This window comes from Pistacia vera, unplaced genomic scaffold (assembly GCF_008641045.1).
Source record: "Pistacia vera cultivar Batoury unplaced genomic scaffold, PisVer_v2 Contig978, whole genome shotgun sequence".
In the NCBI taxonomy this organism is placed as follows: Eukaryota; Viridiplantae; Streptophyta; class Magnoliopsida; order Sapindales; family Anacardiaceae; genus Pistacia; species Pistacia vera.
In genome coordinates this window covers 161,803-233,891 of record NW_022196865.1, presented here as the reverse complement: position 1 = coordinate 233,891, position 72,089 = coordinate 161,803, and the positions used below count along the sequence as shown (strand labels likewise).

At 35.8% G+C, this 72,089-nt stretch overlaps 2 protein-coding genes across 8 annotated transcripts; both read left to right on the top strand.

The window, feature by feature from the left end:
* Positions 1-20,130: 20,130 nt before the first annotated feature.
* Positions 20,131-64,546, top strand: LOC116121389. Of its 7 annotated transcripts, XM_031407344.1 has the most exons (9): positions 56,356-56,432; positions 56,948-57,188; positions 57,933-58,060; positions 58,157-58,605; positions 59,846-60,031; positions 61,004-61,111; positions 61,540-61,743; positions 61,825-63,716; positions 63,994-64,546. In XM_031407344.1, the coding sequence occupies exons 3-9, from the start codon at positions 57,964-57,966 to the stop codon at positions 64,529-64,531; spliced, it is 3,474 nt and encodes a 1,157-aa protein (XP_031263204.1). In that variant the 5' UTR covers positions 56,356-56,432; positions 56,948-57,188; positions 57,933-57,963; the 3' UTR covers positions 64,532-64,546. The 7 variants fall into 7 exon arrangements, with proteins under 7 accessions (XP_031263202.1, XP_031263207.1, XP_031263204.1 ...); XM_031407342.1 differs by lacking the exons at positions 56,356-56,432; positions 56,948-57,188 and adding an exon at positions 20,131-20,264; XM_031407347.1 differs by lacking the exon at positions 56,948-57,188 and having other exon boundaries at positions 56,346-56,432.
* A 3,896-nt stretch (positions 64,547-68,442) lies between these two features.
* Positions 68,443-71,288, top strand: LOC116121399 (polygalacturonase QRT3). Its single transcript, XM_031407355.1, has 3 exons — positions 68,443-68,860; positions 69,009-69,245; positions 69,996-71,288. Exons 1-3 carry the CDS (start codon positions 68,639-68,641, stop codon positions 71,064-71,066), a joined length of 1,530 nt encoding a protein of 509 aa, XP_031263215.1. The 5' UTR covers positions 68,443-68,638; the 3' UTR covers positions 71,067-71,288.
* The last annotated feature ends 801 nt before the right edge of the window (positions 71,289-72,089 follow it).

Below are 72,089 nucleotides of genomic sequence, written 5' to 3'. Positions count from 1 at the left end.
TAACCATTGTTTTAAAACCTAGCCCGGCCAACTGAACCGGTTTAACCAGGACCCGGAAGCTTCAACGGGCCGGGTTTATACTTTTTCTATTCACCCAAAACCCTAGGATTTAGGAGGATGATCGGCGAACAATTGACGGCCAGAATCATAGGGCTTTTGAATATAAAGTGCTGGTGAAGACATTGGTGGTGACGACTTTGATTTTCGGTGAGTGAATCGATCGAAAATCGAACAAATCTGGAAGCAACAACAATAAGATTTTTCCGGCGATTGGCAAGGCTAACGGGGGTGGGGTGAGGTGGCTTTTGGTTGGGAGGAAGAGGGGAGTAATTCCTGGGTGATGGGGAGGGTTGTCGAGGTCGGCATGGATGAGATTTGGCCTGGAATGCCTACTCCGACGTCAGTGAGATCTGGCCAAAATCGAACCTATTTCGGCCAGATCTTGGGTAGATTTTAATGGATATGGGCTCAAGGGATGATTGGGGTTGCATCTGGGGTGTCGCCGCCGCCAATTAGTCGCCAGTCAATTTGCATTTGGGTTGTGTTTGATAAATTTCAAACATATATGGACTTACAGAACTTTTAGGGGTGTATTTGCTGAATTTTAACCGGTTAAACCGGTCAACCTGGGACCTAGAGACTTTGCCGAGTTTCACCCCGGATTGGGTTTTAAAACATTTTGTTAACCCCCTACATTTGTTAATTTAGTTAAACATTCTCAACAATAAAAGTTTATGAATTAACAAAAACACTCCCACCCACCCACATATTGTTGACAGTCGACCACCACCGTCGAAAGGTGGTCAGAATCTGTCGAAATGGCGCACAACTGGTTGGATGTGATCGGTCGTGCGTCAATTTGCCTTTTTTGGCCAGATCTACGGCCAAAGATCTGGCCGTTGACGACAGCCACATCTGGTCGTCAACGACGACCATATCTTGGTTGTCGTCAACGACTAGATCTAGTCGGAAAATGTCAGATCGGTGCACTACTGATCAGATCCAACAAGTTGTGCGCCATTTCGGTGATTTCTAGTCATCGTCCGACGATAGTGGTCGATTGTAGGCATTTAATGAGTGGGTAGGGGTATTTTTGTTAATTTTAAAACTTTTATTGTATGGGGTGCTTAACTAAATTAACAAATGTAGGGTGTTAAAAAAATAGTCTAAATATTTTCAAAAAAACGTTTTCCAAAAATTTACTAAGCACATTTTCAAATTTAAAACATATTCTCTCGATAACAATCCAATTCAACTTAACTCAATTTTTTCAAAATTGTTATTCTAAATATTGTACCGAACACAGCTAAAACATTCAAAGAATACTTTAAACAATAGTAATATATAATTTTTCTGGGGATAAACCTTGATGATATAAAAATATTATGAAATATATTTTAAAAAACATGCCTTGAGAGATGGATCTCAAATTCAAGATTTTAAGCCTAGGATCCGCCGAGACATCTATCCATCTATCTAGTTCATTTCTACAAAATTCTGGTTTGAATTAAAATTATTTTTATAATATTAAAATCATTATAGAAAAAAAATATGTTTTGACAAATGAGATAGAGGATGAGGTAAGGTTTTCATAACTTTCATGTTAAATGTTATTATATAGTTGAATAAAATATTTCATATCATTATCTCATATGATGTTTCTATAAATAGATAGTATCGATATTTGGAACTACATGTCAAATCGATGAAATATAAAATATAAATTAAAATCAACGAAGAATACCATTTTAGAATTTAATTTTTAATCTTAAATATTTCAACTTTTTGAATTTTTTCCACTCGGTTGGTTACTTCTTTGGAACCCAATCCTTATATACAATAGCGAATCAAAAAAATTGTATTAGGGTGTGCCAAAATAAAAACTAATTGCATATAATATTTATATTCTGTTTTTTTAGTCAAAATTTTCACAAAAATAAAAAAAAATTACATATTAATATATATATATATATTTTAATTTGAGGGTGGGCCTTTAGATTCGCCCTTGCTTATATATGTTATTAAACCTAGATATGAATGATAATTCATTGTCACGTAATTATAAAGGGATAATTACAGAAAACCCTATGTAAATTGCCTAATACTAATAACTCCTGAACATATGGGAAATTGGACCATAGCCCCCATTTTAAATAGCAAAAAATTTTATTGTCGATGATTTTGATAATTTATTTAACCAAAACCAACTTTTATAACAAAACTAAAGATTCTATTAGCTTTTTCTTTTACAAAAATTAACTAATAATTTTTTTTGTAATAAAGCTAATAAAAAAATGATATATTAATTTTATAAATAGTTGTTCATATTAAAACATTAAAAAAAAATCAATTAAACATAAAAATAGATATGAAAATTGAAAACATATAGAAGTTGGGCCTAAAGCCCAACAACATCCTATTTTTTATATGGGCCTAAAGCCCAAAATAAAAGAACACGCGGGAGCTTTTTAACGGTAACAAACCAGAGAAAACAACGAAGAAAAAACGAGGGAAAAGAGTGAAGAAAAGTGAGAGAAGAGAGACGAGGAGTTGCTCAGCGAACATACATACTAGTGGGTAAGGCGTTGTTGTTGTTGTTTTTTGTTTTGGATTAATTTTTACAATTTATTGCATCAAATTCTGTGTTTATTTGAAGTTCATTTTTGGCTCTCATGTTTTCTCATTATCTTCTACCTGAAGAATTCCCACAAAACACTTTGCTTTCTAGCCCATAATCATACCAATCTCTCTCTGCAAATTCAATTTGAAGACTTGTTTCTTCTTTAACAACACCAGACAACATTCCTCTGCTTGATTCTTTCTTTCTCTGATCACCAAAATAGTCGCCCATGAATCTTCAAAAAAGCTGTTCTTTACAGTTTTTGTCCTCACTTTTTCCTTGAAATTCATACTATTCTATTTTATTTTCTCTTGTTTTGACTTCCTGGTCCAAGAAACTTTTCAATATTCAACCCTTTAATCTCTTCTTTTGCCCATCAAAACTGAATATTTTTTTCTCTGCTTTTCTCTCCAAGTTCTTGAATGTTCAACTTGCTTTTAATTGCTTTGATTTTAATATGTACTCGGAGACGACGCCCAGCGTACAACCGCCCATCCCTAACCACCGCGGGACTCCACTGGCAGCTTCCACTATCTGCAACAAGTGTGTTTTGTTTGGATAAATCGCTGGGGAGATTGCTGCCCATCTGGTGTGAAATTTGATTGGAGAAGTTGTTGTTTTGGAGTTCGATTTGGGAGTGTTGAACTGGATTTTGTGATTGACTTTGCTGGTTGTGGAGTTCGCCATTTCACCTTGCCCACCACCTGCTTGTTAAATTGCCTATGCCACTCTCGCCATCATACACACATCCAACTACCAGCAACATCCTGTCCAGTCGCCCAACCCATAATGTGTACAGTAAACGGGTACCCATGGGTCCACTGTATTGGACCCGTTTAGAACCGACCCGTTTTAGACCTGTACCCATTGGACCCATGCCCGGCCTAAGTGCCTGTTTTGCCAAGTCTAAATTTAGCATCTGGGTATGCCAGAAACGGTGTTATTTGAATGATAGAAAATGAAAGGGCAGGTACTGTCTTTGATGTGTTTTCGTTCATGTGTCAAGAGGACTGAACAGTGTGATAAAGAAAGTGTTGTTAGCGTTTCCCGAATTGTATATTATGACATGTTTTTAGTTGAGTGCAAGGAATTCGCTATTTCTTGTGGGGTGTCAAATTGTGAGTGGTTGAGTAGTATTAAGTTGCATTTTGTATTCTTAGTACAAAAATGTTATGAATTTTAATAGTTTTCTTTTTCTTGTGTTCTTCACTGTTGGTTTAATGGGAAATTTATGCCAATGATTAATTTTTTAAAGGAAATGAAGAAGTTTTTAAAGCAATGTAGTTGGAATAAGAGTGTGGAGACAGAGCAGTCCTACACCGGCTGAACATGTTATAAGTTTTACTCACTTGAGAACAGGGAACTTATGATGAGTGTTTATTGTTTAGTGATAGAGTTTGAATTCTACGCCACATTTATCGGTATCCTAAGTACATCTCTGTAATGTAGGTTTTATTTACTGAGGTTTTGGAATCGAAAAATGGGTTTTGAAAAAGCAGTGATGGTGCGAAATTCTACTGCTTGTGCCATGGAGTGGAGCATTGAGCTTGAGAAGGCCCTGTGCTCAAAAAACCCTGGTGAGAATGAGAGCATTCCTATTGTTGTTGTATGTGTATTTCATGTGTGGTTTTGATTTGAACACTTTTAGACTTTGATACTTGATGAGCATTCAGGTAGACGTATTGAGGCAATATATCAGATTGGACTAAGACTGGAGCAGTGGAGTGGAGAACCAGAAGGTACAATGGTAGTTTACGACATGTTTGGTTTGGTTCCAGGAGAGGACAGGCTGTTTGCGAATACTATCTTTTTACGCCTTGCTGATGCATTTCAGTTGGGAAACAAACGTACTAGGGTCACCATTGTCAGAATTTTCTTATCACTGCTCAAGCACTGCAGAAAAAAGAGGAAAAATAAACAAATGAATGGGGTTTTATCCAAGTCTAGGGTACAAAACCACTTAGAACTGTTGAAAAGAGTCAAGGCTGTTTTTGACTCAGGGGATGTGGAGTCAAGAGCATTGGCTTTAGTCTTGTTTGGTTGTTGGGCTGATTTTGCAAAAGACAGTGCTCAGATACGGTCCTTGGTACTTTCCAGCTTGGTGTCTTCTAATGTCTTGGACGTCCGTGAAATATTCTTTCTACCATTAGAATGCTTCTATTTTCTTTTTTATAATTTTTATCATCATTGATATTGTCTTCTTAATTTTAATTTTTTCAAAATAAAATCTAGAGGTCCGTTTGTTTTATTATTTTGGATAGGATTTTAAGAATAATATTGGGTAATTGAATAGGGGAGTATTACGAGGTAAAATTTAAAAATTTATTAAAAAACCCTATAGGTTTGCTAATTTAATAAACACCCCAATATATAAAAAAATTGTAAAATGAAAAAAACACCCCTATCACCCGCAGTGCCAAATTCCGGCCACCACCACCAGAATCTGGCCAGAAAATTGCGTAACGACACATACCGGTCGGATCTGGCAGGTATGGCATAGATGTGGCCTTTTCCAGTCAAATCTACCACGGATTTGGCCGGAAAAGGCTAGATCTACGGCCAGATGTGGTCTTTGACTGTCGAAAAAGACCAAAGAAGTCACAGATATGGCCGTCGCTGATGGCCAGATCGATTAACTACTGGCCAGTTCTGGTCGTGGTGTAGGCCGTTGTACAGATTCCAGCTACCACCGACGGTGGTTGCTGGAATCTGGCAAGTATAGGTTGATGGGGGTGTTTTTGTTAATTTTTAAACTTTTTTTCTGGGGGTATTTAATGAAATTAATAAACTTAAGTGGTTTAAAAGTAATTAAAAAAATATAGTAATATTTCTGGAATAATGTGTCAAACAATATTTGGGGAATAGGATTGGGAATATGGGTAGAAATAGGGAGCCAAACGCACCCTAGAATTTCTAACTTATTGATAGTTGGCAATTTTTTTTTTTTTTTTTTTAAATAATCAGAACTGCTTGCCATTAATATTTTGTATTTTCAATGTAAAAGTATACGTATTCGCGTGTAGTCCCATTATCCTGCAGGCTATTTCCAGACTGTATTGTCATGTTCATGATATTATCCATATTATGGTTCTGAAAGCAACAGAAAGTTCTGTCTGGATGAGGTTAAAATGTTGGATATTTACATGAGAAATGGCAGAGAATAGACCATTATTAAATTTGTCAATTCAGGGTTAGATTAATCTAGAAAGTCTTAACTAGAATTAATTCTAGGTTACAGCCTTGAAATCGCCTGGAGGTGCGTGTGTCATCCTATTACCCGTTGGTCAGTCGTGGTTGATTCAGAAGAATTTTCTTGAATTTGTAAATCATGTCTTCATTATCTGTATTGTAACTAGATTCTTCTTCAGAGTCTGTTTGAATAATTTTTAATAATTGTTTGTTTTAATGTCTGAATCTATTTCTAATTTTTTAATTGTGATTTTTCATAGGACACTTAGTTGCGTAATGACCTTGTTGTTTACATTTCCAACATGTGATAGGTTTTTTAGATATTTTCTTATAGAAGATTTTTTCTTTTTATAAGGTTGTCATAAGATTTTTGTTCATATTTGTAATCTTTTTTATAATAGCGTTTTCTATATTGTTTTTGTTTTTTTATCTTTTTTGTACCGACAGAGGGAGGTAATTTTTTTCATAACCGTATTGGCTACAAAATCCACTTAATTCTGTTTCTTATGTTTTAATTCATTTTTTAATTTAGCTTTTAATTTATAATCAGTAGATTATTAAAGCTTCGTTATTAAAAACAATCAATCTCCGTAGTTAAGTCTTCATAAGGTATTGCCATCATGTTTTTGTTAATGCATTCTTGACAGTTTACTAAATAATCTAGTGATCCCATCGATAGCCTTTCTTTCCAATAGGGTTTTCCTACAGTCTGTTCTTGTGAATACTTTTTGTAAAAACATATCTTATAACCATCTAAAATCAGCCATATTTGGACATCTTAATTTAGCTAATATTTCTTGTGATTTTTTTCTGAAGCTTGTTGGGTCTCCTACAAAGTTTTTGGTTATTGCTAAATTAATGTGGCTACACATCTCCTTCTTCATATGTTCATACTCTACTTGCATCGTACCTTCTACTTTGACTTTCCTAGTCTTTTTGTTGCGTGTAATATGTAGTGTTTATGTTATTCTGGTAAATCTATCCCACCATTGTTTTAAATTCCTGTAAATCCTGAGACTAATCATTTTGTGATTTTGATGGTCATGTTTTCATGTGATTTATGAGCTAATGTTGTCATAGTCATTTCTTGATTCTAATATTGTTTTTTATTGAGAGTTAGATTATGAAAAAGATTATTTATAGACTAGAATAAGGTCTAATGTGTTTTCCTTAAAGATATTGTATCGAATAACTGATAATGAATAAAACTATCCAAAAGAAAAAGATTTTGTTGATCAATATCCATAAAGTGAAACGTAATTCTTGAAAAAATGGTATAAAGTTAAAGATCCCACATTGGGACTCTCTCACCTATTAGGTTCGTTTTGGTTTGAGTTCTCCATTAAGCTGGAGCTCTATCATAAAATTAAGGGTGTTTTGTCTAAGCTTATAAGCTGGTCCAACTAGCTTATAACTCTAAAATTAGCTGACCCATTTGTTTATACTTTTTTGAGCTTATAAGTTCACCCCTTTGTTTATAACTTTTTTGAGCTATAAGTTGAACTTAGCAAAAAAAAATAAGTTAGGGGGGAGGTACTTTTTTTTTTTTGGCTTTATAGCACTCTGCTTATAAGCTAGTTTGACCAAGTATATTACACATTATCCTTGTTTAATTTTAAAATTCCTCAGTATACCCTTGTTTAATGAATACATTTTTTAGTCTTTAATAATAAAATAATACTTATAAACCATTTTACCAAACACGTCAACTACTTATCGGTCACTTATAGTATTTTAACCAAACACGTAATTGCTTAAATTTCAAATGCTTATCAAGCTAAATAGCTTATAGCACAATTTTTCATAAGCCAGACAAACACCCCATGTGCCACTATTTATTAAAATGTCTCATCATGCGAAGAAATCGAGGTGATGAAACTGAAAATTAATTATCACTTTGATAACGTAATTAGAAAGCAAGATGGTAAATATATTCACAAAAAAATCTTAAATGTTTAATCCACGTATTTGTATTTAAGTGAGAAATTAAGGGTAATCTAACATTGAAAATTAAATTTTTTTTTTTTAGAATTTTAAATTTTCAATGTTAATACTTGGATTATACAAAATATTATACATATATTATTCAAAAATTAAAGGTCGTTGGTACATTATTTTACCCATATTCACTCATATTCCCAAATATTGTTTGTTTTGTTATTTAAGAAATATTATTATTTTTTTATTACTTTAGACCTCTTAAGTTATTAATTCATAAATACCCTAGAAAAAAGTTTAAAAATTACAAAAAAACCCGCCACCCACTCACTTATCAGATTCCGACAACCACATCGGTGGTAGCAAATCTATCACAACGGCCTACAACGACCACAACTAACCGGTAATTCACTTACTAGCCGTCAGCTGTTTCCAATCGTCGATGGCAGGTCTGCCGTAGATTTGGCCTTTTCCGCCATTCGTGGTGGATCTGCCGAAAAGGCCATATGCCTACCCGTGATTACACCGGTCTACGTCGTAACGCCATTTTCAGTCAGATTCTGACGGTGTGGCCGGAATCTGCACTGTGGGTGGGTGGGGTGTTTTTCATTTTACAAATTTTATATATCGAGGTGTTTAGTTAAATTAGCAAACCTAGGGTTTTTTTTTTTTAATTTTTAAATTTTACCTCGTAATACTCCCTATTCAACTACCCAATATTCCCAAAATCTTGTCCAAAATAATAAAACAACGACCCAAAGATACGAAAGAGATATTATATGTCTATCAACTAGAACCAGTAAATGAATACTTAAATCTCACTTATCCTAACAATCAGCCTTGTTTGAAAATCAATATATTATGAATACATATTTTTAACTTGATTAAGAGTGACGTGATTTTGATTCCTTCTATATCGTTATAGTAGGGTGTTCAAAAGAACCCGATTGGAACTGGAATCGGGGTACCCGATGTTTGGTTCCAGTTCCTATCCAGAATCGCCGTCAAGTAGGTTCCATTCCAAATTCTTGAAACCGTTACTAGGAACCGGAACCGGAATCGAGACTAATATAAAAAAAATTAAAGAGTAAGGGGTTATAAAACTTTGTAGAAGTAATGTAAATACATTTTATTTATTTTTTCATAACATTTAATAAGTTGGTTTGACTTTGAAAATTTATCTTTATAAAGTAATGGAGTTTGTAATTTTGAATTTTGAATTTATAATTTGTATTTTAAGTTTTTAAGGTTTTTTTTGCATTCTAAAAACTTTTAGGGGACATTGTATTTTATAGGGTACCAAACCGGAACGAATGGAACCGTTGTTACAGGTTCCGGTTCCAATCTTCCAATTTCAAGGAACCTCGATTCCTTCAAAAATAAGGGTACCTGAACCGAAACCCCTAGTTGTAGTGATATTCCCATCATAGTATAACTCTTCGTTCAAGAATATTAGCAGTTTGTTTCCCTATTCAAACCCTATCATATCTTCACTATCCTATCCAATCTTTCAAAATACATATTTGTTCCAATATTCTCAAAATCCAAACCCTATCATATCCTATTATTCTAACTCAATATTTAGATTATTTTTAACCATTGTTTTAAAACCTGCCCGGCCAACTGAACGGTTTAACCAGGACCCGAAGCTTCAACGGGCCGGGTTTATACTTTTTCTATTACCCAACCCTAGGATTTAGGAGGATGATCGCGAACATTGACGGCCAGAATCATGGCTTTTGAATATAAGTGCGGTGAAGACATTGGTGGTACGGATGTTGATTTTCGGTGAGTGAATCGATCGAATCGAACAAATCTGGAAGCAACAACAATAAATTTTCTCGCGATTGGCAAGGTAACGGTGGGGTGAGGTGGTTTTGGTCGGGAGGAAGAGGGAGTAATTCCTGGGTGATGGGGAAGGTTGTCGACGGTCCGTTGGATGAGATTGGCCTGGAATGCCTACTCCGACGTCAGTGAGATCTGGCCAAAATCCACCTATTTCGCTAGATCTTGGGTAGATTTTAATGGATATGGGCTCAAGGGTGATTGGGGTTGCATCTGAGGGTGTCGCGCCGTCCATAGTCCCAGTCAATTTGCATTTGGTTTGTGTTTGATAAATCAAACATATAGGACTTAACACTTTTAGGGGTGTATTTGCTGAATTTTACCCGTTAAACCGGTCAACCTGGGCCTAGGACTTTGCGAGTTTCACCCCGGTTGGTTTTAAAACTTTTTTAACCCCCTACATTTGTTAATTATTAAACATTCTCAACAATAAAAGTTTATGATTAAAAAAACACCCCACCCACCCACAATTGTCGAAGTCGACCACCACCCGAAAGGTGGTCGAATCTGTCGAAATGCGCACAACTGGTTGGATGACCGTCGTGCGTCATTTGCTTTTTTTGGCCAGATCTATGGCCAAAGATTGGCCGTTGAGACAGCCACATCTGGTCGTCAACGACGACCATATCTTGGTTGTCGCAACTACTAGATCTAGCGGAAAAGGTCAATCGGTGCACTACTGATCAGATCCAGAATTCGCGCCATTTCGTGGATTTCTAGTCATCTCGACGATGTGGTCATTGTAGGCATTTAATGAGTGGGTGGGGTTTGTTAATTTTAAAACTTTTATTGTATGGAGTGTTAGCTAATCAACAAATGTAGGGTGTTAAAAAATCTAGATATTTCCAAAAAAACGTTTTCCAAAATTTACTAAGCACATTTTCAAATTTAAATCATATCTCTGATAACAATCCAATTCAACTAACTCAATTTTTCAATTTTGTTTTCTAAATATGTACCGAACACAGCTAAAACATTCAAAGAATCTTTAAACAATAGTAATATATAATTTTTCTGGGGATAAACCTTGATGATATAAAAATATTAGAAATAATTTAAAAAACATGCCTGTGAAGGAGATGGATCTCAAATCAAGATTTTAAGCCTAGGATCCGCCGAGACATCTATCCATCTATCTAGTTCATTTCTACAAAATTCTGGTTTGAATTAAAATTATTTTTATAATATTAAAATCATTATAGAAAAAAAATATGTTTTGACAAATGAGATAGAGGATGAGGTAAGGTTTTCATAACTTTCATGTTAAAGTTTTATAGTTAGTTGAATAAAATATTTCATATCATTATCTCATATGATGTATCTATAATGATAGTATCGTATTTGGAACTAATGTCAAATCGATGAAAATAAAATATAAATTAATCAACGAAGAATACCATTTTAGAATAATTTTTAATCTTAAATATTTCAACTTTTGATTTTTTCCACTCGGTTGTTTACTTCTTTGGAACCCAGATCCTTATATACAATAGCGAATCAAAAAATTGTATTGGGTGTGCCAAAATAAAACTAATTGCATATATATTATATTCTTTTTTTTAGTCAAATTTTCACAAAAATAAAAAAAATTACATATAATATATATATATATATATATATATATATATATATATGAGTGGGTGGGCCTTTAGATTCGCCCTTGCTTATATATGTTATTAAACCTAGATATGAATGATAATTTGTGTCACGTAATTATAAAGGGATATTATAGAAAACCCTATGTAATTGCCTAATACTAATAACTCCGACATATGGGAAATTGGACCATAGCCCCATTTTAAATAGCAAAAAATTTTATTGTCGATGATTTTGATAATTTATTTAACCAAAACCACTTTTATAACAAAACTAAAGATTCTATTAGCTTTTTCTTTTACAAAAATTAACTAATAAATTTTTTTATAATAAAGCTAAAAAAAATATATATATTTTATAAATAGTTTTCATATTAAAACATTAAAAAAAAATCAATTAAACATAAAATAGATATGAAAACATATAGAAGTTGGGCCTAAAGCCCAACAACATCCTATTTTTTATATGGGCCTAAAGCCCAAAATAAAAGAACACGCGGAGCTTTTAATGGTAACAAACCAGAAAACAACAGAAAAAAACGGGGAAAAGAGTGAAAAAAGTGAGAGAAGAGAGACGAGGATTGCTCACAACATACAACTAGTTGGTAAGGCGGTCGTTGTTGTTGTTTTTTTTGTTTTGGATTAATTTTTACAATTTATTGCATCAATTCTGTGTTTATTTGAGTTCATTTTTGGCTCTCATGTTTCTCATTATCTTCTACCTGAAGATTCCCACACACACCTTTGCTTTCTAGCCCATAATCATGACCAACTCTCTCTGGCAAATTCAATTTGAAGTACTTGTTTCTTCTTTAACAACACCATACAACATTCCTCTGCTTGATTCTTTCTTCTCTTCTCTATCACCAAAATAGTCGCCCATGAATCTTCAAAAAAGCCTGTTCTTTACGTTTTTTTTGTCCTCACTTTTTCCTTGAAATTCATACTATTCTATTTTATTTTCTCTTGTTTGACTTCCTGTCCAATGAAACTTTTCAATATTCACCCTCTTTAATCTCTTCTTTTTGCCCATCAAAACTGAATATTTTTTTCCTCTGCTTTTCTCTCCAGTTCTGAATGTTCAACTTGCTTTTAATTGCTTTGATTTTATATGTACTCGGAGACGACGCCCAGCGTACAACCGCCCATCCCTACCACCGCGGACTCCACTGCAGCTTCCACTATCTGCAACAATTGGTTTTGTTTTGATAAATCGCTGGGGAGATTGCTGCCCATTTGGTGTGAATTTGATTGGAGAAGTTGTTGTTTGGAGTTCGATTTGGACAGTTGTTGAACAGGATTTTGTATGACTTGCTGTTGGAGTTCGCATATTCATGTGTGTCGCATAATAATTGGTAGTATAAATTTGGTCCATACAATATACCTATATATCCTAGCACATAATACTTTAAAACTATCTATTATATTTGATTTTATATTTCTCATTTTAATATTGTTCTTATGTCTCATTTTAATATTGTTCTTCACATCACATCAAACGTTATTAAAGTAATGTTTGAATTTAACAGGTAGAAATCTCTATATAATTATTTAAATTTTTTTTTTTTATTCGCACATTTCAACTAATTTTTTAGATCTATTAAATACCTTCCAAATCTAATAAGTCATATAAGACATAAATATAGTAAATGATCATTTTGTGAGACTCTAACACAAGACCTCTAGATAAAATAACTAAAGTTTTACTATTCGACCACAAGGCTAGTGGTTTATTAATTTAAGGTTTTGAAGGATCCCACGCCAAATAATTCTTAAGGTTTAAATATGGACAAGGCTAGTGGTTTATTTAATGTTTGAATATATCAGGAACACAAATATATTATTTCAGTCTTATAAAGATAAATTCAATGTTATATAATAATAGTCTTAACGAAATTAACTTGAGGACATCTTAACTAGAGATTTTTACTCTTTATATATATCATTAAAACAAACGTTATACAACATATTTCCATTAACTTTAGAGTATAAATAATGTGATATAATACAAAGTCTTGCAAATGGGTCAGGTTGGAGAGTATAGATAATGTGATGCAAACAAGTGGACTATATAATGTACAATTAATTTAATTATAATTAAATTTGATTGTGAGAATCTTGGATTAATAGGACAAGAAGAATGGATCCCCCGTGACTCTGTGGATTGCGTTCTGGTGGTTCCCAGGAATCTATCCACATGACAAATTGGTTTAGTTATCGCGTATCTTACTCACCCACCACCGCATTTTACATCATTTAATTATATTTTTGTTTACTGTTTGTGGTTAATAATCTAAGACAAGGTTTCTCCATCAATTTTATCGCACAAGTACACACAAAACCATATCTTAAAATAAGCTTATATGGTCAGCTTGATTCAATGCAGACTCCATCCTTGATTTGACTGCCTATACGAGACAGTCCTGTCATTTTATTCTATTTACTTATTCCATGTTGATTTACAGATAATCACATATTATATATACATGTAACAATAATCGATACAATGATTTTGAAAATGTCAGGATCCTATTTCGAAACTTTCTCACTTATCAGATTAGTTTTTTGGATTGAGTTATTTTTTAAACTTGAATTTTAGTATTAATGCTTTTATTAAGAGTTAGATTACGAAAAAGATTATTTATAGATTAGAATAAGGTTTAAAGTGTTTTCCTTAAGAGAGATATTGTATCTAATAACTGATAAATGAGTAAAACTATCAAAGAAGAAAAAGATTATTGTCGAGTCAATATCCATAAAGTGAAACGTAAATTCTTGAAAAATGGTATAAAGTTAAAGATCCCACATTGGGACTCTCTCACCTATTAGGTTCGTTTTTGGGTTGAGTTCTCCATTAAGCTGGAGCTCTATCAGAAAATTAATAACATGTGCCACTATTTTATTAAAATGTCTCATCATGCGAAGAAATCGAGGTGATGAAACTGAAAATTAATTATCACTTTGATAACGTAATTAGAAAGCAAGATGGTAAATATATTCACAAAAATAATCTTAAATGTTTAATCCACGTATTTGTATTTAAGTAGAAAATTAAGGGTAATACTAACATTGAAAATTAAAATTTTTTTTTTTTTAGAATTTTAAATTTTCAATGTTAATACTTGGATTAGTACAAAATAATTAATACATATAATATTATTCAAAAATTAAAGGTTTCGTTTGGCATATTATTTTTACCCATATTCCCACTCATATTCCCCAAATATTGTTTGTTTTGTTATTTAAGAAATATTATTATATTTTTTCAATTACTTTTAGACCTCTTAAGTTTATTAATTTCATAAATACCCTTAGAAAAAAGTTTAAAAATTAACAAAAACACCGCCACTCACCCATACTTATCAGATTCCGACAACCACCATCGGTGGTAGTCAAAATCTATCACAACGGCCTACTAACGACCACAACTAACCGGTAATTCACTGATCTAGCCGTCGCTGATGGCCAGATCTGGACTTTTCCAATCGTCGATGGCCAGGTCTGACCGTAGATTTGGCCTTTTCCGGCCAGATTCGTGGTGGATCTAGCCGAAAAAGGCCATATCGATGCCTTACCCGCTAGATTCAACCGGTCTACGTCGTAACGCCATTTTCCAGTCAGATTCTGACGGTGGTGACCGGAATCTGACACTGTGGGTGGGTGGGGGTGTTTTTGTCATTTTACAAAATTTTTATATATCGAGGTGTTTAGTTAAATTAGCAAACCTAGGGTTTTTTTTTTGTAAATTTTTAAATTTTACCTCGTAATACTCCCCTATTCAACTACCCAATATTATGCCCAAAATCTTGTCCAAAATAATAAAACAAACAGACCCAAAGATACGAAAGGAGATTATTATTGTCTATGCAACTAGAACCAGTAAATGAATACTTAAATCTCACTTATCCTAACAATCAGCCTTGTTTGAAAATCAATATATTATGGAATACATATTTATTAACTTGATTTAAGAGTGACGTGATTTTGATTCCTTCTATATCGTTATAGTTAGGGGTGTTCAAAAGAACCGATTGGAACTGGAATCGGCGGGTACCCGATGTTTGGTTCCAGTTCCTATCCAGAATCGGCCGTCAATGGGTAGGTTCCAATTCCAAATTCTTAGAACCGTTACTGTAGGAACCGGAACCGGGAATCGAGACTAATATTAAAAAAAATTAAAGAGTAAGGGGTTAATAAAAACTTTTGTAGAAAAAGTAATGTAAATACATTTATATTTATATTTCATAACATTTAAAGTAAGTTGGTTTGACTTTGAAAATTTATCTTTATAAAGTAATGGAGTTTGTAATTTTGAATTTTGAATTTATAATTTGTAATTTTAAGTTTTTAAGGGTTTTTTTGTCATTCTAAAAACTTTTAGGGGATCATTGTAATTTTATAGGGTACCCAGAACCGGAACTGGAACTGGAACCGTTGTTACAGGTTCCGGTTCCAATTCCAAATTTCAAGGAACCGTCGATTCCTTCAAAAAATATAGGGTACCTGGAACCGAACACCCCTAGTTGTAGTGATATTCCCATCATAGTATAAACTCTTCGTTCAAGAATATTAAGACTCTGTTTGTTTCCCTATTCAAACCCTATCATATCTTACTATCCTATCCAATCTTATCAAAATACATATTTGTTCCAATATTCTCAAAATCCAAACCCTATCATATCCTATTATTCTAACTCAAAATATTTAGATTATTTTTAACCATTGTTTTAAAACCTGGCCCGGCCAACTGAACCGGTTTAACCAGGACCCGAAAGCTTCAACGGGCCGGGTTTATACTTTTTCTATTTACCCAAAACCCTAGGATTTAGGAGGATGATCGGCGAACAATTGACGGCCAGAATCATGGGGCTTTTGAATATAAAGTGCCGGTGAAGACATTGGTGGTGACGGTGTTGATTTTCGGTGAGTGAATCGATCGAAAATCGAACAAATCTGGAAGCAACAACAATAAGATTTTTCCAGCGATTGGCAAGGCTAACGGGGGTGGGGTGAGGTGGCTTTTGGTCGGGAGGAAGAGGGGAGTAATTCCTGGGTGATGGGGAAGGTTGTCGACATCGGTGTGGATGAGATCTGGCCTGGAATGCCTACTCCGACGTCAGTGAGATCTGGCCAAAATCAAACCTATTTCGGCTAGATCTTGGGTAGATTTTAATGGATATGGGCTCAAGGGATGATTGGGGTTGCATCTGAGGTGTCGCGCTGCCAATCAGTCGCCAGTCAATTTGCATTTGGGTTGTGTTTGATAAATTTCAAACATATAGGGACTTACAGTAACTTTTAGGGGTGTATTTGCTGAATTTTAACCGGTTAAACCGGTCAACCTGGGACCTGGAGACTTTGTCGAGTTTCACCCCCGGTTGGGCTTTAAAACATTTTTTTAACCCCCTACATTTGTTAATTTATTTAAACATTCTCAACAATAAAAGTTTATGAATTAAAAAAAACACTCCCACCCACCCACATATTGTCGATAGTCGACCATCACCATCGAAAGGTGGTCAGAATCTGTCGGAATGACGCACAACTGGTTGGATGTGACCAGTCGTGCGTCAATTTGCCTTTTTTGGCCAGATCTATGGCCAAAGATTTGGCCGTTGATGACAGCCACATCTGGTCGTCAACGACGACCATATCTTGGCCGTTGTCAACTACTAGATCTAGCCGGAAAAGGTCAGATCGGTGCACTACTGATCAGATCCAGGAAGTCGTGCGCCATTTCGGTGATTTCTAGTCATCATCCGACGATGGTGGTCAATTGTAGGCATTTAATGAGTGGGTTGGGGTGTTTTTGTTAATTTTAAAACTTTTATTGTATGGAGTGTTTAGCTAAATCAACAAATGTAGGGTGTTAAAAAATAGTCTAGATATTTCCAAAAAAACGTTTTCCAAAAATTTACTAAGCACATTTTCAAATTTAAATCATATTCTCTGGATAACAATCCAATTCAACTCAACTCAATTTTTTCAAAATTGTTATTCTAAATATTGTACCGAACACAGCTAAAACATTCAAAGAATCCTTTAAACAATAGTAATATATAATTTTTCTGGGGATAAACCTTGATGATATAAAAATATTATGAAATAAATTTAAAAAACATGCCTTGAGAGATGGACCTTGACCCCAACCATAAGGAATATGATCTCAAAATCAAGATTTTAAGCCTAGGATCCGCCGAGACATCTATCCATCTATCTAGTTCATTTCTACAAAATTCTTGTTTGAATTAAAATTATTTTTATAATATTAAAATCATTATAGAAAAAAAATATGTTTTGACAAATGAGATAGAGGATGAGGTAAGGTTTTCATAACTTTCATGTTAAATGTTATTGTATAGTTGAATAAAATATTTCATATCATTATCTCATATGATGTATCTATAAATAGATAGTATCGATATTTGGAACTAGATGTCAAATCGATGAAATATAAAATATAAATTAAAATCAACGAAGAATACCATTTTAGAATATAATTTTTAATCTTAAATATTTCAACTTTTTGAAATTTTTCCACTCGGTTGGTTACTTCTTTGGAACCCGATCCTTATATACAATAGCGAATCCAAAAAATTGTATTAGGATGTGTCAAAATAAAAACTAATTGCATATATATTTATTCTATTTTTTTAGTCAAATTTTCACAAAAAGAAAAAAAATTACATATATATAATAATATAATAATAATATTATATATTATATATATATTATATATATATATATTATATATACATATTTTTTTTTAATTTGAGGGTGGGCCTTTAGATTCGCCCTTGCTTATTATGTTATTAAACCTAGATATGAATGATAATTTGTTGTCACGTAATTAAAAGGGATAATTATAGAAAACCCTATGTAAATTGCCTATACTAATAACTCCCAACATATGGGAAATGGACCATAGCCCCCATTTAAACGGATGATTTTAAATAGCAAAAAATTTTATTGTCGATGATTTTGATAATTTATTTAACCAAAACCAACTTTTATACAAAACTAAAGATTCTATTAGCTTTTTCTTTTACAAAAATTAACTAATAAATTTTTTTATAATAAAGCTAACAAAAAAAGATATATTAATTTTATAAATAGTTGTTCATATTAAAACATTAAAAAAAAAATCAATTAAACATAAAATAGATATGAAAACATATGAAGTTGGCCTAAAGCCCAACAACATCCTATTTTTTATATGGGCCTAAAGCCCAAATAAAAGAACACGCGGAGCTTTTTAATGGTAACAAACCAGAGAAAACAACGAAAGAAAAACGAGGGAAAAGAGTGAAGAAAAGTGAGGAGAAGAGAGACGAGGAGTTGCTCAGCGAACATACATACTAGTTGTTAGGGCCAAAAATTCCTTGGCCGAATAGGAAAACGGGCTCGACACTGAAGAAGAAGCCAGGCCCAATCCTGATATGACCCACCAGATTAGGCCTATTCGGTACAAGATATAGCCACCAAATCACGTGGGCACGAGCCTCCTAATCCCAGTCCATTTCCTAGGTCCATGGGCGAATCCAGAGCCCACAACCCCCTCAGAATACTTTCCTACTCCTGATCAATCTCCCATTCAAAGTCACCTTCCTATTCTTGATCACTTTCCTACTCGGAGTTACTCTCCAATCAGAATCACCTTCCTATCCGGACACTGGTAAGACAGCTTACCACAGTCCTAATTCTTCTAGGGTTTGCATCAGAGTCATACTAGGACTCCTACTTCTACCAGGATTGGGAGACCAGACGACCACTATATAAACAGAGGCAGCCCTCTCACAAGGGACATATGACATTACACCTTCACACTGAAAGCTCTGACTTAAGCTCCCCATCACCACCGTAGTCACAGTCCCTGACTAAACTTCCGGTAACTTCTACTCCCTAGCCCTCACTATTAGCCTCTCTCAGCCTTGCTGACTTGAGCGTCGGAGTGCCTACGGCAAACACCACCCCGGTGTTCCCGTTCGCTTCACGCGGTGTTTCTCTATGTGTGCAGGTGCAGCGGATCGCTAGTGGCCTTAACCTCACGGGATCAGACCCCCCTTCCGTACAGGTAGATTTTACGTCTACCCTAGTGGGTAAGGCGTTGTTGTTGTTTTTTTTTGGATAATTTTTACAATTTATTGCATCAAATTCTGTGTTTATTTGAAGTTCATTTTGGCTCTCATGTTTTTCATTATCTTCTACCGGAAGAATTCCCACAAAACACTTTGCTTTCTAGCTCATAATCATACCAATCTCTCTCTGCAAATTCAATTTGAAGACTTGTTTCTTCTTTAACAACACCAGACAACATTCCTCGCTTGATTCTTTCTTTCTCTGATCACCAAAACAGTCGCCCATGAATCTTCAAAAAAGCTGTTCTTTACAGTTTTTGTCCTCTCTTTTTCCTTGAAATTCATACTATTCTATTTTATTTTCTCTTGTTTTGACTTCCTGGTCCAAGAAACTTTTCAATATTCAACCCTTTAATCTCTTCTTGCCCATCAAAACTGAATCTTTTTTTCTCTGCTTTTCTCTCCAAGTTCTTGAATGTTCAACTTGCTTTTAATTGCTTTGATTTTAATATGTACTCGGAGACGACGCCCAGCGTACAACCGCCCATCCCTAACCACCGCGGGACTCCACTGGCAGCTTCCACTATGTGCAACAAGTGTGTTTTGTTTGGATAAATCGCTGGGGAGATTGCTGCCCATCTGGTGTGAAATTTGATTGGAGAAGTTGTGTTTTGGAGTTCGATTGGGAGTGTTGAACTGGATTTTGTGATTGACTTTGCTGGTGTGGAATTCGCCATTTCACCTTGCCCACCACCTGCTTGTTAAATTGCCTATGCCACTCTCACCATCATACACACATCCCACTACCAGCAACATCCGTCCAGGCGCCCAACCCATAATGTGTACAGTAAACGGTACCGTTTAGAACCGACCCGTTTTAGACCTGTACCCTGGACCCATGCCCGGCCTACGTGCCTGTTTTGCCAAGTCTAAATTTAGCATCTGGGTATGCCAGAACGGTGTTATTTGAATGATAGAAAATGGTTTTTCAAAGGGCAGGTACTGTCTTTGATGTGTTTTCGTTCATGTGTCAAGAGGACTGAACGTGTGATAAAGAGAGTGTGTTAGTGTTTCCCAGATTGTAATTATGACATGTTTTTAGTTGAGTGCAAGGAATTCGCTATTTCTTGTGGGGTGTCAAATTGTGAGTGGTTGAGTAGCATTAAGTTGCATTTGTATTCTTAGTACAAAAATGTTATGAATTTTAGTAGTTCTTTTTCTTGTGTTCTTCACTGTTGTGTAATGGGAAATTTTGCCATGATTAATTTTTTAAAGGAATGAAGAAGTTTTTAAAGCAATGTAGTTGGAATAAGAGTGTGGAGACAGAGCAGTCCTACACCGCTGAACATGTTATAAGTTTTACTCACTGAGAACAGGGAACTTATAGATGTTTATTGTTTAGTGATAGAGTTTGAATTCTACGCCACATTATCGGTATCCTAAGTACATCTCGTAATGTAGTTTTTTTATTACTGAGTTTTGGAATCGAAAAATGGGTTTGAAAAAGCAGTGATGGTGCGAAATTCTACTGCTTGTGCCATGGAGTGGAGCATTGAGCTTGAGAAGGCCCTGCTCAAAAAACCCTGGTGAGAATGAGAGCATTCCTATTGTTGTTGTATGTGTATTTCATGTGTGGTTTTGATTTGAACACTTTTAGACGATACTTGATGAGCATTCAGGTAGACGTATTGAGGCAATATATCAGATTGGACTAAGACTGGAGCAGTGGAGTGGAGAACCAGAAGGTACAATGGTAGTTTACGACATGTTTTGTTGGTTCCAGGAGAGGACAGGCTGTTTGCGAATGCTATCTTTTTACGCCTTGCTGATCATTTCAGTTGGGAAACAAACGTACTAGGGTCACCATTGTCAGAATTTCTTATCACTGCTCAAGCACTGCGAAAAAAGAGGAAAAATAAACAAATGAATGGGGTTTTATCCAAGTCCAGGTACAAAACCACTTAGAACTGTTGAAAGAGTTAAGGCTGTTTTTGACTCAGGGGATGTGAGTCAAGGCATTGGCTTTAGTCTTGTTTGGTTGTTGGGCTGATTTTGCAAAAGACAGTGCTCAGATACGGTCCTTGGTACTTTCCAGCTTGGTGTCTTCTAATGTCTTGGACGTCCGTGAAATATTCTTTCTACCTTAGAATCTTCATTTCTGTTCTTTTTCTTTTTCATAATTTTTATCATCATTATATTGTCTTCTTATTTTAAGTTTTTCAAAATAAAATCTAGAATTTCTAACTTATTGATAGTTGGCAATTTTTTTTTTTTTTTTAATAATCAGAACTGCTTGCCACATTATATTTTGTATTTTCAATGTAAAAGTATACGTATTCGCGTGTAGTCCCATTATCCTGCAGGCTATTTCCAGACTGTATTGTCATGTTCATGATATTATCCATATTATGGTTCTGAAAGCAACAGAAAGTTCTGTCTGGATGAGGTTAAAATGTTGGATATTTACATGAGAAATGGCAGAGAATAGACCATTATTAAATTTGTCATCATATAGTTGTATAGACTGCAATTGGTTTCTGCCACGCAACCAACCGTTAAACAGAACATAAAAATTATTCTGCCACCCTTCCTCTTATCCTACTTGTGCTGCTTTTGATGATTTTAAATGATTATTTGTGCAAAACTATCCGCAAACTTAGATTCTGTTTTTACAGGTAAGAGCATCATTGTTTGCTACAGGTTGTTTTTCTGAGCTAGCAGATGACTTCTCATCTGTTGTATTAGAGATGGTGGTTAATATCGTGACTTCTTCTGAAACAGAGTCAGTTGTGAGGCTAGCTGCTGTGCGTGCTTTTGCAAAAATGGGGTGCACATTCTCTAATGCAAATAGAGCTTTCAAGGTTTCATGACTCTCTCTGAATCTTTTTCACCCTCAGATAAACATGAATATGCAAATTTGCATGTAAAAAGAATATTCTTTTAGCAGTTCTGGGTGAGAAAGGAGCACTTGTGATGTCGATCCTATAATCATGGTGACATGGTAATCATACATGCATGGATGGTACAAACTGGTTTGGAAAATCTAAAATTATTATTCTGTATCAGAAGTGGAGAGTCGTGTACGTGTAGTCCTGAGTGCACATCATTTAAGAATTTACTTAACTCTTATATTATGGCATATGAAGGGTAATAACTGTTCTTTGATTTTCAATTTCTGTTTGAACTTTCATATAATGACTTATATTTGATTAGACTAACTTTTGCTTTTCTTAATCATAAGCTTGCTCATTCTAGGGCCCTGATATATATTATACTCGCTGACTGGTGTCCAATTTGTGTTTGTAAAGGAGTTGTTTGGTCCAGTTAGAATTTCATCCAACTACTGCATCTGTTATGATCATTATTCCTTTCCGATGAATGCCCAAAATTTTATATTAAGAATATTACTTGGCTTTGGCCAGGCTTGGGAAGAACAGTAGAGCAAGTAGTGTTAGCATAGCAAAAATGCTACAAGTATTTGGATGTTTGTTCTTTAAACTGATAATTGACAATTTGATGTTTTTCATATTAACACATAATAGAAATAAGTTTTCGTGTAAAGGGATGCTTCTTTAGAGCATATTGAGTTCATTGATTAATATCCAAGAAAGCTTTGCTAGTTACTGCGAACCAATAATGGGCTGTTGGTCTAGTAGACGAGTCACATGGTGGACAAATTGTAGAACATGTGGAAGCTCGTCATAGTCCAATAATATTTGCAACAAAGTTTTATCTGCAGTCATAGAATTTTTTATAATTTAATTAATTCTGTGATCAGTCATGATTGCTAATCTCTATATCTAATATCAACTAATCATTAGCTTCACGCAGGCAGGTCTAAAGCTGGTGGTTGACTGTCGCGAAGAGGACATTTTAGTTGCAATGCTGGCTTCACTCTCAAAACTATCTTAAAAGTCTACTGTTCTTATTTCTGAACAGGTATCTATTCGTTCATCTATGTTGATTCTCTGTGTGTTTAGTTAAGGGGCTACTGTTGGGTTCTGCCCATCTGCTTACTCGACATAGTCAAAAGGCTTCTTTTATTTGTACTAGATTGTGTACATCAGTCTTTTATTGTAGCAAAAAGCTGTAGACTAGGTGCATTTTGCTTAGACAGATTAGAATTTGTAATCCCTGTCTCTCTCTCTCTGCCTCCATACTTTTTCTTAATCTCTGTTTTGATAACACAGAGTCTTAACTTTGTTATCGTGACAAGTTGAAAAATTTGAGGTTTTAAAGGTTGGTGTGCTTAAAATAAAGGATCAAGACTCTTGTTTGTCCAAAAGATGTGGCCAAAATTATGCTCTAATCATTTTCTTTTAAAAGTACAAATTGAGAACTTTTGGTTAACCTTGCTATGTGGATGCAGGTGGACTTTCTTTTATCACTTTTTAATAGTGAAAAACCTCTGCGTACTTCCTTAAGATGTCTGCATTTTATTTTTTCAAAGGGAATGTGTTAGTCTATCGTTGGTGCAAGTGTGATTAAAACATTAATTAGCATAACAGATAATCCTTAACTTCCATCAACCATGCAATGTGAAGCTCTACAAATTCTGCATAAGGTCAGCCCTGAACTCGGGTCATTAACTTGTTTTTGTATTGTTAGATTTACGGCCTACTAATTCATCTATGGGAATTTGCAGATCCTTTTGTGTACATCATCCAATCTGGCATGTGTTAACATGCCTGAATTTGCTGAGCTATTAAGAATTGTTGATAATGCATCCCAATCTTTGAACTTGTCGAAGAGCCTTCATGCCATCCATATCCTGGTAGATGTATTAATTAGGCTTCAGAGAATAACGGAAACGGATACCTTACCTCTACCTTCTCAGGTTGTCTCATTAATTATGGACCGCGTCACCTTGCTGGTGAAGACTTTGTCAGATCTGTGCCAATTTAAGTCTACAGTATTTCAAGACATCCAAAATCTTCTCAAGCTGCTTTATCATATAGTTGGAAAACATCCAGATCTCGGTGTCTTGGTGCTGGATAAAGTTCATTCATTTGTTGAGGATCTTGTTAATAGTAAGAACAATGTTATAGCTGGTAGGCAAGCAGATTCAGCAGTTAATGACATTTAGGAGTTTAATAGGGAAAGTCATAAGGCCATCACTTCAAAGCTTGTCTGTATTGTAAACAGATTTGTAGTGTCCTGCCTTGAGAGTTTAAATGAAGTTGGTGCCATAAGCAACCAGGTCTTTGATAAACTAAAGCTTCTGGTTGAGTGTGTACATCATTGCAACTTACTTAATTGCTTTACACATACAATCTACTCTATATTGTTGCATTCTCAAATCATCTGGGGCTGCATGGTTAATAGGAATGAGGAAGCTGGTGGAGTTGAAGGAAACTCGCATATCTTTGTTCAAAATAGCTTTGTTGAGCATGAACTCTTTACCCTTGAGTTTGCAAAGAGGATGTTGACACAGGGGGATAACTGGTCTGCTTATAAAAGCGGAATATATGCTGCATGTCAAGGAGTGTGGACCACAGCTAAGTTTATGTTTGGGCAACTAATAACGAAAGTTCAATCTGATACCTATGGTTGCTGGTTAAAATCTTTATCTCAATGGGCTCATTGTGAGATTATGATTCAGCGGCTTGTCTTTGCAAAACAAGGTTCCATCTCTTTTGATTGGTTAGAGAACATGCTCTCCAAGGATGATTTATCTAAAAATGGAGAAGGTAGTGCTGGACATGTCCATGAGATTATTTTCAGTCAAACACTTAGACATGGCTTACAAGAGTTGTGGCTCTGCAGGAAGAACATTAGAAACCATTTCGACATCTGGTAAAACATTTTGTTTTCAGAGATGGTTTTTGGCTCTAAGGGCTAAGTTTCTTGGAGTGCTTGTGGACATATTTGGCGTTTTAAGCTCTCTTCCATCAGAACAGGACAATATTACTACTGATTCACAAGTTGGGAAAAGTTTGATGGTTGAGAGACGCAAATTATTGCGGCAAATTACTCAAATATCTTTTAAGTTGAAGAGGCTATTACAGGAGTATGATCTAATTGCCTCATCTTTCACTGGAATGGACAGCAGAAGTTCAAAAATCCTTAAAGCACTTGCTCTAAGTTGTTCGGTGTTGGCCTTTAGCACTGGATTTGCTCTCTACACCATTTGCTTTCTACCCATGGAACTCTAATGACTACTGATCTTCTCGGAGGCTCGCAGAACTGTTCACATGTAATGCTAATACGAAACTTACTTGGGAGGTTGTGGAATATATATAGTTTAATGTCTATAATCTATAATGAATATGTTTTGCTTATAAATGATGGGAGATAGTTTATATTTGCTTCCGTTGTTAAACAATTGATGTAGTTGTTTTCTTTAAACCATATTTTTCATATATAGTCATATTTCGACAAGTTGATTAAGAAAGTAATGTAAATGAGAGGAAAAAATTTTATTTATTTATTTTCATATAGTACATGTTTGTAACTTGAATTTACATTGTAAATTACACAACCTTCTAGGAGTGAATTCTCTAATTTTCTATCCTAATGGAGTACTTAAAGGGTACCTGGCTAGAGGGCGGTGTTACATTTCTTTATTGAAATTGCCAAGCATGGGCGTGATTATCTCCTCCACATTAAATGCGTCCTTATTTGCACTTAATGCTCTACAAGGGTATGTCGTTTCAGCATAACTTACATTTAATGCTTATGGCTGACACTTATTGCGTAGAGACAAGTTTGTCAAATAAAGCTTATTTTATTGATCAAACCAGCTGTCAAGCGTAACAGATAATATTTAAAGAGGTTGTTCGAAAAAGACATTTATTCAACATGTTAGACTCGAACACCGAACAAGATGGTTTTTTATTTTCAACAACAAAATGTTCTAAGTGTTTTTATGTTGTGAATGACAATTAGAGTTCAAAACACATTTTGATAGCACAAGACAAGATTAAACTCAGGTCGATGGACCTCTATAAACGATCACGACCTACACTCAATTCGCTGGTCAGATCAAACAGTTAGCTTCAGATCGTCTGCAACGATGTGACTATTCTCAGCTTTTCAGCTTGAGCAAACATCTCTGAAGACAAGTCAGGTCACAACATAATCATGAAGTTCTCAAGATCCAATTCCTTGAATCTTAAGAACTCAGGAGCTTCTGTTATACCTAAAAAATTAGGGCTAACGTAAGCTTACATCAACGAGCACCAATTAGAGTTCAGAAAGACTTTGCATCGTCCAGGATTTGCCACCTCACCCCAAGACAGAGAGGATATGGTTGTCACCAACCCAACAAATTCAAGTTTTGTCTATGAGTAAATGGGGACCGCACACCTGTCCAAGCCCCGGATAATTTGAGGATATTTCCTAAGTTATCAGCCAATGGGAGGCAAGGAAGGACTTGCACGGCACCTACCCACTTGCAGACTTATAATCATTACTTTGGATTCAGCAGCTATAAATAGATGACTCCCCCTCACAAATTCGGGATCGATCAATCTCTGATTTTCATAAGATTCAATAGCAGAAACAACCTACGAGAAAAAAACTGACTTAATATTCTCTCTAAATACAGTTATTGTACCTTTGCTTACTGTTCACTATATGTGACCTCTTGTAACACACTTATATAAAAGATACAGTGGATGTAGGAATCGCTAAAAGAATCCGAACCACTATAAAAATCTTTTGTCTCGTTTATTATTCAGTCTTTACATTCAATTGAGTTTATAACCTTGTCCCAACTCCAAAATCAATTAATCATGTGTAATTTCTAAGGCCTACTTAGAACTTTGAACGTGCGAGGCCATTGGTGTCAAAATCATGCATCAACAAGATTGATGAGCATTCTAATATTGCAAGCACTCCAAACGAGCTGGATGAGCATCAGTTAATGCAAGCACTCCAAGCAAGATTGATGAACATTATTCATTTGACAGAAATGGGAAATGCCCCTGGATAGTAAGGTGTTGGGAGAAGAAACAACTCCTTGACTCTATGATGTGCTGGATTGAATGGCTGCTTATGGAAATTATTGGGTGATGCATGGTCAAACAGGTATCAGTCGTGTTTGTGTATGCAACATCGCAATTAAGTTTTACTGGGAATGTTAACTCTTGACAGAAATCCCCAGACCTGTGACAGTAAGATGGAGAGTGCTGTAGGGGATGGTGCTCAATGTATACAGATTTTATAGTCTGTAAAGCTTTGTTTTTTTGTGCAGAGACTTAGTTTTTTTTATTTGAGCCTTTGTAGTTTTTTTTTTTTTTTTTTTTTTGGCTTTTGGCTTTTCACCTAGGATTCTTAGGCTGTTGTTTGGTGAGCTTTGGGCATGTCCAATCTGCTTACTTGTTTGTAGGGATGTCTCCCCTGTTTCCTTGTAATCTTTTATTCTTTTATACAATTTCCGTATTTATCCAAAAAAAACATTATTCATTTGTGTATTGCAATAAGTACTAGTAATGAGATCTGTTATGCCTGAGGAAAGAAAGGCTGACGTAAGGCCAGGTCAACATGCAAAAGTCAGAGCTTGGGTACACCAACAACCGAGTCAGGGATGAAAGGAGCAACACGCTTCTGTTAGTATAGTGGGTGCGCGTCAGGCCAGCAAGGAGCTGGAGAGCTTTCACGTGTCCAATTCCTGCACCAAATCGCCTAAATCGCTCTGGAAGATAGGCAATGGGACATAAATGAAGATTTGTACAGATAATCCTACCAACTCACATATTCAGTAACCATAACCTTAATCCATCCCACTATAAATTGAGAGTTCCTCTCTCAATTTGGGGATTAGTTAATCTCTAAAAGAAATAGCATATACTGTCTCTCTCTCTCCCTTGTGTAATCACTTGTAAAAATCAGTTCGCTGACTGCAATGTGATTGCTATCCTTAATAAAACATTAGTCAACGTAGGACTTGCTTTCTTAAGCATCCGAACCACTTTAAATACTGTCTAGTCACTCTCTTTTACTCTCATCTTTCTATTCACGTGTGTCTTCTGGGCCAGTTCAGCATTTCACACGTGCGTTTGGTTGGTGTCAAAATCACGCATCAACAAGATCGATCAGTAGTGAGATTGATGAACATTCCAAGAACTAGTGAAATTGAGAAAATAAAGGAAACCAATATAGTTGATGACCATGTTAACTCGGTGACCCTTGCCTCTTACATGGAGATGGAGGATGGGGAAGGTAACGAGTGGCTCTCTCCCTTCGTCCAACACCGCAAAAAGTATGAAAAACCTGTTCTTTCAGGTGGTTGGATTGAGTATGTTAGCAGAAAACAACTTAAAATCAGCGAAGAAGTCAAGTTTATCAAAGAAGAAGAGTAATAGGGAAACTGAAGTACAAGATTTAAATGGAGGCATGAATGTGGCTTACCCAGTTACCCTGTTCTAGTTTTATTTTATGTTTCCAAGTTTGGACCACTTTTGTTTAATTTTGGCTATGGCCTAATGCGCTCAAGCAAATTAAGGTAACTTTATCTTATGAAAATCAATATGCACGTTCATCTACCTTGACGGTATGTATTCTCTCTCTGTTTGGTTTTAAATGATAAAGAGTAGGCTACTGTGAATCATTCTTACCTTAATTCTTCATTAATGTTACATTAAAGACTAAGAACGGAAGCCCTGAAATCAGAAAGTGACACTATAATCCCTGTTAATTCTTCATTCATGTTACATTCTTTTCTGTACAAATAACTTAAGAATTTGTAAATCAGAATATTTAAAATTATACACTAATAAAATAGAAGTTAAAGAAAACCCTAAACAAAAATAAGAACCCTCCAAATCCACCCTTACTGCAGCTGTGCAGCACCATCTTATGGTGTCATGCTTTGCCAAAACCTTAGGGATGAATATGTTATTCTTTCCCGCCATTGCTACAGTCGAATTGCATTTGGCGGGAGTCATATTTGAATTCTCCTTCCAAGTTACGTCGAACTTTCCTTTTTCACTTTACTTTATCTTGTAATAGCCCGTCTCTGTTTCCAAACCTTATCTTGTAAGAAACCGTCTCTGTTTCCAAAACTTACTTCCATTATATTCATTAATCTTCTTTAACACAATTCTCTGGCAACTGAGTACGGAATAGGGATGGATATCGAATCAGGGAGACTACTTGGAAGAAGGGATAGATTGGTAAAGATTCCTTAATTTTGGGATATTTAAAACAATACCAATTCTCAATTTGTCGAAAAGCTTAATATAATTATGTGTACTTGCTTCTCCAGTTTTTTGATCTGGTGTCTTCTCATCTGCTCATGGTGAAATGAATTTTATTTTACTTATTTTGTAATAAGAAAAAAGCTGCAAAAAAATCTGGAACTTTAGTGAGAGATATGTATAATTTACAGTACTTTGTAATTAAGCTGTGATAGTGATAAATTGAGTCTCTGATTTATAATTGTAGGGGTGTGAGCTGCTTGTGAAACATAAGAAACGTGCATTTGCAGTGCTTTTCTTAATGTTGGAGACGATTTCTTTATTTCTGGATGTATATGGAAAAACCCAGCTGAGTATCCGGATTATTGCATTTCTCTTATCAGCAATTGGTTTTGGGATGACCCTTTTTACCTGTGTCAGTGAAAGAAATGGCATGGAAACCAGAGGACAAGCTGAGAAGCAACTCGGAAAGGTGGAGCTCGGCTTCTCAGTTGTCCAGTTGATTGCTACATTTCTGGTAGTTTTGGGTATCAAGGTCATAAAGAATGTTACAACTTCCATTTTGCTGGTATTGTTTGCTGCCATTGCTGTTATTTACGCTTTCAAAAAGGATGCAGAAGGTTCTGCTACATTACAGCTAGAAAACAACAGTTCATCATCGATTGAACATTTGCAGATTACTTCTGATGAGATTGGTGAACTTTTGCATGATGCAATAAGTACTCCTAATCAGATTGATGAACATGTGAACAGAGGAAGTACTTCTAATGAGTTTGATGACATGAGGATATTGCAAACATTCCTAATGAGAGTAATGAACATTGGGATATTGCGAGGAGTCCTAATGAGATTGATGAACTCTCTATTCTTGCAAGTACATCTAATAAGATTAATGACCAGTTGCTTAATGCAATTATTCTTAAAGGGATTGATGAAAATTTTGTTCTTGCCAGTAGTCATAATAAGAATGATGAACATTTGTTCATTACAAGTACTATTAACAAGATTGATAAACATTCATTTGCATACTGCACTAAGTGCTCTTGATGAGATTGATGAACATTTGGATACTACAAATAATCCACATGAGATTCGACCAATAACGGGGTCCAATACAGTTGATGACCATGTCAACTCAGTGAGCCTTGCCTCTCAGATGACAAGTAGTAATGGACAACTCAATGGTGGTCAATTTTCCCAGGTATACATGAATGTCAACATATGCATATCTTTTGCTTGCTTAATATTAGTGATGATTCAAATTTTTTTATTCTGACAGCATGTTAACACTTAATATCAAAGTTTAAATTAGTAGGTAAGAATTCGACAATTCTTTTAGTCCAAGGTAAATTTTGTGTTTCCTTAAAATTTAAAGCTGAATCATTTCCTTGCGACTGTGTTGAAGTTGACAGTGCAAGACAACGGGGGAACTTGAAAGGGAAAGTCCTGGTCGGATAATCCTTGGCAAGCCAGACCAAAAGTGTATACCAATGCAATACCAACTAGAGCTGCTACACCATTCGCAACTTGTATGTACCTGAAAAAGGGAAAATAACACTGAATGTTAAGGTTAAAAACTAGACCCTTTCAATAATTCTAGTCCTGGGGACATACTACAGATTTTAATATGTCAATTTAGGGAGAGAAAGACTTGTACATAGCATGACAGATACTACAGCATCCATATATCGCGTATGTTTATCTAGACACTGCAGGTTTGACTCTGTTTATTATGTTGGAAGCCATAGTACTATTCTTCTTGGATGTATTTAAGTCCAAAATTAAATTGAAGCAAACATGAATATTATCACATCCCACATTATGAATGATTAATGATTCTGAGATTCATATGTTTTCTATTTAAATGTATAATCTTGCTACAAACTATGTGATTTAATATTCAATAGGCTACTTGAATAAAAATGAAATACGAAATGGAAACATATTATTTTCATTTAAGATAAATATCAAACGTTGTTATGATTAAATATGAGATTTGCAAACTTAATAGGAACTGATTTTTAGTCGCCGTTATTTTTGTCTTTAACCCCCATCTTCTACTTTAAGTGGAGGTATAATTGTAATAAAGAATATTTCCTCTATACTTTTATTTAAAAGAGATTCAGGTCAATCAAAATTCTTAATTTTGAAAGTAAATTAAAGCTTGTTAAATTATTATTAGAAATACTTAATGTCTCACCTTTATTTTCAAATCTCATCTATCTCATATCCTTCTAAATCAAACAAAACGATTGTTTGATCTTCTTTTGTAAGGTTCTTTATTACTTTTTTTTTCTATCCTATGTTTTATATTTTGAAGAATGTTACGAATATATTGTTTAATTAGAAAAGTGATCATACAATAGGAAATTGTTTGAACTTGAACGAAAATTCAAATAATTTGTTTTAATATTATACCCTATTTAAAATATAACATTCGGGGCTAAAGAGAATAAAGATGGAGACTAAAAATAACTTCTCAAGCTGAGCCAAATCACTTCAGTCCATATGATTTTGGTCGATTAGCAGTCAAGGATACATTTATTTTTCACTAACATAATCCTCCTTCAACTGGACCGACGTTAATATAAAACTAACAGATAAACAAAAAATTATAACTTTTTAAAGTTTAAGCTGAGGACCTGTTGAAATTTTATTTTTATTTTAATAGTATTTGTAAATAAATATTATTTATTACTATAGACAGTAAAATCTACAGTTGATTCGGAAGGGACGGATCTTGTGAGAAGCAGACCAGTGATAATTGAATGGACCTACACAAAGAGAATAAACATACGTGAAGGCTTGGGGGACACTGGTGTGGTGTTTGTTGTAGGCACTTCGACACTCAAGTCAGTACAGTTGACGGTATTTAGTGAGGGTTGATAGCGGGAAAAGGGTTTACCGTAACATGGCTAGAGCTAGACTAACACAAAGTGGCCAAAACATAGCTTTGCAGTGGCTAAAAGCGATAAAGTTAGTCGAAACTAAGCTTTATGGCAGGGAAAGATGGTGACAGAGAGCAAGAATTTAGGACTGCTAAAGCTTTAGGCTGTCTGTTAATAAATAATAAGAGGGTTGACCTTTGTTTTTATAGTGAATCAAGGAGGTTGGAGTCCTAGTAGGACTTTGAGTCCTACTTGATAGAGGAGTTTGAATTAGGAAGGAAGTATTGTGACTTGACTTTATTGGATTAGGATTACCAATTCCAGTAAGATTTGGGATCTTGTTTGAAATGGCTCGGTTTGTACAAGTGAGTGGATGGTGCTAAATGAATGAAGTTTCTGACAAATGGTTCATTTAGCGTGAGAGACTAGAACCACTCAGCTCAGCTCAGCTCGGTCCGTCGAATGGTGGTCGAGCTTGGATGCAACAATTCGTTATTGAGGTCTACTTACGTAGACATGAACCATCCTTGAAAGGGGAATCAGCGATGGAACCACTCTGCTTGGCTTGTTCTGTCGAATGTGGAGTGCATGTCAAGTGGACAATGAGGTTGAAATTTGTTGATCACAGACCTTACTGGGCAGAGTCGAGTGGGAAGTGATGTGACTCACTTGAAGCTTACTCATGTGATGGATATAATACGGATGTTGATTAGTTATCCAAGTGCTAGCCTAAGAACGAAGTATTCGGGAGAAGAATGAGGCCGAGCTAAAGCGACCATTTCCGAGGGTAAGGAATACGAAGAGTGAGGAACTTATGTGATCTTACATGAGAGTGATAACGTGGCTCTAACTGGGGGTGTAAATGTTGCTTTTCATGTAGGCTAAATGGTGGGGGAGCCAAATGCTGAGCTGAGTGATGGAAGCTCTACTAAAGACGTAAGTGATGGGTCTAGGGTTGAGAGTGAACCTAAGAGCACCCAAGTGGGAGTCACTTCTATGAGTGGTGGGCATGGTGATGAGTAGAGCCATCCAACAGGCGATATATTAATTGATAACCCACCGTCGTGCTTGGATCAGTGTGTGATGCCTAGGCTCAGGTACCTTTGCAAGATCCCCAAGTCAATTGATATCCGAGCCCCAACCGAATATGAGAAGGTGGACTGGGCAGTGCTAAGTTAGATCAACATGTATAGTAGATGCTGATATATTGTTTGCGGTTCCCTATCCCGAGGCTGATCCGAGAGGTACTAGACCATTATCTGATTGCCCCTAGCCAACTCATGTCGAACATATGAAAGGTGCTGTTGTCCTTGGAATGTTTGAGTATGTAGCTCGACATGGAGTTTGGAGTTATGAAGCTGCTCTACTCCTACTGCTTGAAAGAGCATGACAAGGAGAAGGGCAAACACCTTTTGATGCCGAGGCATGGTAGGAAGCATTTGGTGACTGGCTTGATGACTTTTGATAAGAAGTGAAAGAACATTTACTTCTTTATGAGAGGGGGGTTAGAGTTTGGGGAACGCGAAGTTGGGGAGATCCCTTCCTTTTGGCAAGCAGCAAGTGAGTAGCTATTGTGTTTATGGTGTCCACTCGTGTACTAAATCTCATTGTTCCCTCTTTTGCAGATCTATCTTACATCCCAGTGTTACCCAGAATACTTGTAAAGAAGAAAACAAGGGAGATAATTGAGTTGTCCACAGAGGAGAGGGATTACTGCCAAGTGTTGTCCAAGCCAAACCTAAGGCAAAGTCATTTGTGGAGGTTCGTTGCGAAGATTCAAGGAGGTCCTACAATCCCACCTTTGAACTTGCTGTTGTACACCTTGTTGGTTCGGTACAACAATTTCCTTACTTGGTGAGTCTTCTTTTCACTCTCTAACCCCCAAAGAATTCTCCCTTGCATAAGAGAAAATGAAGGGGACCTTCCAAGTGCCAAGTGCTAAAGAAATACAAGAGAAGCACCGAGCTAGGAAGGGGTTGAAAAGGAAGAAGATGGAGCCTACTGTAGACTCACTGGTGGTTGTTCAGGAGATAATGTAGACTCATCAATGATAAGGATGCAGTGAAGATAGTTATACCTTTGACTGCTTGGCCTATTCAAATATATCCTTTGTTGGAGGGATGGTGGACTCGCTGCTATTGTCAGATGATGATCACTAGTTGAGGGAGATTGGCACTACCCAGGCGATCGAGTGGAGTGTTGATCAAATGTACTAGGTACTTAAGATTTATTGACTTTAATACTTTTACCTTTTGGTATACGTCTGACTCAACTCTGCTTGCTTGATTAAAGGCTCTTTCTGGGGCAGTATACTTGAAAAGGTTGGTATTTGCTTAAGAGAAGTGGAACCAGAACTTGGCCAACACGAATGCCTAGTTGAGGAAGCAGTTGGTCAAGGTAGGAGAGAAAGAGAAAGAGCTAAAAGACAGTTAAGCGGTAGTCTAGTCTAACCTTCAGTCTGCTTAAGCGAAGTTAGAGTCCACTCGGACTAAGTGGGAGGCAGAGCAGGCTGTTTTGTTGGAGAGGTTAGAGACGGTGGTCAAAGAGGCAGTGTTGAAGACCCGCACAGATCTAATTGAAGAATTCAAGGTAGGCAAGAGTGTCGAGTGGGATCCGGATGATGAGATCAATATTTACAAGTCCTAAATGGTAGATCAAGAAGAGGTCAATAAGGGCTACACTAATCCAGAGGATCAAGAGGTAGTTCCTAAGGAAGTCTTTCAAAGGAACCACCTTTTGCTTCTTCATTTCAGTGTTTAGATTTTCTAACTTCATGTTGAGTCTATCCATGTACATAATTTGTTTATTGAATATGACGTCTCTGCTCCTTATAATCTTGTGGTTTTGGTCATCCCAAAAATGATAACCAAACTTGGCGTCACCATAACCAATGAAAAAACATTGTTAGATTTAGCATCGAGCTTACTTCTAAGAGTAAAGTCAATGTGAACATATGCTAAACAACCAAACACTCTTTAGAAAGAATAATTTACCCTTTGCTGCTCCAAAATTCTTCTAGGATATTGCAATTTAGTGGTACAGAGGGTCTTTTGTTGAGCAAGTAGGCTACAATATTAATTGCGTTAGCCCAAAATGTTTGTGGTAGTCCAGCATGCAGTCTCATGCTTCTTGCATGCTCATTTAGGGTTCCGTTCATCCTTTTGGTGACACCATTCTGTTGAAGAGTTGTAGGAATGGTCTTTTTTGTCTTGATCCCATTATTGGCACAATACTCTTTGAGCCTTTGATCAATGCATATTCTCCCTTATTATCGGATCGTAAGCACTTCACCCTTAGGTTTGTCTCATTTTCAACCATAGGTCTCCACTTTTTAAAAGTATCAAAAGCATCAGATTTATTTTTCAAAAAATAAACTCATACCTTTCTACTCGCATCATCAATGAACGTCATATAGTACTTTGAGCCTCTAAGGGATGACACAGGAGCAGATCCCCACACATCTATATCAACCAATTCCAACTTTTTTGCCTTTGGTTCCCTTACTACTTTGGAAAAACTTACTCTTCTCTATTTTCCAAAAAAGCAACCTTCACACAAACTGTGATTAATCGACTTCAACTCTAGTAGTTTTCCCCTTAATTGAAGCTCTTTCATTCCTTTCATGCTCATATGCCCAAGTCTACAATGCCACAAACTCGAGGTAACATTAGCATCTACGACTGCAACTGAATCTCTACAACTAGAAGTCATGTAGAGAGTTCTAGTTTTATTTCCATGAGCAACCACCATGGCTCCTTTAGTAACTTTCCATGCACCACCAAAAACAGACACATTATGCCTTCATCGTCAATTTATCCAACAGATATTAGATTGTGCATCAATTTTGGTACATGTCTTACTTTTTGGATTTTCCACACAAATCTGTTTGTCATCTTCAACCTAACATCACCCATACCTAAAATATCCAAAGGTTCTCCATCTACCAGGTATACCTTTCCATGATTTCTAGCCACATAATTTTCTAGAATTTCACGGTGTGTAATGGTATGGAATGAAGCTCCTGAATCTAAAACCCAAAAGTTAATAGAACTATCAAATTTGGGATCTTGATTGAAGTGGATAGTAAACAGGATTCCGATTCTTATTTTTGGACGAATGTGGGCTAATGGGTTAGAGCCTGATTTAGCTTAACCTATAGAAAGACCCAACTTACAGAATGCCCCAAAAAGTAAATTGGCCCAGTTCGTAGGATGACCTTGTTTGTAGAAAGGCCCAACTCGTAAAGTAGCCCAGCTCGTGAAGAGGACTGACTCGTGGTGTGGTCTAGCTCGTAGAATAAGTTGACCCATAGAATTTTCCTTCTCATAAACTAGGTCATCCAACATAATGGATTTAAGCATAGACCCAATTGGAATTGAGCTAAGGCACTTGGCCATATATAGTGTGTATTTGATTATTGGACTTGACAAGGCCCAATACGATTTTTGGCCCATACTATTACTTTTGTATAATTTGATATAATTAAAAAAGAGTTTTCAAAATTTCTTTTGTATCTCTTCCTCTTTAACTCTCTTTCTACCAAGGACATCCAGATTTATACACCTCTCAAACTTAAATAAACTTATTTTCAACTATAGAGATGGAAGGAGCCCATTGCTGTCACTCTTGCAGCCCGTGGACTGGAGTAGCAACACATGGGATCCCTCCACTGAGCTGCTAGGGTGACAGTGATCCATGTAACTTTTTCTCATTAAGTCCCTAACAAATTATACAACATCCATTTTGCTGTTATTGTTTAGTGCCATCACTATTATCTACACTTTCAAAAAGGATGTGGGGTTCTGACACTTCATGCCTCAAAAATAACATCTCATCTTTAATTGAACTATTGCATATTCTAGTTACTTCTAATGAGATTGATGAACATTTGTACATAGCAAGTAACCCAAATGAGATTGGGGAACATTTAGATATTGTAAATACTTCTAATGAGATGGATGACACCAGGATATTGTAAGCACTACTAATGAGATTTATGAATACTGAAATATTGCAAATAATATTCCCAATGAGATTAATAAGCAATGAGATGCAACAAGCACCTGTTATGAGTTTGATAAACATATGGATATTACAGGTGCGCGTAATGAGATTGATGAGCATCTCGACAAGCATTCTTAATAAGACTCATGAGTATTTGGATATTATAGAATTTATCAATACATTCGCAAAATTTTAGTTACTCTTCATCTTTGCTATCACATCCCACATTCAAAGGACCTCAAATTGAGTTTATGAGGTTTGAAATCTCTCAGCTAAGTGAAGTATTTTGGATGAGAGACGATGGTCTGAAACACCCAAAAACATTCCTTACCCGCAATATGACACTCACATTTATGAATCGTATTATAGCTTGACTGTACAAGACAACAAGGGAATTTGAAACAACCGGGACTACTACTACATTACCAACTTGTACTTTGAACTTTTAATAACTTTATCTTGTGAATATTGATAAAGTGGCTTGGGTAGAACTCACTCTCAAAAGCTAGCTCAAGGGAGGAGGGAGCCCAACCACATATATACACCATAACAGTCCACCAACTCAACGATATAGGACAAATTCAACTTTAATACTCTCCCTTATGCTTGGCGTGTGAGGCCGAGTCCAAACCCCTCATCCCCTCAAACAAACTTGGCTCTGGATAACACGATAAAGTGGCTTGGGTAGAACTCACTCCCAAAAGCTAGCTCAAAGGAGAAGAGAGTCCAACCACATATTTATACCATAACAATCCACCAACTCAATGATGTGGGACAAACTCAACTTCAATAAATATCAATATGCAAGTTCATCTAATATTTATGTTTTAATTATAATGATTTTATATGAGTTATAATCAAATGACACAAATAGAATTTAATAGTCACAAAAGTGGGGTATCCATATCTCTCTAGAGCCAGCAGTGGGCCATTCCGTGCCTAAAAATTCAAGACATGTCTTGCCATGGGTCGTACCGTGCCAAGGCGCGCAAAAATCCGTGCCTTGTCATGCTGTGCTGGCCCACCAAATTTGAAGGCCCATGGCATGGCCCGCTATATATTGTGACATGCCTTGGGTAGTGTCGGGGGTCGTGCCGTGGGCTGGTCCACGTGCTTTGTAAAAATATTTAATTTTAATATTTATAAATTTTGATAATTTTGATTTATTATTAATAATTACTATAAAAATATTTTAAATGTTATATTTAGTGACATTTTGTATTTTATATTAATTAAAAAATATATAATCACTATAAAATATAATAAAGTAATGAGACATTGAAATATTAATATTAATTAAATTTCAACATTTTTTTATTACTTATAAGTTATAATTATAATTACAAATACAAACTAAGAAATTAGGATTAAGAATTATTATACATCTTCATTTTCATTAATTTCTAAATTCTTAAAATCTTCAAATATATCTTACCTGTATACATAGACTAGTATTTTTTTTTTTTTTTTTTTTTTTGTGTCGTGTCGTACCGGCCCACATGCCTTTTCTAAGGCCTACGACTTTTTTTGGTGGGTCATGTCATGCCGTGCTTTTTTTCGTGTTGTGCTATGCCATGGGTTAGCACGACCCACCGCCGACTCTATATCTCCCTCTCAGATAACACTGACTAGTAATATATAATATTATAAGAAGATGACAAAGAATTTTAATGTATGTTTCCAACTTTCTTGGAAATTTCCTTCCATCTTTACTATCTCAACAATTGCAACAGTATAATGCAGTTTGCTGGACAATTTTGTAGCAACAAGTAAAGAAAATGAGATGGACTCACATAGAACAATTATAGATATTGAAGCAGGGAGACTTCATGGAAGAAAGGATGTCTTATTCGCTTATCTCATTTCATTCATCTGTAAAGTAATGACTTTCTAATTTTTTGAATATTTGAAACATACCCACTTTCGAACTTCTCATTTTCACTTGAGTTTAACTTGGATATTGAGTTGTTGAGATAGTTGATTATATACCAAAACTTTGATGTCTGAAACATACCCACGTCATTGTAGGGGTTTGAGTTGCATTTTAACCATAAAAAATGTCCACTTGCGGTGTTCTTCCTTTCTCTAGAAGCAATTTTATTCCTTTTGGATGTATTTGAGAAAAGCCAGTGGAGTATTCGTATTGTTGCATTTCTGTTGTCAATATTTGGTTTTGCGATGACTGTTCTGACTTGTATCAATGAAAGAAATTCCATGGCAAATAGAATACAGGTGAAGAAGCAATTTGGGGTGGTGGAGATTGGCTTTTTAGCAGTCCAATTGATAGCTACATTTGAGGGAATTTTGAGTATCAAGACCATTAACAATCATACATCATCAATTTTGCAACTACTTTTTGCCATGATTGCTACGGTGTTCACTTTCAGAAAGGATGAAGAAGGTTCTGATACGTCAGGCCTCGAAAATAGTATTTCGTCAATTGAACTTCTGCATATTGCAAGCAATTTAGATTAATGAACATTTTCATATTGTAAGTACTCCAAATGAGATAGGTGAAAATTTAGATCTTGCAAATACTTTTGTTGATGCTGACACCAACGACTCACACGTGCAAAGTGCTAAGCGGACTTAGAAATTACACGTGATATGAAAATGTGCAATGAAAGAATAAATGAGAAGTGGTTTTTAAAGTAGTTCTAATGCTCAAAAGCGAATCCTACATCCACTATGGTTTTATTAATAGATTGTTACAATCAGGTCATATATAGCGAGCTGAATTATAATCTTGTGAGAATTGAAGTATAGAGAGAGAGAGAGAGAGAGTATATGCTTTTGAAGGCTAAAGATGAGCCAATCTCGTAAATGAGAGAGGAGTCGTCTGTAATACATAAACACGCATAAGTATCTAATGAAAATAATGGGCCCAAATTTTTTTCTTTACTTAATATATAATTCTTTGCATAACACAAAATAGTATATACAAAAGCTTTAATAATAGTGGACAATAATGCCATTTCTCTCCGCTTCTTGACGTCCATCCGATCGCTTCTCACCTATTTCCTGCAAAACATGGAAAAATAACGGGGTGAGCACTAATTGCTCAGTAAGTAAATCCTTTACAAAATAGGAATCATGGTAACATGCATGGATGAGTTGCAAATGTACAAAATGCGTAGAGATGCATTTTCTTTCTTCTTTTCTATTTCTTACTCTGTTTTTTTCTCTTTTTCTATATTTTCTTCTTTCTGTTTCTTTTCTTTCTTTCTTTCTATTCTTTTCTTTCTTTCTTTTTTCGCTTTTCTTTGCTTGCTCATTCTTTCTTATACTTTCTTATTCTTTCTTATTGTTTGTCTATTGGACTCGGTTGATGCATGGATTCGGAACCCTGGCCTTGTGAGTGAGTATAGTCCTCATCTACATGCACTCTTACGGACTATAAAAATTCTTTTCTTCTTAGGCCACTCAATTAAGGTGGTGTGCATTGGTACAGCTCTCATCCACATACACTCTTATAGGCCATACAAAATTCTTTTTCTTCTTTTTAGGCCACTCACTTAAGGCGACGTGTATGTGAGAATATTCTTCTTCTTGTCACCCATGGGTTCCCTATTGCAACAACCTCTTCTTTTCTTCTTTTAAAGCATTCTAGCTTTTTCTTTCTTTCTTTTTATCTTAAATTCTTTATTCTTTAATTCTCCTACTAGTGCATATATATATATATATGGATGGCTCATGTTTGTTATTCTTTCTAAGTGCAAACATGTAATGCAAAAATGCCATGTAGCACAAAAATAAGTTTTTCTCTACTCATGCATACACTTCTCTTAGACATTTCATCAAACAACATGCATGCATACTCAAATTCTGTTTTGGGTATATCTCTACTTCCTTCTTAAACCATTCATATTTGGAGTAAAATGATAAGCATTCATAATATCTATATATTTGTTATATTTCCTCATGTTTTAATGGTTATAAATGCTTAAATCTTGAGTTTTGATTATGTTTCGCATTTTGTGGAGTAGATTGAGGAGTTAAATCAAACTGAATTCAAAATCAAGAGTTTTGGAGAGAAAAAATCGGAGCTCAAAAAGAGCATTCCAGAAGCAGATTTTGCTTAAAGCGTGGGCACGTTCTGTTTTCCCAGAATGTTCATAAAACAGTCAGCAGATAAAGCATGGGCGCGCCCTACTAGATCCGAGGTTTTTTGATCTAGGGTTACGAATTTGTTGGAGAAAAAGATATGCATGACAGCTGGAAAGATTTATTTACCCTTTCTTAATCTCTAGGATTTGCCAAGACTCCCTATTTTGGTTGGATATGCTTTTAATTAGTTTCTTGATCTAGATAGGGTAACTATTATTAGATGGAGTTATAAATAGGGAGATTATTCACAAGAAAAGGACATCTATCTCTACCTCTCTCTCTTCTCTTTTCTTTAGGCGTTCTTTTAAATTATGAGTAGCTAAATACTTTTCTTTCAACTGAAGGATAATTGAAGTTTTGGTTCTTCAAGGATTGTGAGATCTAAATAATTTTCAGTGTTCTTTTATTTCTTTACTATTTATATATCTTCTATGTTTATTAACAATTATTGTCTTGATTGATTGATGCAAAGGGCCCGTTGTTCAATTATCAGGTTGATAAATTGCCATTTAGAACTTTAAATCCGTAATTGTTTAAGTGTCCTAATATTAGTGGTAAAATAACATAGTTGATTATAAAGGGATTTTCGATTTATGTTATGAAGATGTATAATCTAGTCTAAATGAATCGAGCTTGTGTATTTGTTGGCTAGAATTGGTAGTCTCTCTAATTATAAATGCTGTCGATAGATTAAATCCTAAGAGCTTGTTTAGGGTTGTTTATTGACAAGGGAAGTAATCAAAGAGCTTGTTTTGGTTATCGAGAAAGTAAGGAGAGATAGGTTGTTAGAGCTTGTTAATAACCATAACCAATTTAGTGAAGAATAGAAGATTTTATCCTTGTATCTATGATCAATTCTCTGAACCAATTCTAAAATTATACCTTTAGTTGGATATTTGCCTGATATTGATTTTTCCTTAATTTTTAGTTGATTATAATTGTTTTCTTTTATTTCACTTTGAAATTTCAAAACCCCCTTTTTCTTTGCTTTAATTTTCATTAAAATAAATCTACCCAATCTCTGTGGATACGACCTTGCTCATCACTATTACAATTTGTATTTATTTGAGAGTGAGAATTTTATTATTTGTTGTATTCGACACCCACCATAAAACTCCTCTAAAACAAGATCAAACCTGGCCAGGGAACATACTTCAAAAATTCTACTCAAACTCTTTCTAAATTCAACCAAACTTTACTTAATCACCATACTGCCAATCCACTTCTCATGGTGCACTTCTACTCATCAATAACCATCTACTCATCAATCTACATCATTCTCATCAACAATAGTAAAAATTAAAAGCACATACATGCATATGAAATCTCTACACAATTGATTACTTGAATCATAAGTTGGATTGGATTTACTTACCTTGTGCTTGAGTAACTCCACTAAGATCTCTTTTCTTTGGTAGACTTGTTCTTTCTCTAAAACCTTAAGCATAAACTCTGTAAGAATTCAACACTTATACAGATTAAGCTCATATCTATAGCAAGAATCCTTACCTTTTGATGCTTAGGATCAAATCTTTACAAACTCTATCCAAAAGCCCTTGAATCTTCCTTGGAAATTTAATGAAAAGATGAGAGATCTGAGAGTAGAAGTAGCATGTGGGGTGTTGAGAATGAGAGGGTTTGTGTGACTAAACCCTTAATATCACATATTAATATGCATTCTTTCCTATCTCCAATGCATTCTCCATAAATTTTCTTACTTTTCACTCCCGACTTTTACTACTGATTAGGGGTAGAATTGTTACTTTGCCCCTAAGGAAGAATTTTCTAGAAACTTCTTAAGAATTTCAGCTAGCTCTTAGCCCCGGCGAAGATTTTCAGCTAGCTCTTAGCCCTTGGCGAAAAATTCCAGAGCGTACGTAGCCACAACGAGATTTATTCTTCGCACCAGCAAAGTCTGAAATTTTCCAATTTCGCCAATCCTTTACCAAAACTTAGGGCAACCAACATTATTAAGAACATACAAGCTTAACTAAGGGCAAACAAATAAAACTAAGGGCAAATAAGCATGTTTAAGCTACGTACCTCAAAGTGGGCGTTACACCCTCTATTTATAGTTAGGGGATTCAAGGTAGTAATCATGATTCTATAGTTAGGCAGGTGTGGTACAATTCCTAACCTACTTCCCATTAGTTGTTAGCATGGGAGATATCCTTAAATCACATAGGGCTTGGGCAAGTGGACAATTCCTAGCCACTCACAAGCTAGGCAATCACCTGCCACATTGACAGTAGTTTTACCTCTTTCATCCATGCATGACGTGGCAACATCTAGACCGGCCAAACCTTCCTGAACTCTAATTGGCCCTTGCTGGCATGAGCTAATGTCAGCCCTTATTTTTTAGAAATAACATAAGCTCCCCAGTTTTTAAGGTTTAAGGATTAAACCTTGAGAACTTCATGATTATGTCGTGGCTGGACTTATCCCAAGTGACACCTGATCGAGCTGTAAGGAGGTTGCAGCATAGGTCTCTAAGAATAGTACAAGAGACCTGAGGCAGCCTTCTCCCATAGGTTCAACAACCTTGGACAGACCCTACTCAATGCTATACTAACATGTTTTGAATTTCATCCATCACTCGTGACCTGAAAATACTTTGCACATTTTTACTGAAAACTAGGAATCATTCGTCCCCAAATCGATACACAACGAAGAGTGTTTTACTCGAATGACCTTTTTAGATGTTATTAGTTGCGATTGACAGCTAGTCTGGTCAATAAAATACACTTTATTCTGACAAACGTGTCTATTGCACAATAAGTGCCAGCCATGCACATTAAATGTAAGCCATGTTGAAACGACATTCCCCTTCAGAGCATTAAAAGCGGATGAGGACACATTTAATATGAAGGAGGTAACCACGCCGACACTTTGTTGCTCTAATAGAGGCAAACATCGATTGGTATCTACGAAGCATGAATGTTACTCTTCTTGTGGATTAACGACACGTGGTCATAATCAACGACAAGAAATGTATCCCGCCTAAGTGTCGCTTACTTAGGGAAACCAATCGTCGTCTTTCCCCTATAAAACCCTAGGTTCGCCTCAAGTTTATCACAGAACTCAGCATTCCAAGCTCGCGATACTTATTCATAAAGGTTACAAGGAAAACTTTACAAGCAAAAGAAATGAATAAAATTAAGAGTGAGTTCGGAATTACTGGTAATAAGGGCAAAGATGCTCAGCATTCCAAGCTCGCAGTACTTCAGAATTGTTAAGCCTCTTGAGGTAATACGTTCTAGGTCGTATTACCTTAGAGATGCGGTATGGGCCCTCCCAATTAGGTCCCAATAGCCCCGCACTTGGTTCCCTCATACCGAGAAAGACTTTTTTAGAACCAGATCGCCGACCTGAAAGTCTCTCAGAGTCGAAAAACCTTTTTGCACGCTGCTGGTAGGAGGATATCGTTCATAGAGCCTTGTCGTGGTGTTCTTCAACTAGTCCAAACTTGAACATGGAAGTACTTCATTGTCTGTTTTATTGAATAGGTCTCTCTGGAGTGAACCAATCCCTACTTCCATTAGAATCATAGCCTCGCAGCCATATGCTAACGAGCAGGGCATTTCTGAAATAGAGGTTCTCGAAATTGTTCTATATGCCTATAGAACTTCTGGGAGGTCATCGGCACAATTGCCCTTGGCAGTACCAAGCTTGGCCTTCAGTGTGTGCTTGATGGTCTTGTTGACAACTTCAACCTAACCATTGGCTTGCAGTCTTGCGATTGAGGCAAATTTTTTATGGATCCCTAGCTCATCGCAAAACTGTTTGAATTCCTCATTGTCGAACTACTTCCTATCATCAAAGATAAGTGTATGAGGAATTTCGTAATGGCACACTATATTCTTGAAGACGAAGTCTTTGAGCTTGTTGGTAGTCATCGCGACTAAGGGCTTGGCCTCGGTTCATTTGATGAAGTAATCTACTGTGACCATAACATACTTGACACCCCATTTTTTGGTTGGCATGGACCTGATGAGATCAATTCCCCACACAAAGAATGGCCAAGGGCTGATCATTGTCGTTAGCTAGTGGGAAGGAGCTTGTGGGATGTTTGCGAACCGTTGACACTTGTCACATTTTTTCTCAAAACTGAAAGCATCTTCCTGAAATAGAGGTCAATTGTATCCATGGCGAAAAATTTTATTAGCGAGGTATCGTGCAGCGGTCTAATTATTGCAGATCCCTTTATGTATCTCCCTTATAATGTAGTCTGCTTCTTCGTTGGTTGCATATCGAAGGAGAGAGGCGTTAAAGCCTCGCTTGTATAACTGATCTCCAATGAGCGTGTAACGAGTAGCTTTGATGCATAAGATTTTTGCTTCAGTCTTGTTACTGGGAAGAGTCCCATCTCGGAGATACTGAATGATTGGAGTCATCAGGATGCAGATTTTGTTATAGCTATGGTCTGCTTAGACGAGCTAATACTAGGAATTTATGTGTACTGAATTAGAATACTTTCTGACACATCTGAGTTTAGTGAAAAGGTTGTTCTTGCCAAGGCGTCCGTGACAGAGTCACTATCTCTTAGGATTTGCTTGATTGGGAGCGTTTGAAAGGCTCGAGTGTAGCCTTAGCTTTCTTCAGATAGTTTATCATGTTTTCTTCCTTGGCTTGATATTCTCCCAAGATCTGATTAATAACCAGCAGGGAGTCGCTATGAATGCTGATCGCATCTGATCTCATTTCCCTCGCTAGTCGTAGACCCACGAGTAACGCTTCGTATTCGGCCTCGTTGTTCGTAGCTTAAAGCCCAAATCGAAGAATTCCATGAATGCGAGTCCTTTCGGGATTGAGGAGGAGAAGACCTGCCCTGACTCTTTTCCTGTTTGGGGAACCATTGACATAGAGGCTTTAAGTCAATAAGTTCTGAATGGTTTCGAGATGACTTCGCTGGCTGACTACTCAGATTCTCAATTTGGTTGGTATGAGAATTCTGAAATAAAACTGTCAACAGCCTGCCCTTTGATGGTTGCCTTCAGTCTGTAATGTAGATCGAACTAACTTGATTTCATTTCCCATTTGAGTAACTTATCTGAAGCTACCAGCTTCTGAAGAACTTGCCTGAGCAGGTAGTTGGTTAGAGCATGGATTGTGTGAGCATGGAAATAGGGTCGCAGCTTCTTGGAGGTAATTGGTAAGGCATAAGCTAATCGCTTCATTTCTGGATACTGCATCTCAATGTCCAACAGTTGCTTGCTTGAGTAATACACTAGCCACTAAACTCTATCCTCTTCCCAAATGAGAGTTGCGTTGACCGCATACAGAGAGACGGATAGGTAGAGGAATAAAATTTCCTTGGGAAGAGGCCTGGATAGAAGAGACGACTTTTCGAGATGTTCTTTAAACTTCTTGTTGGCCCTGAGTATATTAAAAAATGGCAAGCAACAATCTGTTGCCCTTGATATGAAGCGACTATGAGCCGCTATCCTTCCATTTAGGCCCTGAACTTGTTTTCGATTGGTCAGGCTTTTCATATCGAGGAGAGCTTGGATCTTCTCGGGGTTGATTTTGATCACCTTTTGGTTAACCATATACCCTAGAAACATTCCTGAGGATACTCCGAATGAGCACTTAAGAAGGTTGAGTTTCATCCTGTATTTTTGGAGTACGTCGAACATCTAACAAGATGCGCTATATGATCTAAAGTGACATGATACTTGACTAGCATGTCATCAATATAAACTTCCATTAACTTTCTAATCTGCTCAAAAAACATGCTGTTAACCAGCTGCTGGTAGGTTGCCCCAGTATTTTTTAGGCCGAAGGGCATAACTTTGTAACAGTACAGTCCCCGATATGTAATGAATGAGGTATGCTCTTCATTAGGTGCGTACATTAGGATCTGATTATACCCCGAGTAGGCATCCATAAAGCTCAGCAGCTCGTGCCCAAAGGTAGCATTAATGAGTTGGTTGATCCTTAGCAAGGGAAAATTGTCCTTTGGATAGGCTTTGTTAAGGTTGGTGAAGTCAACACAAGTTCACCACTTACCGTTGGGCTTCTTTACCAAGACTGGATTAGCAACCCAACTTGGGTAAAGCATCTCTTGAATAGACCCATTTAAAAGAAGCTTATCTACCTCACTTTTCAAGGCAGCACAACGTTCAAGGTCTATAGCTCTTCTCTTCTGGCGAACCGACTTGACTGCATTGTCAATGTTGAGTGCATGACATATTATATTCAGGTTGATCCTGAAAACATCGACATTCTCTTTGAGGAAGCTCGTCAAGCTTTTGGCAAGCTAAGGGTTGAGATTACTTGATTCTCAATACTCGGGTCGACTCATTTTGATCGACTGATACCTTAAATAGGTCCTCAATTGGCCCACTAGGAGGGCACTCTTGGATTTGAGGATCCATGTTGTCCTCTATTAGGCCGGGCTCTGGTTCGATCTTGCTAATCACCATAACCTGCTTGGGGATGCCTATTGGCTTTCTTTTTCCTTTGCACGTCATCTACACTGCTCTTATGTAGCAGTCGCAAGATTTGCGTTAAGACCTTTTTATTTCCCTAATCCCCATCGGAGTGGAGAACTTCATTTTCATGTGATAGATGGAGGTGACTGCCTTGAAACTTCGTAGTGGAGGTCGTCCCAGAATGCCAATAAAGGCAGACAAATAGCCTACTACTAAAAACTTTGTCATCTTGATCATTTCGTTGGTCTCATCCAACGTGACAGGGAGGGTGATCGTTCCCCTAGGAATGAGATGATCCCTAGTAAAATCGTAGAGATAGATGGAGGCAAGCTTCAGGTATGCCTCGTCCCATTGTATTTTTTCAAAAGCTTGCTAAAACAGCATATTCACAGCGCTTCCATTATCCATTAACATTCTATGGACTTTGCACCGACCTATTTCAGGCGCGATGATAAGTACATCCTCATGGGGATGACACAACCACACCACGCCTTTCTCTGAGAAGGCAATCTTCTCTTCCCTGTGAACCTTAATGGGTCAAGGCGCCATGCTCATCACACTCATGAGGTCATGACGAGCTTCCCGAGCATACCTTTTTTGGGCATCTTAGGAATTTCTCGCGAGGTGTGGTCCTCCAAAGATGATCCCTACACAGTAGAGACCCTTACGACCATGGTGCTTCTTCCCTTGTTCCTCTTGATCCTTTTCCTGAATGGGAGTTAGACCATCAACATACTCTTTGAAGTGCCCCTGCTTGATGAGGTCTTCAATTGCTTGCTTGAAAGCCTGACACTCATCGGTGTGATGCCCATTATTCCAATGATAGTGGCAGTACTTTTTGTTGTTCCTGGCTGAGTGGGGATTATTCATGGGCTTCGGCTCTCCGAGTAGGTTGGCCTCCTCTGACTTATCCAGAATAGCCGACACTGATGCATTCAAAGGAGTGTATTGACCTTTGTCACGATCATGACGAGGAACTTGGGTATAAGATTTTTAGGCTCAAATCACTGTTTTTTTCCTTTCTGCTGATTGTCATTAGCCCATCTGCGATAAGCCTTTTTACTGTTCTCCCCCGGTCGGGAGCATTGGTTGAAGGACCAAGGTCATGGCGATTAAGGGCAGCCACAAAATTTTTGATTTGGAGATACTTCTTAGTGAGGTCGTAGAAGCGAGTGATGAAAACATCATCCACGGATTGCAATTCTTTCCACAAGTACAAACCCCCGTGATAATAAGAGTCTGAACGGACTCTTTAGGAGTGTGAGCCATTTTGTAGAGTTCCCTATGGAATCTATCTATGTAAGACTGGAGGGATTCGTTCCTCTCCTGTTGTACCTTACTTACATAGCTCAACGACATCAAGAACTTCATGTTCACCTAGAAGTGTCTCAAGAATGATGAGCTCATTTGTTGCCATGAGCTAATAGATCTCGCAGTAAGTGATCTAAACCAGTACTTGGCATGGGTAGTCAAAGTTACTACTAAGTAGTGAAATTTGGCCAAGTCGGAGACTTGGTGGAGTTCTATGAGGTTGTTGAACTCGTGAAGGTGATCCTGTAGATTAGAATTCCTATCGAACACCCGCATGTTGAGCATTCCGAATCTCGATGGGAAAGCAATAGCTAACATTGCTAGAGAAAATAGAGATGTCTTAGTGACCTTCCCACGCTCATTCTGTTGAGCCTTAAGATTATCCAAAGCTTGATGTAATTCCTTAATCTGAGGTAGTGGAGCTACCTAAGGATCACTTTCCATAACATGGGTTTGACCCTCACGGTTGCGATTGAGAAAAGACCGCAAATCGGACTCTTCATCAACTCGATCGAAAGCTCTAGCAAACTGTGACACATGTTGGTTGGGGCCATGTGAAGGCATTGAATGGCTCAGGGAGTTTTCCCAACCTCCGTGGTGGTCAAAACTGACACACGGATTATGGGGGTTCTCTACATGATGACAGTCGAGGTCGTCATTTCGATGATATTAGGAATCTCCCTGCCTTGCACTTTTGTGGGAGTGCCCATGCGATATGGTATGGGACGGGACAACTCATGTTGCGACATGTTGCCAAGTCGCAATGCCATAGGTATTTTCCTAGTTGTGCAACTGGTGTTCGCTAGTCCCTCAGAGCCCTTTGGTCCATTGTTTGCCACTTATTTTCCCTTACTTTTACACGCTGTAGTGCATGTGGTATGGGTTTCGCCCTTTTCTACGCTTTTGAGTGACTTGCAGGAGTCTTTGGCGGTGGCACCACCTCGTTGGACATTGGTGGTACGACCCGATCCAAACAGTCTAACCTTTGGTTCCGATAGGAGGGTATTGTTGAACCTCTCCAGGTAATTCATCATGGTTGGGTCGAGTTATGAGCTCGAAAGAATATCTGCCATGATATTCTGCTGGACTAGCAGCACTTAGGGAGAAGTGTTGTCTTATACCCGAGGAATTTCCTCATTGTCGAGGTTGATTTGCTCAGTTTCGAAACCGCGAGCCATTTGCTGATGGATATGACCAATCGATCAGAGGTTTCTGATGAAGAACGAATACTAAATTAGTGCCCTCCTTCTAACGCCAAACTATTAATACTTGATTTTGACATCAACGACTCACACGTGTAAACTACTAAGCGGACTTAGAAATTACACGTGATATAAAAATGTGCAATGAAAGAATAAACGAGAAGCGGTTTTTAAAGTGGTTCGGATGATCAAAAGTGAATCCTACATCCACTGTAGTTTTATTAATAGATGGTTACAATCAGGTCACATACAACGAGCTGAATTACAATCTCATGAGAGAGAGAGAGAATATGCTTTTGAAGACTACAGATGAGCCAATCCTGTAAATGAGAGAAAAACCTTCTATTTATAATTAGGGGATTCAAGGTAGTAATCATGATTTTGCGTCGGGCAGGTGTGGTACAATTCCTATCCTGCTTCCCATTGGTTGTCTAAATGGGAGACATCCTTAAATCGTGTAGGGCTTGGGCAAGTGGACAATTCCTAGCCACTCACAAGCCTGGTAATCACCCGCCACATTGACGATAGCCTTACCTCTTCCGTCCTTGCACAACATGACAACATCTAGATGGCACAAAGCCTTCCTGAACTCTAATTGACCCTTGTTGGCGTAAGCTCACGTCAGCCTTGATTTTTTAGGCATAACAACTTTTATTGAGATGGATGACACTGAAACATTGCAACCACTCCTACTGACATTGATGAACATTGGGATATTGCATATAATATTCCTAATGAGATTTACAAGCACTTGGATACTACAAGCAGTCATAAAGAGTTTGATGAGCATTTCACTCATAAGAACTTGCATATTACAAGTTTTCCTAATGATGAGATTGATAAGCATTTTGGTATTGCAAACACTCGTAACAAGATTCATGAGTATATGGATATTGTAGGTGTTGCTAGTGAGATTGATGACTAGTTGCATATCGCAATACTCCTCATGAGCTGAATGAACATTTGGATGTTGTAGGTAGTCGTGAGAATGTTGAACATTTATTTGCTTACTACAATAAGTACTCTTCATGAGATTGATCACGAACATTTGCATATTGCAAGTTTCCTAATGAGATTGAGCTAATAACTAAACTAATATGGTTGATGACCATCTTGACTCAGCCATCCTTGTGTGCCTAGTAATAGTTTCAATCTAAATTTGCTAAGTTCTATTCAAATTGATAGTTCAACTTGCCCTTTGGAGCACTTTAGTCTAGTTTAAACATATAGATCCACTTGAAATTGGTGAGGTATGACTGTGAACATAATTGTGCCTTAGAATTGAACGAAATAGAGACAACAACGAAACCAATATAACAATAAAACAAATCACAGACAATAAACAAAAAGAAATAACACACGCGATTTTACCCTAGTTCACCCAATATGAACTACGTCTAACTGAGTTAATATTATTGCAATACTTTCTCACCTCTCTTGTTTACAATGAATGAATTGCGTACTAGAGATTTTTACTCTTTATATATATCATTAAAACAAACGTTATACAACATATTTCCATTAACTTTGGAGTATAAATAATGTGATATAATACAAGTCTTGCAAATGGGTCACAGTAGAGAGTATAAATAATGTCATGCAAACAAATGGACTATATAATATAAAATTAATTTGATTATAATTAAATTTTATTAATAGAATCTTGGATTAGCAGGACAAGAAGAATGCGCATCTGTGGATTGTGTTTTGGTGGGTTCCCATGAATCTTTCCACATGACAAATTGGTTTAGTTATTGCCCATCTTACTCATCCACCACCACATTTTACATCATTTAATTATATTTTTGTTTACTGTTTTGCTAAATAATCTAAGACAAGGTTTTTCCAATCAATTTTATCTCACAAGTACACAAAACCATATCTTAAAATAAGCTTGCCTGGTCAGTTTGATTCAATGCAGACTCCATCCTTGATTTGACTGCCTGTACGAGACAGTTCTGTCATTTTATCGTATTTACTTATTCCATATAATAATAAAACTGTCATGATGATTAATAGATACTTATATATTATATATACGTAACAGTCATCACCACATATGATTTTGAAAATGTTAGGATCCTGTGTCAAGACTTTCTCACTTATTAGGCCGTCTTTTGGGTTAGGTTTTCTTTTGAACTTAAATTTTAACATTGATGTTTTCGTTAAGAGTTGGATTATGAAAAATGTTACTTATAGGTTGGATTAAAGTGCAGTGTGCTTCCCTTGAGAAAGGTGTTGCATCAAAGAATTGATAAGTGAGTAAAATCATCTAAAGGGGGAAATGGCTACTATTGAGTCAATGTCGATAGAGTGAAACGTAGGCTCCTGAATAAGGGTGTAAAGTTAAGATCACACATCGAGACTCTTTCTCCTATTAGGTCAGTTTTTGGGTTGGGCTCTTCGTTGAATGGAGCTTGAGCTCTAACGGAAAATTAATAACATGTGCTATTATTTTATTAAAATGTCTCATCATGAAAAGAAATTGAGGTGATGAAATTGTATCATGTAACATAATTCTCACTTTGATAACGTAATTAGAAAAGGAAGATGATTTAGTTATTTGGAGTAGTATTTTTGAAATATTATTGTTAAGTAGAGTTGGGTGGTTATTACTAAGTAAGATATAAAAATTAAAAATAGTTGAATAATTGGGAGTAGTATTTTGAGAATAGGGAAATAAATGTGCATTTTGATTTGAAATACGAATAGAATATTTAAACAAATGTAAGACTGTGTTTGTTTCCTTATACAAACTCTATTATATCCTACTATCCTATCCAATCCTATCAAAATACATATTTGGATATTTTTAAAATCCAATATATTCTATTCAACTCAAAATATTTAGATTTTTTAACCCCCTAAAACTAAACACCCCCAACAATAAAAGTTTATAAATTGACAAAAACACCCCTACCTACTCACATATTGTCAATAGTCAGCCACCATCGCCGAAAGGTGGCTTGAATCTGTTGGAATGGTGCACAATCGGTTGGATGTAACTAATCGTGCATTGATCTAACCTTTTTAGCCAAGTCTATGGCCAAAGATCTCACCATTGACAACTACATTTGGTCGTCAATGATGGCCATATCTTGACTATTGTCAACAGCTAGATCTTTGACTATAGATCTGGTCGAAAAATGTTAGATCGATGCACTACCAACCAGATCCAGCTGGTCGTGAGCCATTTCAGCGATTTCCGACCATTGTCCGAGCAGTGGTGGTCAGCTGCCAGCATTTAATGTGTGGGTAGGGGTGTTTTTGGTAATTATAAAAAATTTATTGTAGAGGGTGTTTAGCTAAATTAACAAATATAGGGGGTTAAAAATAAGGTGCGTTTGTTTTAGTATTTTGGATAGTATTTTTTGAAAAAGTAAGAGTTGGGTGGTTATTACAAGATATCATTTGAAAATTAACAAAAACACGCTCTAGGTTTGTTAATTTACTAAACACCCTAATAATAAAACATTGAAAATTAAAAAACACTCCTACCCCCACTCGCCCATTAAATACCAATAGTCATCCACCACCAGTGGAGGGTGGTTGAAGTCATCGTATCAGTACACGATTGACTGGATCTGATCGATCGTGCCTTGATATAGCATTTTCTAGCCAGATCCACCGTGGATCTAGTTATCCATAAGTAGATCTGGCCATTGATGGCCAGATCTGGATCGACGACGACCATAACTTGGTCGTCATTGACGACTAACCATAGCCAGATCTTTGACCGTAAATTTGACATTTTTTCGACCAGATCCATGATAGATTTGGCCGATAGTATGCCGATCTAGCCTTTTTCGGTCAGATCCACGGTGAATTTGGCCGAAAAAGACTAGATCTATAACCAGATTTTTGTCCATAGCTAGTCGTTGATGTTTGTTGATCATCAACGATGGTCGTATCTTTAGCCGTCGTTGACGACCAAATGCAGCCAGATCTAACTGTCAATAGCCAAATCTACCCATAGATCTGGCCTTTTTCGGAAAAGGCCATATCGGCACATGACCAGCCAGATCCAGTCGGTCATACGCCGATACAGTGACTCTAGCCACCCTACGACTGTGGTAGCTGACTGTCTATATTTAATGGGTAGGTTCGGGGTGTTTTTATTAATTTTTAATATTTTATTATAGGGTGTTTAGCAAATAAACAAACATAGGGAGATATTTTTGCTTATTTCCAAATCCTACATCGTAATATCCACCCAATTTTACCTTTTTCAAAATATTATTTTAAAAAGTATCAGAATAATGAATCAAATGGACCTATAGTATTTTTAAAATAGGGAAATAAATCTGTATTCTGGAAATAATAGGAATATAATAGGGCAAAAATAAGGAAACAAACGCACCAGATTCTTGAACGAGAAAGTTTATACTATGACGGGAATATAAAAGGAATCAGAATGACGTCACTCTTAAATCAAGTTAATAAATATGTATTCCATAATATATTGATTGTCAAACAAGGCTGATTGTTAGGATGAATGAGATTTAAGTTTTTATTTACTAGTTCTAGGTGCATAGACAACAATAATCTCCTTCCGTATCTTTAATTTGCTACTTCAATACATATACATAGATCAAACATTTAAGATTATTTTTGTGAATATAATAAATATTTTCAATAAATATTTTCTAAAAATTTACTTAACACATTTTCAAATTCAAATCATATTCTCTTAATAACAACTCAACTCAACTCAATTTTTTTAAAAAAAAAAAAAAATACTATTCTAAATATTCTATCAAAGACAGCTAAAACATTTAGTCAAATAATACTTTAAACAATAGTAATATATAATTTTTCTAGGGATAAATCTTGATGATATTAAAATATTATGAAATAAATTTAAAAAAAAAAATGCCTTGAGAGATTAATCTTGACCGCACACGTAAGGAATATGATCTCAAATTCAAGATTTTAAGCCTAGGATCCGCCCGAGAAATCTATCCATCTATCTAGTTCATTTCTACAAAATTCTTGTTCGGATTAAAATTATTTTTATAATATTAAAATCATTATAGAAAAAAAAAAATGTTTTGACAAATGAGATAGAGGATGAGGTAAGGTTTTCATAACTTTCATGTTAAATGTTATTATATAGTTGAATAAAATATTTCATATGATGTATCTATATGGATGTTTAGAAGTACATATCAAATCGATGAATTATAAATTATAAAAAATAAATTAAAATTGATGAAGAATACCATTTTAGAATTTAATTTTTAATCTTAAATATTTCGGCTTATGGAATTTTTTCCACGGTTGGTTACTTCGTTGGAACCTGATCCTTGTATACAATAACAAATCTAGAAATTTTTGTTAAGGTATGCCAATATAAAAACTAATTGCATAGAACATTCATGTTCTTTTTTTTTTTTTTTTTTTGGGTCGAAATTGTCACAAAAAGAAAAAAAATTACATATTAATATATTTTTTTAATTTGAGGGTGGGCCTCCAGATCCGCCCTTGCTTATATATGTTGCTAAACCTAGATATGAATAATAATTCGTTGTGACGTAATTATAAAGGGATGATCATAGAAAACCCTATGTAAATCGCCTAATACTAACAACTCCCAAACATATGGGAAATTGGACCATAGACCCCCTTTTAAATGGATGATTTTAAATAGCAAAAAATTTTATTGTCGGATGATTTTGATAATTTATTTAACCAAAACCAAATTTTATAACAAAACTAAAGATTCTGTTAGCTTTTTTTTTTTTTTTTTTTTTTACAAAAAATTACTAATAAATTTTTTTATAATAAAGCTAACAAAAAAATGATATGTTAATTTTATAAATAGTTGTTCATATTAAAAAATTAAAAAAAAATCAATTAAACAAAAAAATATTGATATCGAAAACATATAGAAGTTGGGCCTAAAGCCCAACAACATCCTATTTTTTATATGGGCCTAAAGCCCAAAATAAAAGAACACGCGGGAGCTTTTTAATGGTAACAAACCAGAGAAAACAACGAAGAAAAAACGAGGGAAAAGAGTGAAGAAAAGTGAGAGAAGAGAGACGAGGAGTTGCTCAGCGAACATACATAACAGTGGGTAAGGCGTTGTTGTTTTTGTTTTTTTTTTTTTTGAATTAATTTTTACAATTTGTTGCATCAAATTCTGTGTTTATTTGAAGTTCATTTTTGGCTCTCATGTTTTCTCATTATCTTCTACCTGAAGAATTCCCACAAAACACTTTGCGTTCTAGCTCATAATCATACCAATCTCTCTCTGCAAATTCAATTTGAAGACTTGTTTCTTCTTTAACAACGCCAGACAACATTCCTCTGCTTGATTCTTTCTTTCTCTGATCACCGAAATAGTCGTCCATGAATCTTCAAAAAAGCCGTTCTTTACTATTTTTGTCCTCTCTTTTTCCTTGAAATTCATATTATTCTATTTTATTTTCTCTTGTTTTGACTTCATGGTCCAAGAAACTTTTTAATATTCAACCCTTTAATATCTTCTTTTGCCCATCAGAACTGATACTTTTTTTCTCTGATTTTCTCTCCAAGTTCTTGAATGTTCAACTTGCTTTTAATTGCTTTGATTTTAATATGTACTCGGAGACGACGCCTAGCGTACAACCGCCCATCGCTAACCACTGCGGGACTCCACTGGCAGCTTCCACTATCTGCAACAAGTGTGTTTTTGTTGGATAAATCGCTGGGGAGATTGCTGCCATCTGGTGTGAAATTTGATTGGAGAAGTTGTTGTTTTGGAGTTTGATTTGGGAGTGTTGAACTGGATTTTGTGATTGACTTTGCTGGTTGTGGAATTCGCCATTTCACCTTGCCTACCACCTGCTTGGTAAATTGCCTATGCCACTCTCACCATCATACACACATCCCACTACCAGCAACATTCTGTCCAGGCGCCCAACCCATATTGTGTACAGTAAACGGGTACCCGCGGGTCCTCTGTATTGGACCCGTTTAGAACCGACCCGTTTTAGACCTGTACCCGTTGCACCCATGCCCGGCCTACGTGCCTGTTTTGCCAAGTCTAAATTTAGCATCTGGGTATGCTAGAAACGTTGTTATTTGAATGATTGAAAATGGTTTTTCAAAGGGGAGGTACTTTCTTTGATGTGTTTTCGTTCACGTGTCAAGAGGGCTGAACAATGTGATAAAGAGAATGTTGTTAGCGTTTCCCGGATTGTATATTATGACATGTTTTTAGTTGAGTGCAAGGAATTCGCTATTTCTTGTGGGGTGTCAAATTGTGAGTGGTTCAATACCATTAAGTTGCATTTTATATTCTTAGTATGAAAATGTTATGAATTTTAATAGTTTTCTTTTTCTTGTGTTCTTCACTGTTGGTGTAATGGGAAATTTATGCCAATGATTAATTTTTTAAAGGAAATGAAGAAGTTTTTAAAACAATGTAGTTGGAATAAGAGTGTGGAGACAGAGCAGTCCTACACCGGCTGAACACGTTATAAGTTTTATCACTTGAGAACAGGGAACTTCTGATGAGTTTTTATTGTTTAGTGATAGAGTTTCAATTCTACCCCACATTTATCGGAATCCTGAGTACATCTCTGTAACGTAGGTTTTATTTACTGAGGATTTGGAATCGAAAAATGGGTTTTGAAAAAGCAGTGATGGTGCAAAATTCTACTGCTTGTGCCATGGAGTGGAGCATTGAGCTTGAGAAGGCCCTGCGCTCAAAAAACCCTGGTGAGAATGAGAGCATTCCTATTGTTGTTGTATGTGTATTTCATGTGTGGTTTTGATTTGAACACTTTTAGACTTTGATACTTGATGAGTATTCAGGTAGGTGTATTGAGGCAATATATCAGATTGGACTAAGACTGGAGCAGTGGAGTGGAGAACCAGAAGGTACAATGGTAGTTTACAACATGTTTGGTTTGGTTCCAGGAGAGGACAGGCTGTTTGCGAATACTATCTTTTTACGCCTTGCTGATGCATTTCAGTTGGGAAACAAACGTACTAGGGTCACCATTGTCAGGATTTTTTTATCACTGCTCAAGCACTGCAGAAAAAAGAGGAAAAATAAACAAATGAATGGGGTTTTATCCAAGTCAAGGGTACAAAACCACTTAGAACTGTTGAAAAGAGTTAAGGCTGTTTTTGACTCAGGGGATGTGGAGTCAAGAGCATTGGCTTTAGTCTTGTTTGGTTGTTGGGCTGATTTTGCAAAAGACAGTGCTCAGATACGGTACTTGGTACTTTCCAGCTTGGTGTCTTCTAATGTCTTGGACGTCCGTGAAATATTCTTTCTACCATTAGAATGCTTCTATTTTCTTTTCTTTTTCTTTTTTATAATTTTTATCATCATTGATATTGTCTTCTTAATTTTAATTTTTTCAAAATAAAATCTAAGGGTCCGTTTGTTTTATTATTTTGGATAGGATTTTAAAAATGATATTGGGTGGTTGAATAGGGGAGTATTACGAGGTAAAATTTAAAAATTTATTAAAAAACCCTGTAGGTTTGCTAATTTAATAAACACCCCAATATATAAAAACATTGTAAAATGAAAAAAACACTCCTATCACCCGCAGTGCCAAATTCCGGCCACCACCGCCAGAATCTGGCTAGAAAATTGCGTAACGACACATACCGGTCGGATCTGGCGGATATGGCATCGATATCGCCTTTTCCAGTCAAATCTACCACGGATCTGGCCGGAAAAGGCCAGATCTACGGCCAAATGTGGTCGTTGACGGCCGAAAAAGACCGAAGAAGTCACAGATATGGTCGTCGCTGATGGCCAGATCGATGAACTACCGGCCAGTTCTGGTCGTGGTGTAGGCCGTTGTACAGATTCCAGCTACCATCGACGGTGGTTGCTGGAATCTGGCAAGTATAGGTTGATGGGGGTGTTTTTGTTAATTTTTAAACTTTTTTCTGGGGGTATTTAATGAAATTAATAAACTTAAGTGGTCTAAAAGTAATTAAAAAAATATAGTAATATTTTTGGAATAATGTGTCAAACAATATTTGGGGAATAACATTGGGAATATGGGTAGAAATAGGGAGCCAAACGCACCCTCGAATTTCTAACTTATTGATAGTTGGCAATTTTTTTTTTTTTTTTTCAAAAATAATCAGAACTGCTTGCCATTAATATTTTGTATTTTCAACGTAAAAGTATATGTATTCGCGTGTAGTCCCATTATCTTGCAGGCTATTTCCAGACTGTATTGTCATGTTCATGACATTGTCCATATTATGGTTCTGAAAGCAACAGAAAGTTCTGTCTGGATGAGGTTAAAATGTTGGATATTTACATGAGAAATGGCAGAGAATAGACCATTATTAAATTTGTTATCATATAGTTGTATAGACTGCAATTGGTTTCTGCCACGCAACCAACCATTAAACAGAACATAAAAATTATTCTGCCACATTTCCACTTATCCTACTCGTGCTGCTTTTGATGATTTTAAATGATTATTTGTGCAAAACTATCCGCAAACTTAGATTCTGTTTTTACAGGTAAGAGCATCATTGTTTGCTACAGGTTGTTTTTCTGAGCTAGCAGATGACTTCTCATCTGTTGTATTAGAGATGGTGGTTAATATGGTGACTTCTTCTGAAATAGAGTCAGTTGTGAGGCTAGCTGCCGTGCGTGTTTTTTCAAAAATGGGGTGCACATTCTCTAATGCAAATAGAGCTTTCAAGGTTTCATGACTCTCTCTGAATCTATTTCACCCTCAGATAAACATGAATATGCAAATTTGCATGTAAAAAGAATCAGTTCTGAGTGAGAAAGGTGCACTTGTGATGTCAATCCTATAATCATGGTGACATGGTAATCATACATGCATGGATGGTACAAACTGGTTTGGAAAATCTAAAATTATTATTCTGTATCAGAAATGGAGAGTCGTGCACGTGTAGTTCTGAGTGCACATCAATTAAGAATTTACTTAACTCTTATATTATGGCATATGAAGGGTAATAACTGTTCTTTGATTTTCAATTCTGTTTGAACTTTCATATAATGACTTATATTTGATTAGACAAACTTTTGCTTTTCTTATTCATAAGCTTGCTCATTCTAGGGCCCTGATATATATTATACTCGCTGACTGGTGTCCAATTTGTGTTTGTAAAGGAGTTGTTTGGTCCAGTTAGAATTTCATCTAACTAATGCATCTGTTATGATCATTATTCCTTTCCGATGAATGCCCCAAATTTTTATATTAAGAATATGACTTGGCCTTGCCCAGGCTTGGGAAGAACAGTAGAGCAAGTAGTGTTAGTGTAGCAAAAATGCTACAATTATTTGGATTTTTGTTCTTTAAACTGATAATTGACAATTTGATCTCTTTCATATTAACACATAATAGAAATAAGTTTTCGTGCAAAGGGATGCTTCTTTAGAGCATATTGAGTTCATGGATTAATATCCAAGAAAGCATTGCTAGTAACTGCGAACCAATAATGGGGTTTTATTCTAGCTGTTGGTCTAATAAACGAGTCACATGGTGGACAAATTGTAGGACATGTGGAACCTCATCATAGTCCAATAATATTTGCAACAAAGTTTTATCTGCAGTAATAGAATTATTTATAATTTAATTAATTCTGTGATTAGTGATGATTGCTAATTTCTATGTCTAATATAAACTAATCATCAGCTTCACGCAGGCAGGTTTAAAGCTGGTGGTCGGCTGTCGCGAAGAGGACATTTTAGTTGCAATGTTGGCTTCACTCTCAAAACTATGTTACAAGTCTACTGTTCTTATTTCTGAACAGGTATCTATTCATTCATCTATGTTGATTCTCTGTGTGTTTAGTCAGGGGGCTATTGTTGGATTCTGCTTATCTGCTTACTCGACATAGTCAAAAGGCTTCTTTTATTTGTACTAGATTGTGTACATCATTCTTTTATTGTAGCAAACAGCTGTAGACTAGGTGCATTATGGTTAGACAGATTAGAATTTGTAATTCCTGTTTCTCTCTCTGCCTCCATACTTTTTCTTAATCTCTGCTTTGATAACACACAGTTTTAACTTTGTTATTCTGACAAGTTGAAAAATTGGAGGTTTTAAAGGCTGGTGTGCTTAAAATAAAGGATCAAGACTCTTGTTCGGCCAAAAGATGTGGCCAAAATTATGCTCTAATCATTTTCTTTTAAAAGTACAAATTGAGAACTTTTGGTTAACCTTGCTATGTGGATGCAGGTGGACTTTCTTTTATCACTTTTTAATAGTGAAAAAACTCTGCGTACACAAGCAACTTCCTTAAGATGTCTGCATTTTATTTTTTCAAAGGGAATGTGTCAGTCTATAGTTGGTGCAAGTGTGATTAAAACATTAATTAGCATAACAGATAATCTTGAACTTCCATCAACCATGCAATGTGAAGCTCTACAAATTCTGCATAAGGTCAGCACTGAACTCGTGTCATTAACTTGTTTTTGTATTGTTGGATTTACGGCCTACTAATTCATCTATGGGAATTTGCAGATCTTTTTGTGTACATCATCCAATCTGGCATGTGTTAACATGCCTGAATTTGCTGAGCTATTAAGAATTGTTGATAATGCATCCCAATCTCCAAACTTGTCGAAGAGCCTTCATGCCATCCATATCCTGGTAGATGTATTAATTAGGCTTCAGAGAATAACAGAAATGGATACCTTACCTCTACCTTCTCAGGTTGTCTCATTAATTATGGACCGCTTCACCTTGCTGGTGAAGACTTTGTCAGATCTGTGCCAATTTAAGTCTACAGTATTTCAAGACATCCAAAATCTTCTCAAGCTTCTTTATCATATAGTTGGAAAACATCCAGATCTCGGTGTCTTCGTGCTGGATAAAGTTCATTCATTTGTTGAGGATCTTGTTAATAGTAAGAACAATGTTATAGCTGGGAGGCAAGCAGATTCAGCAGTTAATGACAATTTGGAGTTTAATAGGGAAAGTCATAAGGCCATCACTTCAAAGCTTGTGTGTATTGTAAACAGATTTGTAGTGTCCTGCCTTGAGAGTTTACATGAAGCTGGTGCCATAAACAACCAGGTCTTTGATAAAGTAAAGCTTCTGGTTGAGTGTGTACATCATTGCAACTTACTTAATTGCTATACACATACAATCTACTCTATCTTGTTGCATTCTCAAATCATCTGGGGTTGCATGGTTAACAGGAATGAGGAAGCTGGTGGAGTTGAAGGAAACTCGCATATCTTTGTTCAAAATAGCTTTGTTGAGCATGAACTCTTTACCCTTGAGTTTGCAAAAAGGATGTTGACACAGGGGGATAACTGGCCTGCTTATAAAAGCGGAATATATGCTGCATGTCAAGGAGTGTGGACCACAGCTAACTTTATCTTTGGGCAACTAATAACGAAAGTTCAATCTGATACCTATGGTTTCTGGTTAAAGTCTTTATCTCAATGGGCTCATTGTGAGATTATAATTCAGCAGCTTGTCTTTGCGAAACAAGGTTCCATCTCTTTTGATTGGTTAGAGAACATGCTCTCCAAAGATGATTTATCTAAAAATGGAGAAGGTAATGCTGGTCATATCCATGAGATTATTTTCAGTCAAGCACTTGACATTGCTTACAAGAGTTGTGGCTCTGCAGGAAGAACATTAGAAACCATTTTGACATCTGGTAAAACCTTTTGTTTTCAGGGATGGTTTTTGGCTCTAAGAGCTAAGTTTCTTGGAGTGCTTGTGGACATATTTGGCGTTTTAAGCTCTCTTCCATCAGAGCAGGACAATATTACTACTGATTCACAAGTTGGGAAAAGTTTGATGGTTGAGAGACGCAAATTATTGCGGCAAATTACTCAAATATCTTTTAAGTTGAAGAGGCTATCACAAGAGTATGATCTAATTGCCTCATCTTTCACTGGAATGGACAGCAGAAGTTCAAAAATCCTTAAAGCACTTGCTCTAAGTTGTTCGGTGTTGGCCTTTAGCACTGGATTTGCTCTCTACACTCATTTGCTTCCTAACTATGGAACTCTAATGACTACAGATCTTCTCGAAGGCTCGCAGAACTGTTCACATGTAATGCTAATACAAAACTTACTTGGGAGGTTGTGGAATCTTGACCATGAGACGAGTACAAAACTCTGCATGCTTTTAGAGGTCAGTGATTGGTCCAAGAATTGTTTTCACTTGCAGTTAGGAAATCAGAGACTGACCATTAGTTGTGAAGTTAAAGATATTGTTGACGTCTGTAGTTATGCTGTTTCTGGCATTGTTTGGCTGCAAAATGAGGCAAACAAAGTTCATAATGAGGAGAATCTATCCAAAGTCACCAAGAATGGCTTCCAACTTCTGTCAAGCATTATTTTGAAATGGATGTGCATCCCTTTCCGAGCTCCCAAGTACTTCTTCAAAATAAGGTATGCCAATCTTACAATTTGCTTTACAAGTCTCTTTCATGGTACAGAATTAGTTGAACAGATTTCTTCCAAATATGGTCAACCACTTCGTAAATCTACTATTAGATACAAAATTATTTTAGTAAAGTTAAATTGTTATTTTTTCAAATTTTTTTTGAAAGAAGTTGGAAATGTTTAGACTGAATATTCATCATGGATTATAGATTGCTTGCATTATGATCTTGTTTTTTCCCCTTTAAACAACATTCTAATGACTAAATCTTTCATTAAAATTCAGGCCATGCTTCGGTTCAGAGCTCTTGGTCTCCTGTGCTGGCACAAGTAACCTCGGTGGAATATTCATCTCTACGGGCTTCCACCTATCTCTAAATCTGTGTCTTCAATTGAAAAATGCTTCACCAGATCTCCCAGTTCGGCTGACTAAGTTTTACTGCATCCTATGCTGTAGTCAGAATCCCCTTTCAGACAGACAAAACAGTGAACAAACACCTCAGACTTCTCAAGCTTGGGAAACCGACGACATGGTAGAAATGAATGAAAAGCTTTTCCAGTACGTGAATCAGTGCGCCAAAAAGACCAATCACCGTAAGCGTGCTAGGGATACCGATATTGATAATGATGGTAGGGCTGTGAATACATTTGTGCATTTTGAACCAAATGACAGAGGACAAGGGTTCTCAAATTGCTTGCTTGATGTTTCACAATTTCCAGTGGGTTCTTATAGGATCAAGTGGCATAGCTGTTGTATTGACAGTCAAGGTTCTTACTGGAGCCTTCTCCCCTTGAATGCTGGACCTCTCTTCACTATAAAATGATATTTTTTTTAATCATCTTGTGTGTGCACATAAATATTAGATTAATTTTGCATTTTGTTAAGCTAACAATCAGCCGTTAACCTGTATTTCGTGCTTTAAAAAAAATGGGAAAATATAAAAAATGTTTGTTGGTTTTTGATCAAAAACTTGAAACCTAAATTTGGTTATGAAATTTTGCCCTTTTGGAATTCTTATGAGAATTAAATTTATAAGTTGTAAGGATGTCATAGAAACAAATGTACATGGTTCTCACAAAGTTCATGGTTAGAGAAGTTGAGTCATGCTTATTTGATTGGAACATGTAGAGTAACCTATCAAGTACGTAATTGATTTATGGAAAATATTACACCTATAATCTCTTCTCATAAATTTTCTTTCTGCTAGTAATAGGTTTCGTCTGGGTCTCATTTGATAAATTATAACTAATTAATTATGAGTTGTCATGTCGAAATTGTAAGAAAAAGTTTATGAGAAGAGGTTTTGGATATAATATTACTCTTGATTTATTATCTTATATGATATCGACATGTATCGACTTGATATTTATACGTTCATCATCTAAGCCAGTAAACCCCAAAGGTGACAAAGGGCTCTTCCCAGCAACGAGTCCAATTGACCTCACATCAGCCCAATGACCCCCAATATTGCTTCACGCATGCCCAAATCAGGCGTATTCAACCCAAAGTGAGCCACAAGAACTAAATTAGGGTCATCCAAGTGAGCCGTAATAGGCACAATTAGGCTCTTCTAAGTTCTAACTCATATGAGCCCAATATTGGCTTATCCAATCTATATTATCATCTTACTCTTCCTTAAAATCAGATATTATCTTTATTAAATTGATGATTTCATACATGAATTCAATCCTTATATAATGCAAACTTCTTTACGTGAATAGGGTTGTTGTAAACTACAAGCAAAGAAGATATCCTTTTGCCCTTTAAATATATTTCTTCAAACCCAAGTAAAAAACCATACAATTCATTATTGAATTTAACCAACAACATCATTGAAGACACAAAAACATTCCTTGCTTTCTCACTTTTGTTTCTCCAATCAATTATTCTTACTTCAACCACATGATATAGTTATCTTATTTTATATTTTTTTTATTTATATTAATAAATAAACCCACATGAGAAAAAAAAAAATTAGCATAATTACATCCAAAGTATTTAATCGAATAATATTACACAGTATAATATCATTATGAATAGGGTTTTCAACAAAATTCAGGTTTAATGTGATAATTAGTTATAAACATATAAAGTTTAATTGGTTTAATGTGTTAATTCAACTCCAAATTTTAGGTTTACGATCGATAATTTTTAATATACATAGACTAAAGACTAGTGGCTATATATTCTTATATGTGAAAAATAGTTATTTACAGTCAGTAATCTTTATTTAACAAAAAAAAAAAAAAAATAGGATTATATTTTTAGAGTTAGGAGATCTACAATAACCTAAATTACACGATAATATTGTGGCAAGTCTCAAAATATGGACCCCAAATTGAATAGAAAAGCATTAATTTGACTGAACGGTGGTGACAAAGGAAACATTGTGTTTGGAAGCAGCTTGGCTCCATCCAAATGTGGATTCTGCTAATCCCATCTCGTGAATTTTTGTCTGTCCTTCATCTAACAAAGTGGAAATTAATAAACTGTCCTGATTAATATTTGTCAATCGGGCAATGGTTAATTTTCTGGTTTTGCAATCAGATTTGATTTGAAGATTGCAATTTAAAAGTAAATTATTGCCGAAAGTAAATTGTCTATTGTTTTTTATGGTATTTTCTCTCAATCCAAACACTTGAAATCAAAGTTAAACCAAATAATAATAATATCAATGAAATTATATTTTCCGACTATACAAAATTATCAATTATTTTTGACGTATTGATTCATTTAACTAGGTTATGGGGTTGGTTAAATTCAGTTTTCTTTTTTTTTTTTATCGACTCAAAAGAGTGTATTCGTGCCAATCCAATAATAATCAAAGATCAATAATGTTATCAATAGATATGTTATAGTATTATTCACATAAAAAAAAAAAATTAGAATATTAATCAACCCAGCAATAAGAGCAAACTAAGGAGGCTGCAAATGATTCCCCTGTTAGATATAAAGATAATATTTTTGATTATGATTTACCTAGGAGGTCGTGGCTATGGGTTATTATGGGATAACTCTCTTTGAGGATCGGTCGGGATACGCGTAAACTAATCCAAACGCCTCAGTTGTTAAATAATAATAATAATAATAATAATAATAATTAGAATACATATATACTTTGGAGTTAATCTAAGTTAACCATGAGAAGTAATACTAATAATCCAACTTTTATTTGAAGTCAATGATAATTAATGAGTTTGGTTCCTCTATAATGTAGTTTTCTTAATTTACATAGGTTTTATCTATAGTTAAGCTAACACAATTATAGAACACTGGTAAATTAATGGCATGGAAGACTAAGTAATATTAATGAAATTACTTAATTTAATTAAACAATATTAGTGATCCGATTAGGAGATTCAATTCTTGATCTTCCCATCAAGAATTCTTCACTTACAAGATATTCCCATCAAGACAAACAAATCCATCAATTCTCCACCAAACAATAAATTTGGCACCATCCAATTGATTGATCCCATCAATGAAAACTTCAATAAAGTGTACGTACGTGAAGCTTGTGATGTAACGTATCGGACATTGAAGTTTTCAAATAGGTGAACGGTTCAAAGGTTTTAATATTCTCATTAAAAACTTCTGAAATTCCACGTATAAAGGTTTCTCCTATATATATTAAAGCACAAATGCAGTAGATGCTTCTTGTATAATTCGGATACCAAACTTTTGAATATAGCTAATTTCAATGGTTAGAGGGTTTGTTATATTACTCTAATATTAAAATTAATAACATTACTAATTATTGAAATCAGGAAAATCGTTACGTTGGATAAGTACCCAATAAATTGTACAACCCAAAAGCCATGATCCCTTGGTAAAAAAAATTCAAAAACCTATACAAAACTTTAGTCTAAAAATCAAGAAGAATAATACTACATCGATAACCCTCTCTCACAAATTTTACTATATAATCCTGACGTGGCAGGTTGTAATTGATCAGTTCACAATGGATCTCACTAACCAATTATGAACTCTCACATTAGGGTTGTAAGAGAAAATTTGTGAGAAAGTGTTATCGATGTATTATTACTCAATGAAGACAACCCTTTTAATTAGACTATTGAAGCTTCCCAACTTTGAAGAACAAAGAAGAATGAAATTTCCTTAAAATCCAAGGAAATAGCTGCCCATAAAGAAGTATTATTATTATTATTATTATTATTATTTGTCCCACAAAGACAATACCTTTTCTCTATCTACATCTTGAAAAATTCCATCGTTTATTTCCGACCATTGTCGATTCATGAATTCGGGAAAATTGTTGGATCATTCTAATAGAGCAATGGTTCAATAATATTTCCAATTTTGGAAATCTCTTACATTTAGATCAATGTATATATCCTCGTTTTTCCTAATATTTATGTACTTTTATTTTCTTTGTAAAATTAAATATCTTTACATAAATTCTTATTGTTTTACTGAATTGATAACATTATCAATCTTTTGCTTCAATTATAACGTTTCTCCTAACATAATATCGAGTCGATAAGGTTTTTTATTCCTGAAATCATGAAAGTAGTTGATACCTTAGCTAATTAAACCCTTCACACAATGTCAAAGTTGTAAGGTTTCCCATAAAAGTTAGAAGTTGGTATCTGCTTACCTTTCCTGTTAGGAAATTAAGAAATAAAATTTCAACCGAAGAAAAGCTTGCTTGATAGGCAACCAAACCAATTCTCATGTCATGTCATGTCATCTATAAAAACACCCAAATTATTCTAAGTGTCAAGAGTATGAGCATTTATATATCCCAACAAAACTCTTTATCTATAATTTTAACACGAAATCTTAGTTCACCCCTTCTCTTTCCGTGCCCTCTTCTCTCTGCCAGATTATATAAATTCATCTCCAATGCTCCACATCTCTTGAAGTAGGTCCTGGAAGTCGAAAACTCAGGCCCTGGAAGAAGGAAAATATGGCGAGAAAAGCTGTGTTGTTTCTTTCCATAGTAATGGCGTTGGCCTGCTTGAATATTAGAGTTCAGGTTTCTGCTGAGGATACTGAAGCTATTCCTATCCACGGCGCCCGGTTTAATGGAGGAATGCGCCGAATGCAGGAGTTTAAAGACTCGCTCATTCGCCGGGATTTGGCTTCCGACATCTCTCCTTCTCCTGCTCCTAGCGTTCCTCCGCCTCAGGTATGAAACTCAGAACAAGGAAATTTTATTAGATTAAGAAATACTGTTAAAGTAATTAAGTTACTAAAGTACCGGTCGGTAATGTTACCCGTTTTTAACTAGTTTAGTTTTTACAATAGTGATGGTAATGACGGTGCATGATGATCAGGGAAAATCAGGTCCAAAAGTGTATTATGTGACATCATACGGTGCAGATCCTTCTGGGAAATCAGACAGCACGGACGCAATTCTGAAGGCAATATCAGACGCATACAATGGGCCCAGACTGGGGAATTTAATAGAGGGAATTACTAATCTTGGAGGTGCACAGATTCACCTCGAGGGTGGAAATTATTTGATCAGTAAACCTCTACAGCTACCGGCCGCCGGTGCAGGGAATCTTATGGTAGGCTCTCTAGCATTGGAACTTTCAATTTTGTACATATTTCATCTAAGCCATGCCTTACTATAAATTTGATAGTAAATTAAGTAGTTGATAAAGGAAACAATATAAAAGAAGATTAATAGGGACAGATGTCGCTCTAATAAATAATACCCATGTGGCTAGAAAAGCTTTAAATTGACACAAAGAAGAGAAGTCAATAATATATTATTTCTAGGGCCGTAGCTAATAAATTTATTTTCCATATCAATTCGGTAGTTTTTAAGAGTCAATAACATTACTGATTCGATACAATACGCGAAGTTTATGTCATTGTATAAGTAAGTTTTATTTAAACTTGCCGAATGGTTGCTTATGCATTAAATTAGATGTGATTCTTTTGAATTTTGGAGTCAGCACCACCTAATCCCAATTAGAAAAAGTTGGATATATTGGCCAAACTTTTATATAAGTTTTTATAGATAAAACAGTGTTTCATGTGAATGAAATGATTCCAATTTTATTCCCCTTAAGCTTTTTAAATAAAAGCCTTGTTGCTTTGAATGAAATGGCAGCTTTTTTGCAGAAAGTTTTTCTCTCTTCAAGACTTGTGTCACATATTGAACAAATAAAGTCACCCTTTACCAAAAAAGAATCAAAACCATGTCCGAGTTCATTCTTAGAGGCAAATTTTTTTTTAAATTTCAGATAAAAATCATATCAAGAGAGAATCTTGATCCAATTTCATACAATTTTTTGTTTGTAATGGCACAGATTCATGGAGGAACATTAACAGCCTCAGATAATTTTCCAACAGATGGATATCTAATTGATTTATCAGCAGCAACTTCATCATCTTCAGCCAATAAACAAGAAAAAAATAAAACCTCAATTAATAATTCTCAGCAGCTTGCTTCAGGATCCTCCTACAATTATGAATACATAACCCTCAAAGACCTTATGCTAGATTCCAACTTCAGGGGTGGAGCCATTCAAGTCATAAATTCTCTCAGGACTAGCATTGACAATTGCTACATTGTCCATTTCTCCACCAATGGCATTCTTGTCCAAAGTGGCCATGAAACTTACATCCGAAACTCGTTACTCGGCCAGCACATCACGGCCGGTGGCGATCCAGGCGAACGGAACTTCTCAGGCACAGCAATTAACCTGATGGGGAACGACAATGCTGTCACCGATGTTGTAATTTTCTCGGCTGCTGTAGGCATTATGGTTTCAGGTCCAGCGAATACATTTTCCGGGGTACATTGCTACAATAAGGCCACAGGTTTTGGTGGCACTGGCATTTATTTGAAGCTTCCAGGATTGACACAGACCAGGATAGTTAATTCCTACATGGATTACACTAGCATTGTTGCTGAGGACCCTGTGCAGCTTCATATTTCCAGCAGTTTCTTTCTAGGGGATGCATTTATTCTACTAAAATCAATCAATGGCGTTGCTAATGGGGTCAATATTGTCGATAACATGTTTTCCGGGAGCGATAAAGGAGTTGAAATCGTTCAATTGGATGAATCCAAGGGACCTTTTAAGCAAATTGATCAAGTTGTGGTGAATAGGAACAATGTCAGGGGGATGAATTTGAGAGCAACTGTTGGTAGAGGGTCGATGCAGAGCAATGGAAGCTCATGGACAGTTGATTTTAGTTCACTTTTATTATTTCCTAATCTTATCAGTCATGTTCAATATTCTTTAATCACAAGTGACAGCTCCTTCCCTAACCATGCTCTCCGGAATGTGTCTGCAAATCGTGTTGTGATCGAGTCTGATAAGGCGAGTGCTGGCAGCGTTTTCGTTACAGTGAATCAAGGAGGAACAAATTGAAGCTTAATCAGCTCAATGTTTTGGTCATGGAGACCTTCCCTGATAACTGTGAATAGAGTTCAGTAATTATATACATCTACTCATGGATCATATATGTTCAGGATAATAAAATTCAGCTTTTATTTTAGTTAAGCTCAGATTTAGATTATTTTGTAATGTCTGAGAAGTAAAATAGATCAAACACAAGATTATTTTTGTTACATTTAGATTCTATAGATGCCACAGTGCTTATTGGAAATTCAATTCAATGCTCCAAATGTTTGAAATTCTTGTACACAAAAATGACTAATGGGGTCAAAGATAAGGAATCAAATGCATAATCCAAGAAATTATATCTTTTATTTTAATTGGTTTAACCTAGTATTTAAGTCTTAATTTCATCCTGATTAAGCTCGAACAACTCATCTCTCTTGTGAACATCTTGATTTTATTAAGAGTCGAACTTAAACCAAGTTAATTTTTACATGCCAGATTCATAAAATTTTGTCTTATAACGATAAAATAAGACAAAATGCTACAAATCTTTGTTAACTCTAGCTTAAACGAGTTTTAACTCCGGATGTTAGGTCCATATCTCAGCATTTTCACGAGTTGATTTTTTTTTTTTTTTTTTTTTTTTTGGGATAATGGGAGTGTCTAAGCCAGCTTATGCACACCTCAACTAATCTCTGATGTCCACTGAATACCCTATAAATCCAATGAACCGGGTAAAACATAATTATACATTGAGGTAAGTGGTCATAATATTTGAACCTAGGAAGTCAAGGAAAGAAACATACTTTCTTGACCACCAGACTAACCTCCTTGAATACTCAGGAGTTGAAATGGTTTGTTTGCTCTGAAAATACAAAAATGTACCATAGTTGAAACTAGTTGTTAGAATTGAAATTTCTTCCATGGAATTATATACATCAATAATTGATTAATTTTTTTCTTAATTTGAAAATTCTCTCATTCAAGCATATCTAGAAGGTCTATGTACCTGAAGTCTATGCACAACCAAGAAAATTAAGGTTTAAATTA

Excerpts from the sequence above, each read along its gene's own strand:
- LOC116121389 (XM_031407342.1), top strand. The coding sequence starts at position 20,236 with ATGATAGAAAATGGTTTTTCAAAGGGCAG. Across the intron at positions 58,061-58,156 it reads CCTGCGCTCAAAAAACCCTG|GTAGGTGTATTGAGGCAATA; the intron begins GTGAGAATGAGA and ends ATGAGTATTCAG. Across the intron at positions 58,606-59,845 it reads TGTCTTCTAATGTCTTGGAC|GTAAGAGCATCATTGTTTGC; the intron begins GTCCGTGAAATA and ends CTGTTTTTACAG.
- LOC116121399 (XM_031407355.1), top strand. The coding sequence starts at position 68,639 with ATGGCGAGAAAAGCTGTGTTGTTTCTTTCCATAGTAATGGCGTTGGCC. Across the intron at positions 68,861-69,008 it reads CTAGCGTTCCTCCGCCTCAG|GGAAAATCAGGTCCAAAAGT; the intron begins GTATGAAACTCA and ends CATGATGATCAG. Across the intron at positions 69,246-69,995 it reads CCGGTGCAGGGAATCTTATG|ATTCATGGAGGAACATTAAC; the intron begins GTAGGCTCTCTA and ends GTAATGGCACAG.